Source organism: Sphaerodactylus townsendi, linkage group LG08 (assembly GCF_021028975.2).
Source record: "Sphaerodactylus townsendi isolate TG3544 linkage group LG08, MPM_Stown_v2.3, whole genome shotgun sequence".
In the NCBI taxonomy this organism is placed as follows: domain Eukaryota; kingdom Metazoa; phylum Chordata; class Lepidosauria; order Squamata; family Sphaerodactylidae; genus Sphaerodactylus; species Sphaerodactylus townsendi.
Window position 1 is genome coordinate 96,636,030 of NC_059432.1, and position 72,089 is coordinate 96,708,118.

Sequence of the window (72,089 nt, forward strand, 5' to 3'; positions counted from 1 at the left end):
ATATTTCTTCTGTCAACCAGTATGAGGTAAATTATGCAGAGAGTGTGCGAGTATTCCAAGGTCACCTAGCAAGCCTCCATTACAGCAGAGTGGGATTCAAACTTGGGTCTCCCAGGCCCTAATCGGACACTCTAAGCACAACAGCATGCTGGTTCTCGAACTGATAGGCTCTAGTCCCCTTCCAGGATTGCAGCATGAGGGCATTGCCATTCGGCCTAGCTTCTTCCTCAGCTGATCTGCCCACTGAGTCATGTGTGTGTATGCAGGAAATACGCAGTTCACCCTCTTGGTTTGTATGGAGACTTCAGTTTAAGATATGTTTTGCTGTACTTTTTCAATTTTTACTCATCAGGTTTACATTTTTGTATTTCCTGCCTTAGCTGCCTTTGAAAAGAGAGGTGGGATATAATGTTGATGAAGTAAAATGCAAACAAATGGTTCTCTGTTTTATGTAACGTTTCCCAAAGTAACTACGGTATATTTCCTGAGGTCCAGTAGTTTAGCTAGTTACCCTCTTCCTGAAAAATGTTTGCACTTGGGCTTCAGGAGTCACTGAAAGTTACATTAGCTCTACATGGGAATCAGAGGAGAATCGATCATCACTAGAGAAATCCCATTTTACTGGCTTGAAGTTTATATGAATGAAAATTAGATTAATAAAGAATATCCGTTTAAGCCCGAAAACAACAAACCAGCAGATGGCAGCTTAAACCAGACAAAAACAACACATTCTTTTTAAAAATTCAAATGTACCGCTTGGGCAGTTATTGCTCTTATCTGGCAATTATGTTGTTTCTAACCAAAAAAAAGGAGCATAACATTTCATGAGACTGCCACTGTTTGCTCGACAATAACTACAGAGATCCAACAAGGCCAGTATGTTGTGCAGAGACAGCCTTTTGCCTACAAACCATTTTTACAGATACAGGCTAACAAGAGGGAATACCCTCCTTTTACGCAGTGAACACATAGATTTCATACATGCATTGCCCTTCTTAAAAGAGTTAGGTGATCATTGGTTCCTGGATTCAGATAAAGAGACTACAGTTCCCATCATCCCCTGCAAGCATCATGCTGGCATGGGATGATGGGAACTGTAGTCCATAACATCTGGAGGGCCGCGAGTTTGACACCTGTGCCCTAAAGCCTCAAATCAAATTGGTTCGAAAACCACCTCCCCCTTCTCCATAAAAAGCAATTAGATCTTTCAGGTTTTTTTTCAACTACCTGTCAGGGATATGGAATTCTCAGCTCATCGATGATTCCTCAAAATATTTAAAAGGTCACAATTCTGTCTCTGAAGGAGAACAACTAAAGTTTGGCCACAAATTTATTCAGAGGACTGACTCCGATACTAGATGCTCTTACTCCTCTTCTCCACAGAAACTTGTCTCTGCAGTCTGGAGATCAGTTGTAATTCTGGGAGATCTTCAGGCCCCATCTGGAGGTTATCAATTTAACCACTCTGCATTGAATATATTAACTCTGAATTATGATAAGATACAACCTTATAGGGTTTAGGAATAGTGTACTTATAGCCAGTGGTGCAGAGTGATGATATTGGTATCTTCTGGTGCATCTTCTCCCTAATTTTTTGACAGTGGCAGAGGCATACCATGGGGAAAATGGCACCCGGGGCAACACTTGCTCAGGGTGCCCCATCCCCCACCCCTGCACCCCCCCATGCGGCCTCCCCCATGCTCCACTTACCTTATCCGGAGGAGGAGGGCAGTGGCAGTCCCCACCAGGCTGCCTGGGACCATTGCCACCCTCCTCCAGCCAAAGGAGCAGCTGGGCGGGAGCCTGCAATGGGTGGCACCCGGGGTCAATTGATCCCCCTCGTCCCTCTGGCAGAAACACCACTACTCTGGTGTCTCTACTACTGTGTCTATGTATCTGCATGAAAACAAGGAAAACTGAGTGTATACCCCTGAAGTCATGAGAATAGGAAGGGACACATTGTACTGTTCTGCACAGACCTAAATATTATCCAGTTTAATTCAGTGCTGATTCTACCTTTCACACAAGATTTAGTGAACTCTCCAATCCACAGGAGCAGATAATCGGTTGCCAAGATGAAATCAAAGTCACCCACATATTCCCAGCCTGCCCACCTTTGATATGACTAACACTTTCATTATCTTGGTGAGTGAAAAAAACAAACCCTGCTACTTTCTCCACTTATAAGGAATTCATAAAGACAAACAACCGTATTATCTCTGACTTTTTAATATTTAACTAATCTAAACACTTGGAGAAAATCTTATCTGAATAGCTCCTTCTCTAAACACATTAACTTTGTCTTCCTTTGACTTTTAAGATATCTCTCTTGACTAATACACCTGAAAAGACTGTTTGGAAACTCTTCGTAAAGTGGCAGTGCAAATAGCTGAAGGACATTCTTTAATGGTTCTGTGCTATTAGCTGTCCAATGATACTATCTTCCTGTACTTTTCTTAAAGAGAAAATAAATAGAATTTGTCTCCTACACAGCTGAACCATTCTTCCACTTAGGTATTCACATTTTTTTTAAAAAAAATGTATATTATCAGGTAACAAGTCGGTTTCAGGTAAATAGATCTCATCTACAAAGTTTGCTTCTAGAAGATTAAAGCTCGGAGCTAGAGTTAGCCTAACTCAACAGATTTATGAATAATCAAAGGCACTCAACGAACAAAGGCCGGAGCCATTTTAGAACATTACCTACGAAGCAAACGTCGATAGTAGACATACATCGTCTCTGGTTACTAAGCAGCTATGTTTCCTATCACATTATTCAGTGTAGTTTACTGATTAATTGGCATTTTAAAAACATTTATTAGAATTCTTAATCGATCCAGGTTAATTCTTTTAAAACAAGCCAACCGGCTGTCTGGGTTTTTAGTTTAAACAAAATCTGAAGACCATACTTATTATAATCACTGAAAGGATCGAGTTTTATAAATCATTAAGCACCTGGTTGTACCTGCAGGCAAATTGCTACACAAACTTTATTTTAAAAAATGAAAGTAGCCCGCAAGTGACACAACAGCACATTTCTGCATTCAAAGGAAGGTACTTCAAATGAAGCATGTGAAAATTTATACGGAAAAGGTGGGCCCTTTGCTATTTTTAATTCAAAATCTTCCCCAGCTCCAGGCAACTTCCAAGGAAAACAGCCTCTTTGTCAAGGTTTATTTTCTCGTTTGTGGTGGCTGTGGGTATACTGCATATGTGGCCCACAGCTAATTGTTAGCACTACGCCATTTTTAAAGCCCACGCCAAAAGAACCTTACTGCAAAAGGGGTAAACTTCAAAGGCCTTATGATGTACTTTCCACCATGTTGTGTACACTTGTAAATCTTAAACTTATTTTCCACACTTCAGTAGCAAATCTGTTGCTGATATAGACATGGAACAACGTTTCCGAGCGAGTGCTGAGCTTGGACCTGGGTTCAGGTTGTCTTTCCCAGATTACCCAAGGCACAAAAACAGGGTCATGAGAAATTTACTACCTACCACTTAGCCATGATTCATGTGGCAATGGGCAATGGGCATATATATATATATCAATATATAGCTTCCTATGCTGGCTTGACCCTTCCAGAAATGTCTATTTGACAAAGAGGCCAATAACCAAAAAGAGGAGGCAACTCAGTCTTCTTTTTACCTTGTGGCATTGGCATTGCCTTCGGTGTACTCCTCAGTGGTTGGCTGGGGCACTTCACAGCAGACTTCATTGATAGCCAACTCCTTACTCACAAAACCTCTGAGTAACCTGTGCTGAGGTTGTTTATTCATGCAGATGCACCCAGTGGGAAAATTCAAAGAGGGCTCCAAAGCTTTTAAGAACATAAGAAAGAGCCTGCTGGATCAGACCAGAGTCCATCTAGTCCAGCATTCTGCTACTCGCAGTGGCCCACCAGGATCCATTGGGAGATCACATGCAGGGTGTGAAAGCAATGGCCTTCTGCGGCTGTTGCTCCTGAGCACCTGGACTGTTAAGGCATTTGCAGTCTCAGATCAAAGAGGATCAAGATTGGTAGCCATAGATCGACTTATCCTCCATAAATCTGTACAAGTCCTTTTTAAAGCTATCCAGGTTAGTGGCCATCACCACCTCCTGTGGCAGCATATTCCAAACACCAATCACATGTTGCGTGAAGAAGTGTTTCCTTTTATTAGTCTTTATTCTCCCCCATCCAGCATTTTCAATGTATGCCCCCTGATTCTAGTATATTGTGGGAGAAAAGAGAAAAATTTCTCTCTGTCAACATTTTCTACCCCATGAATATCACTTTTATAGACTTCCAATCATATCCCCCCTCTGTGTACATCTCCTCTCCAAACTAAAGAGTCCCAAACGCTGCAGCCTCTCCTCATAAGGAAGGTGCTCCAATCCTTCAATCATCCTCGTTGCCCTTCTCTGCACTTTTTCTATCTCTTCGATATCCTTTTTGAGATGTGGCAACCAGAACTGAACACAGTTTTCTCTTCAAGTAACTGGCTCTGAATGAACACAAAACCTGGTCCCTTTTCTGGGATCTTTTTACAGAGGACAAGTACCCATCACCATACCACATATTTTGAGATTATCTGGAGTTGAGAGGAGCAGTGAGTAGATGCTTGCTTTCTAAAGCTTACCCTTGCTTTCTAAGTTTTAAAAATAGAACCCTGAGGAGCATTTATCTTTAGAATGTGAATTGTTTTTGTTCTGGTTGCAAAAGGGTGGGAGCATCTAGTATTGAGTAATAGTGGGAGTGGGGGACTAGGAAGACCATGTTTTAATATCTGGTGATGTACTAGTATGCATCTAGTAACCAGCATCTGGTTACTAGATGCATACTAGCCAGCATAGCGTAGTGGCAAAGAACAGGTGGACCCTAATCCGGAGAACCAGGTTTGATTCCCATTCGTCAACATGAGTGGTGGACTGTTATCTGGTGAACTGGATTTGTTTCCCCACTTCTACATTTGTGCTGGGCGACCATGCGCTAGTCAAAGTTCATTCAGAATTCTCTCAGCCCCACCTACCTCACAAAGTGTCTGTTATGGGGAGAGGAAGAGAAAGGAGTTTGTAAGCCGCTTTGAGTCTCCTTACAAAAGAGAAAGGTGGGGTATAAATCTAAACTCTTCTTCATCATTATCATCTAGTACACAGGCAGGGACATGTGGGGAAAGGGACCAGGTAGACATAGTACTAAGGATTCTGGTCACCCTGGGAGGGCATGCAGCTGAAGAAGTCATGTGATTTACTTTCACATGATGTCTGGGTTAGATTTGGCAGGACTGCAAGAGGCCCGAAAGGGTCACAGAGTTCTCAGACAGATGCCCCATTTAGCAGTCCTAGCTCAACCGAAAGAAAATCTGTTCTTCATCAATTTGTCATTTCCATTTTTATGAAGCATCTAGGGCCACAACCATCACTACATCTTGTGGCAAGGAATTCTATGGCTTGCTTTTGTTTTTCCCACAGTGGTGAGCATACCTTAAGTTTAATTACGTTTAATAAAAAAAGGAGTAACTTGTGATGTGCACATGCAATTGAAACACTAATATTAAATATGATTTTTAAATTACTTTCTCATTTCCTCTTGTTTGCTGGCAGAAGCATCCTAATAGGATTCAGGAGACAAACAGTCCAACATGTACCAAATATTACTTTTAGCAAGATATTTCCTATGTGACTTAATGTATTCTACTGTATGTTCTGCCAACAGGCACAGCTCATATTTTCCATAGAAAGGCCATGCTCAGAGATGAAATCCATGTTTTGGCATTACAATTTAACAGAAGGGGATTTGCAAGACTGAACAATCTCTGGATGGCAAATTGTGACCAATGATCTTTTATTTCCTTCAATATGCACTCAAATACCATTATCTTAAATGGTTTCGTTCTACTATGTCTTGCCGCTTGAGAACAGAGAAGAAGCATGAACTATTATTGCAGCGCAAAACATCTGGAAACCCATGTGCATTAGAGTTAATTCAATCAGGTTATGCAAATTCCAGTATAGTACATCAGTTCTTAATTGCAGCGTACAATTACTCATTGAGGTAGGCCTCCCAGTTTCTCAAACAAGCACCTTATGAGTTCATTACAAACTTTTTTGATCTACCATATCGTTCTGTGAAAGGCAGCTCTTCTTACACTTGCAAAAAATGTTTTAAACAAATGGGCTTCCAATTCTAAAGCTGAAAAAAGAGATAAGCTTCCTTCAGATATCTTTTAAGAACCAACTTAGACAGCCATCATATGATGTCCTACATTTGAATCCAACGTTTTTGTCATCAAGCCACAGCTGATTGCGATGACCCTATAGGGTTTTCAAAGCAAGAGATCTCAGGTGGTTTGCCATTGCCTGCCTCCATGTCACAACCCTGGTATTCCTTGGAGGTCACCCATCCAATTATTGGCCAGGGGCAGGGCTGAGAGCGTGTGACAGGCCCAAGGTCATCCTTTTATTAGCATCAACTGGTTAGCCAGCAGCAGTTTTTCCTGAACAGAAAATATCTGGCCACTGTGGTACATAATCTGGTTACATCTAGATTAGATATAACTCTACAATGTGCTCTACATGTGATTGTAAGCCACTTTGAGACTCCTTAAGGTAGAAAAAAAGAGAGGTATAAAAGCCTACTCCCTTCTTCTTCAAGTCAAGAACTACATCAATTGACTATGTGATTGTAAGGAAAAAGGTAAATTCAGTTGGTACAGAACAGCCAGGGTTTTGACTGGAGTGGTTCATAAGGAATCACGTCATTGCAGTCTTGGACACCTATACTGGCTTCCAATTTGTTTCCAGGCACAACTTTAGTACAGAACAGTACAGTACACTACAGTACAGTAAGCCTTTATTGGCATAACAATAACAGAAAAAGGAAAAATAGGAATATAATAATAGGTATAATAATTGTATAAAATGCATAGAATAATAAACAACATAAAATATATGGCCCTTTCTGCATGGCCAGCTTGCGGGGGTGCAGTGGCATAGTTTATGCCGCTGCACCCCCAGGGGACCGTTCACATGGACGCACCGCTTGCAGCACAGCCTTCGCACAGGTTGTGCCGCTCCCAAACGCTGCTTACCTCCCATCTCCTTCTGTCGCGTTGTGGAGGCCAGAGGACCCGCCCCCCCCCCCCCCCGGCCAGAGCGACAACCCTGAAGTTGGAGGCCAGGAGGCATGTCTCCTGGCCTCCACAATGTGACGGAAGGAGACCGGAGGTAAGCAGCGTTTGGGAGGGCCAGGGGAGAAACACCGGCTTCCACCCGGTTCAGTTCGCATGGCACCGAATGGAAGCTGACATTTGGCGTAGTAAAAACTTACTCCTCTATGTGAGGTTTGAAAAAATACAATCCGCTTAAGGGAAACTAAGTCGCCGCTGCATGGATTTGGGAGGGGCGCTTCAGGCGTATGTGGGTCCCCGCCAAAACAGTGTTTTACCGGCCCGACAGCGTTGATTTTGGCCCATGAGGAAAGGGCCTATATTAAAAAATTACTAATTATTCTGTATTATTTCCAAAAGAAAATCTGCAACCGTCACACAGAAAGGGGGCCTGGTTATCTAACAAATAGAGTAGTCTGAATAAATCAGGGAGGTCAGTTTGGAATAAGGGAATCATTTCCTTAAATCTAGAACAATGCAATAATTGATGGGTCAAGGATTCGACTTGTACCAGGCACAATTCAAGTTGCTGGTGTTGATCTTTAAAGTCCTATATGGTTTCAGACCAATATACATGAAGGACTGTAAGCTTGTTTTCTGCTGCTCCAGAGATTAGAACAAAGAGCAATTTGTTCAAGGTACAGGAACAGAGATTTCACCTAGACATTAGGAAGAACTTCCTGACAATAAGGGTTGTTCGACAGTGATTACACCCAAAATGCTAACTCAGAAGATGGTGGAATTTCCTTCTTTGGAGGTTTTTCAGCTGAGGCTGGATGGCCATCTGTCAGGAGTGTTTTGATTGTGTATTCCTGCATGGCAGGGCCTCGATGGCCCTTGTGGTCTCTTCCAACTCTATGATTCTATGATTGTGATCCCTTATGAACCTGGCCAACAGATATGGTGCCCCACTTTCTGAGATTAGTTTTATACTCTCTCTTTCTTGCTGAGTCCAAAAGCAGAAAACGTTGAAAGTTTAAGAGGCTACACAGGCTGGGGAAAACATTTAATCAATTTTCTTCCTTCATTTTTCTTCCCTCTCCCTCACTGCCCCAGAGAAATGGAAATTTGTAGGCAGTGAAAGAAGTGGCCAGTCCTGGCCTACACAGTTGAGATTATAGTTATATTTTGAACGCGCACCCACAATATTTTCTCTCCTAGATTACACCCAAAACAATATGACACACGTTAGGCTACCAGCTTAACTAGACATCGCAATCTGAGATCTTTGAATGGATACTCTTTTTTTAAAACCTGCAAATGGCAGCTGTCAGGACACCACTACCCCAAGGGTAGCCATTTGCCCAATGTGGAAAATATGCAGATGCCACACCATGAGGAAGAATGTGGAGCAAAGCTGGGGTCCTGACCTTAACTGGGCCCCCTGAGGCTGCAGTGCTAACTGCAAGACAACTGCTCACAGATCTGCCACCCAGAAATCTCCAAGAATCACAACTGACCTCTGGATGACAGAGATCATTCTTCTGGATAAAATGGCTGCTTTGGAGGGTGGGCTCTATGGTATTATACCTCACTCATGTTCCTCTGGCCCCCTCCCTAGGCTCCGCCTCCAAAACTTTCCCAACTCAGAAATTATTTATTTATTTATTTATTTATTTATTTATTTATTTATTTATTTATTTATTTATTGTTTTGTCATTTATTTATTTCATTGTTTTATTTATTTACTATTTATTAGTTTTAGCATGCAAATACTCCTCTTATTCCCAGAGGACCTCAGGATGTGTGTACAACATAAAACCTTACTACAAATCCAAAACAGGGGATCAAGGATTAACTGGTCAATTACAAACATACAGGCTCCATCCATTTAAAAAATATTAAGCTAAATCCCTTTAAAAACAGCAGATTAATACAAAGAACAACAATTTACGATAAAAAGACATCCAGCGAAATCCAGATTTAAAACCTTCTCCGAGAGGGGAGAACGGCAGTCCCCTTAACATAAGGGACCTTGGTGGAATAGGAGCGAGGGGCACCTCATTCAGCGGCTGGTCCCTCTAAAGGCCCAGTGGAACAACTCGGGGTTCTAGTTACAGGCTCCCCCAAGTAAGTGAATTCACCCAAATCTTGCAGGGCCCCGACAGCTGGTAGAAGAGTGTTCCACCAGGCTGGGGCCAGAGCTGTAAAGGCCCTGACCCGTGTGGAGGCCAGCTGCATCATTGCGGGGCCGGGAACCACCAGCAAATTGGCCTCTATTGAGCGCAGAGGCCGAGCAGGGACTTATGGGGTAATGCAGTCCCGAAGGTATGAGGGTCCCAGGCCACGTAAGGCCTTAAAGGTCAGCACCCATACCTTGAAGATGATTCTGAACTTAACTGGGAGCCAATTAGCTACCCTCCCAAGAGATAGTGGTTGTCCAGAGCTGAGAAGAAATTTTATAAGTCAGAAATCCCAAGCTCTTGTCTGCTGCAGGACATTTGTGAGTGTTCAGCAGACTTGTGGGACCAGATCGCAATTATTGGTCAAGGGCTGGATCTCACATGCTATTGCCCATGCACCACTGCACCAACATAAGGACAAGCTATTTCTGAAATCCCAGACACTTTGTAACAGCAAAAAGTTTCTAGATGCCGTATTCTTTTCTCTCTAAACACTTTAGTATTGCCTCTGCCAAAGAAAGCAATGCGAAAGTTAAAAAAAGGTACATTGTGTTATTTTCAGATATACCGGACTTATCTGAAAAGATTATATTTGTCCTTAGCCTGGGAACATTCATCGTAATGTATAGAAAATCAACATACTTGCAAGACTGACAGAAAAACAATCCCTAACATGGTACACATATTTCACTGATTTGTTCTGTGGTAGATTATTGTTCCATGCCAAACCCATCGATATCCACTCTGTGGATATCTGGGAAAACGCTAGGTGTACAACAAGATGGAGGAACGTTTCTGTCCCTTCCTTCTTTCAAAGAGTTCTCCCTTTCCCATTTTATCCTCTGTGAGCAAGCTTATGACCTGGAATAGGTTAAGGAAGTGATATCAGGTCACCCTGTGAGTTCATGGCTGAGTATGGATTCAAACTTGTGTCTTCTCAGTGCTGGTTCAACATTCTAGCCATTTCCCTCACATTGACTCACTATTTGTGACACATGATAACGCTGGCATGGGTAACTTTTTTTGCTTCCTCAACAAGACCGCTCGCTTCCTGGCTACTCACTACATAGTTAATTGCACAACCTTTTGTGGGAATGAGTTCTTATTTGGAACTGGAAAAAGGTTTAATCACAGAATCCCTTCTGGGCACATTTAGCCAGCTTCTGAAAATTCGGCCCCAAATGCATTCCCAAACATTTCTGAAAAACCCAATATTATTACAAGGAGGTCATTTGTAACAAAAAAAAAAAAAACCAAACCCACATGCCAAAATAAGAGATAAACTCATCTTGTCATCCTTTCCACTCCACAAAATTAAATTCATTCAACATGTGGAAAAATAAAGCAACCTGCCCTTATAAATTTTATCTGGCTATTGACAATCTGTTTGTAGAACTACAGATGAGCAGGGTAGGGGTGGTTGTTGTTTTTTATCTGCAATCATATATATCACCCACATCAGTGACATCATCCAATAAACTTAATTGGATTCCATTTGCCTTAACTATCAGATGTTTTGGAGCAGTCACACAGCAAGAAAAGTGTGTGCCTTTAAAATTTGCACTGTTGTGGGTCAGCTGACAATTTGGTTCTCCACAACAAAGCAAGCCAATAAACTGCGCCTCTTTCACTGTCTGAAGCTTCCAGTGCGATTTCAGTTCAAACCACGAGATTTCTTGTCATCTTACCTTCCTGCTGCCAAAACTGGTATATATATATAACTTCTTCAACTATCCTAGGTGATGGCTGATGTGTTCCTTCTTATTCTGCCACTTAATTCACAAAGAAACAAGTGACTCATTTATAATCTGTAAATGTACCGAACAAGCCAACAGGCTGGGCTTTTCAAGAGGCCCCATGGCTACAATATAACTTTACCTCAGCAATTCCGCCCCCCCCCCCCTCCCGCCCCGCACTCTTAACCAGTGAACTCGAATTTCCATGGGACTGCGTTTTCGGAGAACTAATGAAGAAATTGCACATATCCCACAGACAGCAACACATCACTCCAAACCTCATACCGACAATAGAGACTCACATAGTGACTCAAACGGACAAGAGACGGATGTGCCTTTCCCAGAAAAGTCTTGGAAGAAGCATCGCCCCCTTTGGATGCACTTAAGTTGCTCATGGAAAATACTGGCATGCTGTAGCACACTTTTTAAACACGGTCGTCAATTGCTTTTTAAATAGCTGCTACATCAGTTATGCTTTTTTGACATGGAAAGCATACCGTAAGAAAAAGCAGGAACTTGCATTTAGTTCGTTGTATATAAGAATTCTACATGAGGGTGTTTGTGTCATGTACACACTGTGGCTTGTGTCCTGAGAGCAAAGCAGTGCTCAGGGAAAGGATTTTCCAGCCTGCCATTCTCTTCAGGAATTCTGCCCTAAGCCGTCAACCTCTGGGAACAGAATGAGAGTACAATGGGAGATCTAATAGAACTATGCATTTCTCCCCAAATATGTTTTAAGATACACTGTGGGATAGGATATGTGTACTGGTCACTGCAAATCCAGGTACTTTGGGTCAGCTAAATGGGCAACACAGGCTGGTAGCGTACATTTTAAATATTTCATTTATTCTTTTTATAGTTCTCCTTTCTCACTGAGAGCCAAGACAGATTACATAGTGTATCACCACTTGTGCCAACTAGCGTATGGAATTTGTCCTCTTAGCCACAACTGAATTTGCATTTTTGGTAACCATTAATACAGTGATGGTGAACCTACGGCACAGGTGCCAACGGTGGCACTTGGAGCCCTCTCTGTGGGCACATGCACACAGAGTTCGTCATGTGGGGGCAGAAAATCGACCCCCCCACACACACACACACATCTAGGCTGGCCTCTGAGCATGGCATGCACGCACCGCGGTGAGCAGGGAGGACTTGGCTGGCGGGCCTGGTGCCTATGCTCCAGGTGGCTGCTGCCCAAGGGGGGAGGGGCGCAGAAGAGACAGAGATGTTAAAGAGGCACAGAGCGGTGCGCGTGGAACTTTCTGGATCCTACAGCAGGCTGGCCCCTGCTCAAGAGGGTGGGGCGGAGGAAGAGGGAGCCAACCATTTTTTTCTAAACTAAAACCTCAGCATTCGGGTTAAATTGCCGAGTTGGCACTTTGCCATAGATAAGTGGGGTTTGAGTTGCAATTTGGGCACTCGATCTCAAAAAGGTTTGCCATCACTGCATTAATATTACTTGCAAGGCCCAGGAAGGGGGTGGGGAACTGCACCATACACCATCACAGATAGCATCAGAGTGTCAGGATATCTATCTCGAAGGAAACTAATATGGAGTTAGGATGGGGGGGAGGACTCTTGCGGTTGGGACCATGGGAGGGGTATGATGAGCGCAATGATGTTACATCACTTCGGGGAAAGCCCAGGAGTAAAATCATGCTTCTTTAGGAATTGTCAGAAACTATATGGCAAACGCGTAGTATTTCTGGTAATTCCTATAGGCATGACATCACTTCCAAGTTTCCCCCAGATGCGATGTATTACCATTGCATTGATTTTTTCAAAAATTATTTTTCTCTTGCCAGCTGACAGAATGACAGTGGCGGTGCCAGAGGGAAATCTTCCTCAACAGTGGGAGTCTTGGTAACCCCATGTTCTGTCAGATAGGTACAAGATCCCCAGGAAATGGTTAAATCCACTAATTAACAGTATGTTTTGTCTTCTGTGTTTGCAGAATTTAAAAACACATAAACGGTGGGGCATCCTGGGAGAAAGAAGCATTCAATATGCTCTTTTTAAAAAAACAAGGTGTAATCAGGAACACATTTTCTTCAAACCTATTAGTGAAGTTCTTTGTTGCACTAATATATTTTTAAAGGAGTTTTACTGAATTTAAGCAACAACTTGATTCCTTTCTGCACCATTCATTTGGCACTCATTTTGATAGAAATCCAAGCAAAATGTTACAAGAGAGGCTATGTTTGCCTCTGCTCTCGGCTCTGCCAGGAAATACGGGATATGACCAATTCCCACACACTTTTTAAAACATCATCAGTACAGAATATTTGGACAGAAGAAATTTTGTCTGGTACCAAATCAGAATATAAACAAGGCATGCCTCAGAGTTTGGATTAGATTATGAAAATGTGCAAGCAGGAACAAAAAATTGTCTTATTTGCTGCACTGTTTTATGGTTCAGATGAAATGCATATATTAATCTTAATACATTGTTTTGAAAGGACCGTGATTTTTTAAATGATACCCAGGTGTACAAGTGACCCACTGAAATATTTTCATATTGCCTCTGCCAGTGGATCCAGTTGCATAGAAAAACTGAAAAATTTGCGTGACTGCAACTCTGTAAATACCGCTCCAGAGAAATCTCACAGTAATGTAGTACAAATTAGTTGCAAATAACCAAGTCCCATTAGCTTTAACAGGGTGGATCCTACATCTCTCCTCTGCTTAGCAAGGAGGTTTGTTCTGCTGGAAGGAAGTTTGCAGCAATGGAGAAAGCTCCTTACTTAGCAGAGGGGAGCTATAGTATACAGCCTATTCAAATTTAAAATCCACAGGATAGCTATTGCAGCCTCTCCTAGCAAAGGCAGAAAGTCAACAAAAATTAAACTTGTGGCATCTGATGAAGTGCCTTCTAATTCACAAGAACTGTAAATCTGCACTATAATTCTGTCAGCCTCTAAGTGCAACGAAGGGCTGACCCATGCATGTCCCCCATAAAGTTGGTACATGAAACACATTACATGACATCATTGTGTTCAGAGGTTCCCTGCCCACCTGCAAATGGCAGCCAACGAACTAAAGTTGGAACAAGGAAACATTGAACATGATATTACCTCACTTGTTTCTTCAACCAAATGTTACTGGAGAGATGTGTTGAGGGGAACCTAGGTCAGTGTGAGAGAAACAGTCAACGTAATGTGCAGTTTGGTCTTGCTATGGATTAGAACTGACTTGCTGTGAACTCCTAAAAATCATATTTAAAAGCCAATTGTATGTATCAGCTGGACTTATCACTCCCACTTGTGTATGTGAAAATTGCAAGTACAATGAACAGAAAGTTTTATTTCTCCATTTCCCACAAAATATGTGTTAAGCTTTTTGCTGAAATGAATGGGCTTAAACTGGAGTAACTCTCCTTTGTATTACGCTGTAAACGTACACGCACACATGCACACACAACAGACTCAAGGGAAGGCATGTCTAATTGTATTCTCTGATGTTCTTAGCCAAATACAAAAGTGTACCTGATTCGACCCTGACATAAGTTGGTTTCAGGTAGCCGGCTCAAGGTTGATTCAAGTCAAGGTTGACCTTCCAAGGTCAGAAAAATGAGTACCCATCTGGAGGTAAAGTATAGATGACTGGGGAAGGCAATGGCAAACCAACCCATAAACATAGTCTAAATAGTAAACATCAGGTTGTGATGTCACAAATAGTCCCTCTAACCATGATAGGGTACTGTGCTGAAGTTCCCTACCATTGAGTGGCACAGAATCACCTGAAAGAGCTCTGCGAGAATTCCCTGGCAGGCGGCTACCCAATCTGTGCAGCACCAATATGATGTTTACGTGGCCACACTGCTTACAGGGAATGTTGGATGTCACCCCATAGGTCAGTAATGACACAGTGCTTGCACAGGGGACTACCTTTACCTTTGAAGAAGAAAGAAGAAGCATTGAAGGTGGAGTATGCTGCACCCTATTTCAGGGCTCATAACCCCAAACTCAATGCAGTCATTTTACAAGCTCTCAAGCATGGCTTGAAAACTAAAAATGTGCTGAGGCTTCCTCGTTCCCTTCCATGTTCTCAGTTTTTGGGTTGTCTACATCCACAGTTGCCTGCTACATCTGAATCAATACTTATTGATAAGATTAACCAGGGTTGCCAGCAAAGCATGATCTGAAATCATGATTGTTTGAAAAGATCTACAGACGACGGGACAAGGTTATCTGGTTAACGTCAACACCGGTGGCTGCTATAACAGTAGCTCTACCAAAGCAGGGAAGGAAAAAGGTGAGGTTGAACAGGAATTTTATTGGCCGATGATGATTATCTGTACAAATTAGTAAAACCGAATCCATGTATAAGATTTGCCTTGTTTCAAGGGAGCCTTGCATGTATTATATATAAAGCTCTGTTTTTTTAAAAAAGCAAATCTTTGGCTCTTTGCCCTTTTCGGCTACCACCCTGGTTATAATCCTCTGGTTTCCTCAATGCTTCACCTTCCGTCATTGGGAAACCAGATGGTGAGACAATCAGATAAACTTCCCTGCACTGATTACTTTGTCTCGTCCATAAGCACTGAACAATACAGCTCACAACTTTTGTTTGGTGAGGGAATGCGATGGCAATTTCCCAAGCTCAACTCAACAGCAGGAGTCCGATTTCCTGGGTCCACAGAAGATAGAAAATATCACATTTCTACTTCATTCGGCCCTTTCAATATCCTCGTCATGCTTCATTACGTTTACAAGTCACCATTTCAGCCTTGCGACAAAGATTAGAGGGAATCTAACAGGTAAAGGCCCCAAGCGAGCATAAAAATGGAGTAGACCCCGACAGAAGGCACAAGGACTACATGTCTTATCTGCTTCATATCTTGGCATTTTTAACCACAAGGCCGACCCTACTGACAGCCCTGGCCGTCCTGAGGCAATGAATCTGTAATAAGATACACAACAAATAATAGGCTTCCCCCTCCTTTCCTGAAAAAAATATACTAAGGTAATTAAATTGTTAACATGATGGATGGTCTCATTTCATATTTGAATTCAAAGTGACTTTCTAGATCATAACAACAACAACGCTGGAGTGACTTCATGTTAAAAATGCAATGTCATACCTCATAGTGAAACCGATAAAGGAGCCTTTGGACAGTTCGTCAAGCAATGCTTTGCAGAGTGTACTCTCTCTCTCAGAGCAGACACTTATTTTACCCATAAAAGGAGTAGATAGGATAAGCATTAGTCTTAGTGATTGTTACAGATGGGAACCGGGTAGCAGCATTTAGCCAGTGTCGTTAGAAGTCTACTTAGGAGGCCATGTTTTAAAATGATGGGCACATTAAGAAGAAATCCATCCATCCAATTCTTGCATTATACAGGGGAGAAATTTTTGTCGGTGGAATTTGTATTTTCCTAAGCTCCTATTGATAGGAAACCCCAGATCATTTTTTTTAATCTGCAAAAAGCTGGAGGTCAGACTAATTCACGTCCAGAAGAGGGGACCTACTCTCAAGCAAGAGATAGTTGCTAAGTTTATTGGTTTATACTGATCCAAATGCAACCCTCAACATGGCAACATTTTTATCTATGGCTTTAAATGATACTTTTTTCCTCACTGTACATTTAAGATTTCGTATTTCTGTATTGTTCTGGAATTCTACCATCAGGACACTTTTGAGCATGCAGAATAATGCACTTTCAATCCACTTTCAATGCACTTTGCAGCTGGATTTCATTGTGCGGAACATCCTATGAATATACATGCAGCATAAATGTAGGAACAGTATTGAAATGAAAGAAAACATTTTAAAAAACCTATGCCTCACTGACTTTCTTTTCTGATTAACTCACTTAAGGAGATAACAGGTGACCCGAGGGCTGGCATTCTTAATTATTAGGGCAAACTAGGAAGTGAGATGGCAAGCAAGTCAGTTGACAATTGGCAATTGTCTGTGTGCGGTTTTAAAGAGAGGATGGGCCCACAGGAAGGAGTAGGGACAGGTATTTGCATATGAGGAACAGGATGTAGGAGAAATAAGTCCTAGATGAATTTCAGGAAAGCATTTCCAAGTTAAAAAGTTGTTAAAAGGAGATACAATTAGTCTGTCTACTTTTTTCTTCTTCCTAGACGAAATAAAATTGACAAGATCCTTGTGGTGGCATAGCATCTGGAGCTACCAAGGAAAGGTCTGGATCCAGGGGAGCATTTCCATGGGTGGAGGGATTTCCATCCTTGGACAGCAACTTTTTCACCACCTCCGCTTCGCGCAGCTCAAATTGGGCCTTGAAAAGCTGCTCCTGAGGTACAGAGAACCCCTGGAAACAGCATTTAGGGGGCATTTCAGACTGCAGTGAGAAGAGGAAAGGAAGAAAATCGTGCTTCACTGGAGGAAATCCTTTTTAATCCACAGAAACACTCTGCTAGATCCAAGCCAAAGTTGTACATGGTCAGCACATTTATAATACTTACACTATGCTTCAGTTCTTTTGATGGTTTCAGATTTTCTAAAATCCTAATACATGACTTATGACATGTCCCGTTTTATTGATTGTACTGACACACTACATGTAATACGTCTTCAGTTCTCGTGAGAAAGGTGGATAAGTAAAGGAAATAAAATAAATATCACAATATATAGAAGAGACAATTAGACTGTTAACCTCTCAACTTAAGAACATAAGAACATAAGAACATAAGAACTAGCCTGCTGGGTCAGACCAGAGTCCATCTAGTCCAGCACTCTGCTACTCGCAGTGGCCCACCAGGTGCCTTTGGGAACTCACTTATAATCTTATAAACTTATAATCGGAAAGAGTTTATGCATAAACTCTTCTAAACATTATATGGGTCAGCCTCACATCCCCTCTGTATAAACAGTGACCATTCACTTCGATAACATGAGTATAGTCCTCAGAATACAGTGTGCAGAATTGCTAGCGACGGATTATTTACATCAACGGGCAATTTGACCTGGTCCCAGAAATCTTCTATTATGCTGATTATAAAGTTTCTGTTGTAACGTGATTCTAAGTTAAAAAAAAAACAACCCTAAATTTTGCATTCTTCTCATTTTCGCTGCTGAAACCGGCAAGCTGTCTAGCTAATTTAAGACGCGCGTTGTTTACTAGTGTAGTTCTACTTTATTAAATGTTATTTGGAATGTCTCCCGAGGCCTGGCCTAGATACAGTTGGGTGTACAGTGCTCGGAGAGTTAATAAATAAAGCGTCCATACATTTTGAACATATATTCCCCGACCAACCCGCCCCCCCCCCCCAATCCAACCAAAGAGCTGTGGCCATTAAAAATTATTGTTAACATCTGTTCGTTATTTCCCTGTGTGGCCGTGCATTAGATAAATGTGCTTATTCATAACTGCGCAGTGGTGGACCATTACATCAACAGTGACATCAAACCAGGGGCCCCTGGAATTAGTCAGTGTGTTTGCCAACACTGTGGCGGGACTCCTGCAGCTGAGGAGTTTACATCCAATGGCAAATGATAGGAAGCAGCCGCAAACATCTTTCTCGAAGCTACACTGCAGATATCATTGAGTAAACAAGTAAGGCGGCCTGCCTACTAACAAGCCCCTGGAATTAACAAAATATCATAATAGACCCAGTTAACAAACCCGTAATTACACTGTTGGCAGTATTAACTTCATTTCCCACTAATAGGGTACCTTCCACTGGAAGCCACCAGTGCCGTTAAGCAGGTTATTTATTTTATGTTCTAATTAATCAGTACTGACACTGAGCCACATCCTTCCTCATTATTTAAATGAGCCATTTATATGGATGAATCTCTTTGCCTTGCGCATTTCATTACCGCCTTAACAGGCTCTCCAAACAAGAATCACTGTTGGAGCTTCAACATGTGCTCCCGGCAAACAATGCGCTCGTGATTTTTCAACCCGTTGGCTCTGAAATGCAAAGGAGTAGCCCAATGACACCAAATTCCACAAGTCTCCATAACAAAGCCAACTGATGCTAGGCTGAGGCACATGGGAAAGACATGGATCCAATGGCACGGGGCAAACATAAGTGCCACAGGAGGCAAAATCTGAGGAAATTTAGAAAACAGCTGTAAATATCTCCAAAAAGTCAGCAAAACCAGCAGGACGACTGAATAGTTGGAACATACTGTATTAATATGCATTGCTGAAATGAAGGATTGTTTAATCAGTGCTGGAAAGGGAGACCACAATATGCCACTTGTAAGACAAAACAAGCTTTTTAAAAACCGGGAGTAGAAATATATAAAATAATGCCCCCCCCCCCCCCAAAAAAAAAGCTTTTGTGTTGTAAACAAGCATGTAATTCACAGATCAAAGCTACGTGCTCATGAGTTTTCACCAAAACCATGTTGATTTGAAATGTGCATGAATGAATTTAAGAGGTTCATAACTCTTATTATAGCTGATTGATCTTCCCTGTCCTTTCAGATTTTCAAACATATAAGTCCCCAAGACAAAGCGAGCAAACAAATCAGCTCAAAAAGGATAATGTGTTGAACAAGTCCTGAAGTGCTATTTCACAGCAAAAAGAAGAGCATTTAACAACAGCAAAATTTTAAGGATGCAACAACTCTGAATTGGTTCAGAGGTAACATCTATTCTCAATATGTATATTGTGTTGACAATTACAAAGGAAATGGGAAGATGTATAGCCTTTTGTAAGTGAGCAAAAGTTAGTCTTCAGCAAGCCTTTATTGGCATAGACAACAGTATAACAATAATAAAAAACGGATTAAAAAGCATATGCAATACAGGAAATAAATGTTAGGTCAAAGGAAATCTACTGGCGTTTAGTAATTTCCAGGAGAAAGTCTGTCACTATCATAACAGAGAGAAGGATCAGGATTGTCCAACAAGTAGTGTAATCTAATTAAATCGGGGAGATGGGGTAAATGTAAAGGAGTAAGATTCACATACTTGGATCTGATTTCCTTGAATCTGAGACAGTGTAGTAATTGGTGGGCCAGAGATTCAACTGAGCCAAAAAGTTAGTCAGTACCTCATGATTTGTACAATCCAGACTCATGTGAACACTTCCCAGATCCTTTTCCGCAATACCTAAATATTTATCTCCAATTTATGTGGCTATGTGTTTGTACTTGGTTATGTTGCTTTTATTATTTTACATGTGTGTGTTTTAAAATTTGTTTTAATGTTCTGACAGCACACCACCCCAGGGATCCTGAACTGTATGGACACAAACTGTGTTAAATGAATAGATATCTGTCATGTTATATTATAATCATTCCTACAGAATAATTTTAGACAGATCTTACTTACATAGATGGAATCTCATATGGTAAAAGTGAATGAAACAATGGTCACAATGTCTGACACAAGGAACATAGCTCAGAACTTAACTCAATCGGTGTTTGCAAATCTTTAACTATTATTATTATCATCATGCTCATCCTCATCCTCATCCTCATCAACAACAACAACAACAACAACATCAACATCAACATCAACATCAACATCAACAACAACAACAACAACAACAACAACAACAACAACAATAATAATAATAATAATAATAATAATAATAATAATAATAATTTAATAGACCGCCCTACCCCCGAAGAGCTCGGGGCGGTTCACAAACCAATCAACATTTGAATACAACAAATAGTTTCAGTTAAAACAATAAATAAATTAAACATTAAAACACTGGCAGCAGTGGTCTTCCACAATTAAAATAAGTAGATGATGTCTGGCATTAACCCCCCGGGAGGGGACTGGCCGATATTCAGTCAGCAGATGACAAAGCTGTAAGGAGCAACGAAGAAGGGCGGACTCAGCGGCCAGCCTCACCAAAGGCCCGGTGGAACAACTCAATTTTGCAGGCCCTGCGGAAATCCCCGAGGTCCCGCAGGGCCCTGACAGATGGAGGAAGAGCATTCCACCAGGCAGGGGCCAGGGCCGTAAAAGCCCTGGCCCGGGTAGAGGCCAGCCGCATCATGGAGGGACAAGGGACCACCAGTAAATTCGCCTCTGCCAAACGGAGAGGTCGATTCGGGACATATGGGGTAAGGTGGTCCCGCAGGTATGAGGCCATCTCTAGGCCATCTCTTCTCTCTGATCAAAATCCTCTATAGACTTTCAGCCAACAAAATCTGTATTTTTAAAAGGCTATTGCTGTTGCAATGGAAGAGACAACTGAAAATATTAATGTGCCGTCTGCTCAGGGAACAGAGTTACATAGCCCTGCATGGAAAACAACTCTTCCCTTACAGTTCCCATTAATTATATTTATTTATTTTTATTTGGAACATTTATATGCTGCCTGTATAGAAACACAACCCCAGTACTTATTTTCCTATTATAATGTTACATCTGAAAGTAATAATAACAAAATCTGAAAATTCTGTGCATATGCTCAGAACCACACATGAAAATTGAGCATTTTGTAAACCAAATTAACAATTTTATACCATTTTTGTTTTGTTTGTTTTTCCCAAAAAAATGCATTTAGTTATGCCACAGCCTCTGATTGTTTTGATGCACAACCTATACTCTGGACAAGAAGCTACTGTTAGGACAGAATATACAGAAACAGAATGGTTTCCATTTGGCAAAGGTGTCAGACAAGGATGCATTTTATCTCCCAACCTGTTCCGTCTGTAAGCAGAACATATAATTAAGAAAATTAGATTAAATGTAGATGAAGATGGAGTGAAAATTGGTGGAAGTAACATAAAGAAGAAGAAGAAGAAGAAGAAGAAGAAGAAGAAGAAGAAGAAGAAGAAGAAGAAGAAGAAGAAGAAGAAGAAGAAGAAGAAGAAGAAGAAGAAGAAGAAGAAGAAGAAGAAGAAGCAGCAGCAGCAGCAGCAGCAGCAGCAGCAGCAGCAGCAGAGCGGGGAATCAAACCCGGTTCCTCCAGATTAGATACACAAGCTCTTAACCTCCTACGCCACTGCTGCACCTGTTACAGTTTGAGATAGGCAGATAACATCACATTACTGGCAGATGACATCACATTACTGGCAGAAAATACCATGGACTTGAAGTGACTACTGAGGAAGGTTAAAACTGAAAGTGCCAAAGCAGGTTACAGCTGAACATGTAGAAGATGAAAGTAATGACCTCAGGGGAATCACACAGCTCTAAGATTGATGATGAACACATTGAAACCATTCAAGGTTTTCTTTTCCTTGGCTCCACCATCAAGAAGGGAGACTGCAACCAAAAAAATCAGAAGGAGATTGAGATTGGGCAGGGCAGCCATGAAGGACATTGAAAAGATTCTTAAGTGTAAGGATGTGTTGCTAGTGATCAAGATCAGGTTAACGCATACAATAGTATTTTTCATTGTTATGGATAGATGTGAAAGCTAGACAATGAAGAAAGCTGACAGGAAGAAAGTTGATTCTTCCGAAATGTGGTACTGGAAGAGACTTCTACGGGTACTGTGGACTGCCAGAAAGGCAAATCAGCGGGTTCTAGATCATATCAAGCCTGACTTCTCCGTAGAAGGTAACATGACTAAACTGAGACTATTGTTCTTTGGTCACATTATAAGACTAGAGTCACCAGAAAAGAAAACAATGCTAGGAAAAGGTGTAGATACGAGGAGAACAGAAAGACCAAACATGAGATGGATTGACTCTACAAAGTCTGGGCCTTCAGTTTGCAAGTCGAAGTGACTTAACTGCACTTAACAAACATAAACATAAACCTATATTAATAATAGAGTTAACAGTACTGATTGCACACAAAATCTATATTGCTTGCCGTTGTGAAATCATTTTGAGGTTTTATCAAGGAATATTTGTCAACATTACTTATGCAGCATATTTGTCTCCTTCCTTTCAAAGACTCCAGGGAGCCATACATTGATCTCCCTTCCACCCTTTTATTTTCACAAGAACCCTGTGAGGTAGATTAGTTTGAAATGGAGTCAGTGGCTCAAGGTCACACAGCCAAATATCGTGGCAGACAGGGAATTTTTGAACCAAGTTCTCACAGATTCTCATCTGACTATCACATCATGTTGGCTCTCGAGCCCATAATGTACCATATTTTCTTGGAAGGAAGATGACCCTGAAGGTAAGACTACCCCTTAGAACAAACAAAATTACACACAAACAAAATTATTACTGGAAATAACTTTAATTTGTATGCCAATGTAAGACAACCCCTTTCTTTTTTTTTTTTTTGGATGGCAAACCTATGAAAAACCCTAGTCTTGCATTTGAAAATATTGCAATGAAAGCTACAATAATGATAAAGCAATACATTTCACCTGTTTCATCTGCCTGTGCAAATTCTATTTAATTCAGTGGCAAATATCAACCCCCTTATTCAGTACTAAGCAATAACCAGTTAAATGCATATTAATTATTGTTACTGGCCAGTTACTGAGTAACAGGTTATGATCCTCTGATTCATCTATCCAAGCCATGATCTCTTCCCATGTGATCCACGTGTTGATACCATTAATGTATAGGAACACAGAACAGTCATCATTTATCCTGCAAAATACCTCCTGCTTTTTTCCCCCTCGTTCGGTCAATCATTAAACAAGTAATGTCTTTTCTGTTATTGCTTTGACATTCATTAACATACGTGTCACAGGAAATCTTTGCAATTAAAACCATTATTGACTATCCACCGCTGTTTCTCATTGGTGTGGAATGGCCAGAAAGAACTAAAACAGTAGCAGTGAGGTAAATGAGGCCTTCCTCTTGGCACCGGCCCCTGGGCACACATTCAGAGCAAAGCGTGTGCTGGTATTCTCAGGCAACTCTAATAGTTTCAATGGGATGTGCGCAGAAGCTTGTACCATTCGACAGTGAATGTTCTGATACTGGCTGTAAGAGAAAGCTGATAAACTGCTTGTTATCAGCCTGGAATAATTCAAGGCAAATTTGCTATTGCTTCAGTCCCATAAGAACCACTTCAGGAGAAAAGCCAAACTTTGGAAAGTGAGCTTGAAAGAGTCCTGATGAGTGGCATAACTTTTGGTATCAACTGTACTCATTCTCTGATTTGTTTGCTTGGTCTGGATGGATTATTTGACTTGGTACACAGAACTTAGTACTGCGTGGATAGGTTTGGAGGTGGAGGTGGGGGCAGGGGTGAGATTACTGTTGTAACAAAAACAGCCAGATAATATTCAAGCCCCTTCCAACTGTAGCATTCTGTCTGTTCAGTTCCATTTGCCATTGGCTGGGGATCCAATCTTACCTGTAAATTTTAATCATCTAGAGAAGCTGAACTTTATATTTCACCATGTTTTGAAGTTCTTTGAAGGTTTTCTCAAACTGAGAGCCAGCGTGGTATACTAGACTGCTCAGTCAGTCTTTGTTTGTTAGCCATAGGCCTTTCAAATTACATAATAAATCTACAGTTTAAGACACAATCCATTTTAAAACCAAATTATATACACGAATGGTAAAACGTGATCTTAAGGAATTTACAAATGTTCAGAACTTACAACTTATAATTTGTTCTTTAAACTACAACCTCTCTGCATTCTAAGTTTGGTAGAAAGAAACATAAATATAGCTTCCCTATGTGTGACTTCCTCAAAAACATCAGCCATCATGAAACACACTTTATTCTCCTCAGTACCAAATAGTTTATCGAGAATATTTTTAAGATATATATTCCTAATATGATCATACATAGGACAGTGCAAAAAGGTAGTGCTTTACATCCTCTATCTGGTTTGAGCCGCAATCACAAATACGTTGTTCCTTAGGACTTTTGTTGAATCTACCATAAAGATGGTTTGATGGAAAAGTATGAAATCTTAAGCTGGTGAATGCTCTTCTTAAATCTGAATTCATTAAATATGAGAAGTAGAGGGCCTGATTACTATTTTTCTTAATTTTGGGGAACCACGGAGCAAAATCCATATTGGCAGCACTCATAATATCCTATTGAGAATCTTTGTTAAATAGCCAGTCTCTGATTCTACCTGGTATACTAGACAATACTAAACAGGTTTTGGAAATTATCAGCCAGTTTTCAACTTGAATGACACAGCAAAAAGATCACTGGCATCCACTGTACTTTCCTTTCACATTCATGTCAACGCATATGAAAGAGAACTCAATTCTGTTTGTTTATCAAAAGAAGTTAGTCAACTGGATGAACAGTGGTAAGTCCTTTAAAACTTTTCCCAATCTGAATGCACAGCACAGACCTTGACGGATCCATGGTCTGCTTCAGTATAAAACAGTTGAATGTGTGTTCCTGTTCGGTATTAAGCAGCAACAGTTATTTTAGGAAGGGAGAAGGGGGCGCAACAGCACAAGTTAAGATTATATTCACAAAAAGCTCAATTAATCTCAGCAATCCGTTTCCCCACAACAAGGATATCTTCTCCACATGCACCAACAGTGGCTTTTGGCAAAGGGATCCTGAACTGATTGATGTTAATCACACATGGGCAAAGGCAGCATATTTTTTTTTTTTTTAAATTAAAAGTTTGCACTTATTTGTTGCTCATTTAGTGTCTTCTGTGCAGGCACATACGGGACAATGCAGACTCCAGCTGGCCACAGAGAACTGACTACATCAGTGATAGCGAACCTTTTCGAGACCAAATGCCCAAATTGCAACCCAAAACCCACTTATTTATAGCAAAGTGCCAACACGGAAATTTAACCTGAATACTGAGATTTTAGTTTAGAAAAAATGGTTGGCTCCGAGGCGTGCGTTACTCAAAAGTAAGCTTGGTGGTAGTCAGCGGCTTTGCTTTGAAGCAACCGTCCAGCTCTTCCAATGGGTGAATCATGACCCTAGGAGGGTTTACTCAGAAGCAAGCCCCGTTGCCAGCAACCAAGCTTACTCCCAGGTAAAGGATCGCACTTTAGTTCTTGGCATGAAAATCAGTGGGGTTTAACAGTGCTTAATAGGGTTACGTACACTGCTTCCCCAAAACTAATAATTGAGCCCAGCCTAGATGTGTGGGGGTGGGGGCACACTGTTTGCACATGCCCACAGAGAGGGCTCTGAGTGCCACCTCTGGCACCCGTGCCATAGGTTCGCCACCACTGGACTACATGCCTTCCAGAAGCTTCAGAGCACAGACTGGGTGACAGGAGATGACAATATTCAATGTCGAGAGGAATGGGGCTTTCACGTCGAGAGGTTCCTGACTCCAATTTTAACTGTGACATGGACTTTTTCCAGGTGGGGAGATCGACAGTTATGTTGAGGTGATTGTGAACCCTAGACGGGAGAATCTTGGTGTTGAGGAGACAATGGTGAATGATGGTGAAAGGAAACATCCAATTGATGAATCAGGGAAGTAGGCTGTGGACTTGCCAAAGACAAGCCTTGGTGTCAAGGAGACAATGGCTTGGATTGAGAGATCTTCTCAACTTTCATTTTGGCCTTTTTAACAGAAGGTTCAGAAGTTGTCCTTTTGGCCATCAAGTCACGAGTCAAATCAAATGGAGCTTTGGGGACCAAGGAGACCAAAGGCGTATGGCCCTCTTTAAAGATTTCTTCATGGGTATAGCCACCAAAGTGAGTGAATTTTTCTGACAATGTAGCCTTAAACCTTGAGGTTCATTCATATCTGGAGTCAAGAGGAGGCCATGTGGAAACGCCTCATAGACATAAGTCTTGCTGAGGCAGAAAAGACATTCATTATGCTCATCATTTTGAGCCATTTTCACCCCTCACTTAGAACATCTCTTGAATAACTCCATCTCGATGAAGAAGACAAAATGGAGGCAAACTCTGAGGTACATGGAGCACCGAGGCCCCTTCTGCACATGCAGAATAGTGCACTTTCAATCCACTTTCACAATTGTTTGCAAGTGGATTTTGCTAGTCCGCACACAGCTGCAAAGTGCACTGAAAGTGGATTGAAAGTGCATTATTCTGCATGCGCAGAAGGGGGCTCAGTTGAAGCTAGTCTTCTCTCCAGGCCGGCAAAGAGATAACTGAGGGAGGAGTGCTGCTCTCCTCCCTCCATCATGTGATTGTCTGGGCGTGAAGCTCTTGACTCCAGAAGGAAAGGAGGAGCAGTGCTCCAAGCACTCTGAAGCTTCTGTAAGCCTTCTGGTCAGTTTTTTACAGCCAGCCTATGCCTGCGACATCCCATGCAGGACTGCACCAAAGACACAACAGGGTAATAAGATCAGGCCCAAGGATTCTGAGATACACACATATATTTGTAAATACCATGAGTATTCTGAGCCAAGGATTTTTCTCTCAAACTTCATAGCTTCACTATTGGTGACAAAGAAGGAAAGCTATAACCGCCCTGAGCCTTTGGGGAGGGCGGTATATAAATATAATAAATGAAATAAAGGCACAATCATTTAGTACATCATCACTTCACTGCCAATATACACTGACTACATTGTCTGTGCTTTCCTGTGCTTCTCTTGCTTTGCTCATGGACCTTCTTTTTGATTCAACTTCCCCTGTTCCATGCCGCACACCTCCTTTGCTGCCTCTGTGTCCTGTCTGTGCTTCTATGTTTCAGCCACTCACTTTGGCACACTGTTATGTAACAGAAAGAGGCAGTGGAAGAGAGATTCCTACCCTCCGTGCCTATAGCTGAAGTGAGGAGATGAGTATTGTTCTGTTTGCAATGAATGTGGATATACAGGAGGAAAAACAACCGGTGGCAATTGTGTGATTAGGGAAGACCACTAATTTGTGGTAACATTCCTTTGCTTCCTCTCGCTAAAATTATTGTGTTCTTGAATTGAGCTGAAACCAGAACATTTAATATGGGGCAAAACCTGAGATGCTGCTTGACAGTGCTGTAGTTACAGTCTGTGGAGACACAAAAGAAATTTACCAGAACATTCTGGTATCTAAAGTTCAGAATTATATTTCTATTGGATTGGATGACGCTGACACATATTAATGGCTCCTTTTATTCAGAGATAACACAATGGCACTTAAGTGTTCCATTGAAATCCCCAATTAGTTGTGTGTATTTAAAAAAAAATAAGGAAGTAGTGACTCATGGTAACATAAGCTATCACAGGAAATAGCATGCAAATAATATAAGTCATTGATGCTGAAACATAACCCTACCTTCTTGTTCGCCACACACCTTTCCTATCATGTGTAGAATGGATGAATAGGTACCAGGTTGTATGAATCACCAGCCAGGGCCTCCTGATTTCTAAAGATTCCTTTGTCATTGCCAGTAAAGCTTAGTGTCATTTAAGAAACTGTCTTCCCTTGGAGCAACTGTTATCCTCCATTAAGATAATGAGGACGGCTATGTTCAATCTACATTAAGATATCATGGAAACTGGCTTCGTCAAATCTTGTGGAGGGCAATTCTCAGCACATCATCAGAAACCAACGTTTAGATCAGGGGTCCCCAAACTACGGCCCGGGGGCCAAATGTGGCCCCCTGAAGGCATTTATCCGGCCCGCCAGGCATGACGGTGATGGCTCCATTCATGTGCAGTGGGGGCTCGAGGGAGAGGAGGAACCGGCCCCAACGGCTGTTGATTGCAGTTACATGATGGCACCCCCAAATCTCCATGAATTTTCTGACCCAGAGTTGGAAACCTTACACGTGGCAACTCCTGCTCCGCCTTTCCCTCTCTGCTACTCCATGTGTTGCTCTCAGGCTTTCTGTTCCGCCTCACTCCCATTGGCATCAGCCAGGCTGGCGAATCGCTCGCTGGCTGCTAGGGAGGAAAGAACCCAGGAAGATACCTGATCCTCGGTTAGATGGAATGCTTCATTGGGAAAGTTCTGCTTTTTTTTACAGGGGAAGGTATTCCACAGCCTCCCCAACAATATTTGGAGCCCAACCTGTACTTGACATACTTTGGTCACTGTTCTAAAAATAGACCATGACAGAAAGGCTGAAAGGTGAAATCAAACATTTTACAATCATTTGTGCATAGGAATTCATAGTTTTTTTCAGTCCGGCCCTCCAACAGTCTGAGGGACAGTGAACTGGCCCCCTGTTTAAAAAGTTTGGGGACCCCTGGTTTAGATCATTTACATTGCTGAGCTCAGGCCCAACCTTAGAACTAACCAACATCACTGGGCACCTGCAGCAAGCCCATTCGCTAACAGCAATAACACCAAGATCAGCTGCACCTTATATTGAGCGTATGTAGTTGGCCCTGAGGCTTATGAACCCCATTTTCTTGTTATAAGGATACATTTATCAAGACAGGAGCCAACCTGAGGAGCAAGAACAAGACGAGTTGGTTTTTATATCCTACTTTCCTCTATTTTAATAGTCTCAAAGTGGCTTATCGTCTCAAAGTGGCCTTTTATTTGCATTCTTTTCACTGGCAATTTTTTTGTGGAAATATTTTCACAGTATTTTCATTTGCTGTCCGTATCTCTTTAAAACATTTCCCACAGCTCTCCACAGTCTCCTGACTTCTGAGCTCACAACCAGCTGTCTCACCTGTTTACTTCCTCAGTTTTGTTTTGTTTTAATTTTGAAAGGTTATTTCTTTAATGCTTGGATTGTACAATCTGTGGTGAATTGCAGCACGAAGCACTGAAGCATCAAATCCTCTACCCAAACCGCCCCCATAGGACTGCGATGAGAAACTAAAATATCCCATCCCTTCCCGGAGGGTGGGTGAGTCAGTTTGCCTCAAGGCGTCGAAAGAGGCCGAGGTCTCCGTGTGCTGCCTTATAAAACAAAAACAGAAACAGAAACGAACAAAAATGGCGGCTAAGAACCGTTTTGAGGATGTGAGTGCAGACAAATGGGGGTGGGGATTGAAAACATTTTCAATGACTCATGTGGAAACGGTCTCTCTCGCTTTCTCTCCCCTTTTTGTTTTTTACAGTGCCACTTGGGAAGCAAATATGAAAACTTTATCAAGTCCCTGGGGTCTTCTATACATGACTGTTGGGGTGCATTCAAAATTGGCAGGGTGCAAGTTATTTAATTTGTTTTAGGCGGAAGGGTGAATCTTTCACCTATTGTTTAACGGTTATGACAGTGCTGGTTTTTGCCCCCCAAATGAACCGTATTTCAAAAAGTACGTGTAATGCTGGCACCGATATATGAAGCAATAAAGGAAGGATGCACCCCGTTCTCAAGAAACTGTTGGCAATGTAACATGAGATAAGATTTCTGCTTCATACTTCCTTGACACACCTTGTTGGAAGAGGTCATCCCTACAATTATCAGATAACCGTATAGCAGTGAGTACACACAGAAGGATTCATGCCTTATCTTTTCATGGTTCCATCTGATCATTTTTTATGGAGCCTTTGTTCTTGTTTCAACCCAACTGTCACAAGGGTTCTTTTTCTTCCTTCTGAAAATAATGATGCAATGCGTTTAACATTGAAATCTTGAAAGACGCTATAAAAAAAATTACAGGTGGAATTGCAAAGAGACACAGCACGAATTTTCCTGTGTACTCACTGCTATGAAATTGCGTGATGACTGAAGATATGATCTTTTCTAGCAAGGTGTGCCAAGGAAGTGTGAAGCCAAAGACAGACAATGATTTCTAAGCAGAGGAATGAATTCTTTTCCTGCTGCTTTGGGGGTTTACTTATTTACTTATTTCATTTATATCCCACTTTTCTCCCCAATGGGGACCCAACGTGGCTTAAAAAAATTATCCCTGCCTCTCTTTTCTCTTCACAACAACTCTGTAAGATAGGTTTGGCTGAGAGGGAAAAAAGATTAGGAAGCTATAGTGGTCTCCTTCTGAAATTCTAGGCTTAACAGCTGTACTGTATACATGAAGAACATGTCCAGAGAAAGTTCCATGTGACTGCTGGGTTTTGTCTGGCTATCTCAATGTTGCCAGTTCCCCGGGACACCACCAAAATGGGAAAGTCACTGCAATCCGTAAATGTGTATTGGTGGTAGCTGCCTATTATCACTGAAAGCCAGTGTGATTCAGAAAATGGAGTTTTCCTATCTTTAAAGCTAAAGGTCTATGTTACATATTATTACAAAGGTAAATCAGATAATTATAAGTTCTGCAAATACTATCCAGAAGGTTAACAGCCACTAATGACTACAGCCTTATCATTTGAGAACTGCACCACCAAGTGTGGATTTTCATATTTTATTTTTCCAAATAAGCTCAAAATAGCAGTCATTGAAGTCACCAGGCAGATTCTCATCCAAGCATTTGTCAGGCCCAGAAACTCTTAACTTTGGTGGCTGAAACATATAATTTGTTTCCAGCCCTTTCTCTAGAATTGCAGCCATCAGTGGTCAAACACCACAGGTAGCATTTTCCCTTAACCTCAACCACAATATTTTCAATGGGTACAATTTGTATGCTCAGCTGTGAGTCATCAAATAGATAGTGCATATGCGTGTGTGAATTAGTCCTTAATCCTGCCAACAGGAGGAGGAGGAGGAGGAGGAGGAGGAGTTTGAATTTATACCTCGCTTTTGTCAATTGTAAGGAGTCTCATGCTGAGAGCCAGTGAGGTGTAGTGATTAAGAGCACTGAACTCTAATCTGGAGAACCAGGTTTGATTTCCCATGCCTCCCCATGAGCAGCAGACTTTAGCTGGTGAATTCAATTTGTTTCCCCACTCTTACACATGAAGCCTTCTGAGTTACCTTGGGCTAGCCAGAGTTCTATCTGTTATGGGGAGAGGAAGGGAAAAGTTTTAAAGCCATTTTGAGACCCCTTACAGGAAAGAAAAGTGGGGTACAAATCCAAACTCTTCTTTTTACCTTCAAAGTGGCTTATTAACTCCTTCCCTTCCTCTCCTCACAACAGGCACCTTGTGAGGTAGATGAGGTTGAGAGAATTCTAAAATAACTGACTAGCAGGCTTCATGTGTAGGAGTGGGGAAAAACCTGGTTCGCCAGATTAGAGTCCGCTGCTCATGTGGAGGAATGATGAATCAAACCCAGTTCATCAAATTAGAGTCCACCACTTTTAACCACTATACCACACTGCTTCTCTGTTATACTGTTACAAACATTCTAGCTGTCTATTATCTTACCAGATATAATTGGCCAAGGGTTCAAACATCTGACGACAAACCCTTAGCCAATCACCGTGCAGGACACATACCCGCCCAAGCCCTGTATGTCCTGCACGCGCATTGGCCTGTGCCCTGCCTGACTCCTCTCAAACTTACCTGCCCCACCACCACCCTCAAAGTTCCCCCACCTCCACCCTCCCACTACCCCTGGAAACCACTCACCTCCAGCCTCACCCTTGCACCCTTCCCACCCCAAGCCTTCCCTCTCCACCCTCCCACTCCCCAAGCCTCCCTATTCCACTATTCCCTACCCCAAGCCTCCCCACTCAACCCTCCCCACCATAACTCTCACCTTTCCCCCTCCCCACAAACAGCCCTTTTTACGTACATGAAAAACCAAAGAGAAATATCGTTGTGGTATTCGATAAGTATGGCCTTGTTCTAGCAGCATTCTGCTTGGGTTTGTGGTTGGTATTAGATCTGATGTTGGGAAAGCAAGTGGAGTATATATATCTTTGCTTTCCCAACATCAGATCCTCTGAAGATGCCAGCCACAGATGCAGGCGAAACGTCAGGAGAGAATGCTGCTAGAACACGGCCATACAGCCCAGAAACCACACACCACCCAAGTGATTCCGGCCGTGAAAGCCTTCGACAATACAAATATCAAATTGTTTTCAACAAATTCATTTTAACAGCACTTTCTTTCCAAGTCAAAAACCTACTACCATGTACACACTATAGCTTCCCTCCCACACACACACACACACAAAATGCACCATCCTATTTAAAAAGAGGGGGTATGACAAACAGATCTTCCTCTCTTAATCCTGAAGTGGTTGCTGTGTGGAGAAAGAAACCTCCAGACATTTCCCCTTCAGATCACAAAAGGAAACATTAATCAAGTCAAAGATGGGAAATTATGACACGGAACTACTAACACTCAATCCAAATGGCCAAGTTTCAGTGGATCACAGGGTGCAGGTGACTATTCATCAAGTGACCTATCATGATGCACATTAAAATGTCTGATTTAATCAGGACAGTAGCCAAGAACAATATTTTTCTGCTGACTTTCAGAATACATGGCACAGAAAGCAATTCCCTTGAAACATTACACCATAAGCATCCTAGATTAAGTGGAATATGTAAAACATAGATTTGAAAAAAACACTATACCACCTTCTCATCATGAAATACTTTCAAGAAAACAAACAGGTTCCTTTGTAAGGTCTGAGTGGCTGCAGATCTGCAGTGCTTCAAGCATATTTTGTTAAAGGCACTAAAAACCACTGACTGTCCTCATGTGGTCACAATTATAAGCTCGAACAAAAACAGTAAGCGGAAATGGAGATAATGCGTAGATGATCTCAACCCTTGATTGCAAAATTGGCCCCTGTTCCTGGTAGTAACTGTGAAAATGGTCCTTTTTTCTAATCTGTCATTACTTGTTTGGAAAAAAAGCATTTCCCTTAACACTATGATGGTACCTGTCAGGAGTGCTGCCAAAATTTAAGATAATAGAATTGTCAGACTGAAATGCTGAGAGCTCAGGGATGCTGAAAAGAATCCAACATTTCTTCCCAGCATTAATAAACTCCTAATCCTTCAGTGACAAGTTGGTTCATTGTGACATACTGTAGGATGGCCTGCCCTTAAAGATGGTGCAATTGCAACTGGTTCAAAATGATGCCACTTTTCCACAAACAGAAGATATCAGTGTTCCAAATGCACTGGCTGCCCAAATGTTTCGATATGTTTCAGGCTGCTTGTTTTGATCTATAAAGCTGTAAATGGGGCTTTCCCCACTGACAGTTGAACTGGTTTCTACCTAGGTTCGCCTCAGTGAATCCCCACTGCCACCGAGCTCAACATTGTTTTGTCTCAGTTCCCTCCCCCTCAGATCTGCGACATCCTTGTCGCAGTTATGAACTACACTTTTCTGCCGGAACAAGGTCAATACTGCTTCGAAGTGGGGAAGCATCGAAATGACACCTCATCCGTTCAACCAATCACAAGCTGCTTTTGTGGCATGCGCAGGACGGGAGAGTCGTGGCGGGCAGAAAGTGCATGTAACTGTAAACTGTAAACTGTAAAAACTGTAAAAAAAAAAGAACCCTCCCGTTTCCCGCCGTAACACAAGTGCCAATCACGATTGGGGAGCGAAACAGGCACCAAGATGATCCCGCCCACTTAGCTCGGTTCCAGGGGGCCAACTCAGTTGCTGTGGGGACAGCCTGGAATAGCCCTCCACTGAAGGGAACCAAGTCGACCTTAGCTCCCTTCTGTAGTGGGGAAAGCCCCAGTGATCTGCGCTTGGAGTACCAGTGAAGTATACAGTCTCTCAGGGGGACCTTCCTATAATATGTTGAGATGCGTTCAGAATTCTATCACAGGTGGGTAAACAGGTGGGATAAGGGCCCTTCCAGTAAACTCTACGACACTAGGGAAAGGATTCTCCTTCTCTTGCTTCCTCTGAGAGGCAGATCCAGGTGCTTTTATTCCATTGCATCTTTCGAACTAGAACATAATTTTAATCTGATCTTCACTGAATAGTAACAGCCTATCTTAGCCTGAGCTTGTCAGGGCTTGGGAGCTAAGCAGGGCTAGCCATGGTCAGCACTTGGATGGAAGACCATCCGGAATGACCAGGTATGAAGAGGAAGGCAGAGGCAAATTAGCTCTGCTTGTCTCTTGTTTGGAACGCCCTGTTGATGAGGTCACCATGAGTCAGTTGCGATTTGGTGACATGTTCCTCTTCTTTGTGCTGTCTCAAATCTGTTTAAGTTGGTACATTTAAATATGCTATTGCTTTGAATGTTTTAAATTGTAAGTTGCTGTGAATGTCTTTTTGACTCAAAGCCAGCCTGGTGGCTGCAGGTCTCTAATCAGGAGAACCAGGTTCAATTCCTCACTTCTCCAAATGAAGCCCGCTGGGTGACCTTGGGTCAGTCATATTTCTCTTCAAATTCTATCAGATTCAGCCCACACAGAGGCAGGCAATGGCAAACTACCTCTGAATGTCTCTTGCCTTGAAAACCCACGCCATAAGTCAGCTGTGACTTAACAGTTCACACACGGACACACAAACACAGAGAGAAATACCAGGCTGGACTGAAAATTTTCAGCCAATGACAGAACCCTCCTCTGATACAAACAGCCTCCCATTAGTGGAACATGCAGTGGGAAATGTCTTGCTTCAGATGAAGTTTCAACATGAGTGGAACAGAACTTGTGTCTACAATACATTACAAAGAAACATTTTCAAAATTACTGCAAATTGTTAGAATTTGTATTTTATCAAAAGCTGGCAATAAAGATTACTTCTACCCCAGATAAAAATTCACACAACAGTTACAATCCACATTAAATGTGATAGATGTAAAACACTCAGCAACTAACGCTCAACACAAATGGCCAAGTTTCAATGGATCACAGGGTATAGGCAACCTGTAAAAATAACTAAAGCAGAGTTACATGTGCACAAAATTACAACAGCAGGTGCACTGGTTGGTGGTTTCTTGTTTTAATCCATGCTGAAAGCCCCCTTGAGCTTTGGAAAGGCACAAGCCTTTATAAACGAATGGACAAGAAAATAAAATGTTTCACCTTGAGGTGTGAAGGTATGATGCTTGAACAAGCATAAGGGGAAAAGCCCCTCAAACTAAAACAAAATTATCTAATGAGTCCCAGGATGGTCCAAATTTCAATAGCAAATTATAACTTTGCAAAGATACTCTGGCTAGTCTGCTCTTCAGCATTGGCTGATTCTGCATGGGCCAAAAACAGCGATGTGAAAATGGTGTGAAAACAGAATAAACCCTATTACACCATTTTAAACCCTTTTACACCATTTTCACACCATTTTCACACTGCTGTTTTTGGCCCATGCGGAATCAGCCTTTATGTGCAAACAGCAATCAGACAGGACTTTTATACATCACTTCAGACACCATGCATGTCAGTTCTGTTCACATGTGCTAATGCAGCATCCAACGACATGCGTGTCCAAATGAGCCATTCCCCAATAAAAAAATCACTTGTATATCATAGCACACTATGTTACTCAGAGAAGGCAGTTCACACATTCAGCAACAGGTTAACAAGGATAATTGATCTTGTTGGGAGTTAAGACAACCTCATGGAAGAAATGCATCGACTGCCCCTCTTTCTTCCCCAAACATCGACCCTCATGAAAATAACAATGAGAATCGAAGCCTTGCTTCCACTATCATAACTGCTGAGCTAAATAAAATCATTGCTTTGCTTTTTGTTGATCTTTGGAGACAGCGTGGATATTAAGCCTGTGATATATGAGGTTATCTTTCAGTTACTCATTCATATTGCATTCTTCCCACGTTGATAAAATCAGCATAAAAACACAATGGATCTCCTAAGATACTTGGTACTTTCCAGTTGGGTTCTTCTCACCCTAGCATTTGGGTAGAACACAACACCAGAGGCATAGTTAGGAAAAATGGAGCCTGGTGCAAAAATCTGAGTTCGTTTGTGTTTTTTGCATTTTTTGGTGTTTTTTTCAGTTTTTGGCCTGCAGAGGGTGCAGTTTTTAGACTAGCAGCATCAAGATTTCAGGATATCTTTAGGAGACTCTCCTGATAATATTAGCCAAGTTTGGTGAAGTTTGGTTCAGGGGGTCCAAAGTTATGGACTCTCAAAAGTGTAGCCCCCATCTCCTATTAGCTCCCATTGGAAACAATGGGGGATGGGGTACCCCCTTTGGGAGTTCATAACTTTGGACCCCCTGAACCAAACCTCACCTAACTTGGGTGGTATCATCAGGAGAGGCTCACAAAAAATCTCTGAAACTTTGGTGCTGCTAGCCTAAAACTGTGCCCCTTGCTGGCCAAAAACTGAAAAACACTACAAAATACAAAAAACAAACTTGAATTTTTTTTGCTGCCCCCCAGGCTGCCCAGTGCAACACACACCTCTCGGCCCCCTTGTGGATCTGCCTCTGCACATCACTGTAAAATCCACATCAAAAACTAAAAAATAAGTATGGGCAGCCTTTAAAGAGTATTGGCCAAAGTTGTTCTACAAATGGCATTAAACCCTTTCACTAGCTAAACTGCCCCCCCCCCATGTCAGTTCGAAAAACTGTGGTTCTTGTCATTCTTGCCTACAAACCTCACCTGCCAACCCAGAAGGAAAAGCAAGAAATCACCATGGAATGCCACAAGCCACACTACACACAGGTAAGAGCCTTGTGTCAAATGTGTGTAAAAACAGTGGTGGTGGGCAAGTCACTGGGTCACAGAGAGGACAATAAGAGAGGAAGCGATACTTGCACGAAGAGAGTTCCTCTGGTCTATCAAGATCTGGCAAAGGGGCATTTCATTAGGCTATGCCATTTAATGCAAGTAAATATCCCAGCTTTGCCTCAGGAAAGCAAGAATATTTGTCAGGCAAATGATTTATGGATGTAGCACTGTGGAACAATGCAGGGAAGGTTTGGCAAACACATACAAGGGCTACAGCCTTTCAAAAGACTACAGCAAAGCTCATTATGAAACTTCTGAAGTTAGAAACATGATACAGACCGAGAAGTTCTTAACTGGAAACAGCAAAGGCTATTTCTTATAGATTACTCTTTTCTACTCTTTTCAGCCTGTTAATGCTGGCAACGGAAGGGATGCAATGTCAAATTTGAACCAGTGGAAAATTATCCTGTGGAAAAACTCACCCAACAGTATCACATTGGTAGGGGTTATGATAAGTAGTCAGTCCCTTCATGCCTGGTGCAGAGATGATCGCCTGCTAAACATGGTGCTTCATTTCATGTATTTGTGCCCTCTCCTGTGCTTCATGCATTCTGGAATTGCCAAATGCTTTGCTGTGTGTGAATATTTTAATTCCCTGTAAGATGGAGGTGTTTTCTCCTATCTGCTAAAATTTTGCAGAAAGCGTTCATTGAGAGAGTAGTACAATCCTGCAGAATTTCATCCTAATTTTATGGGTATGTGCGTGCACACCTTTCTGTGTGACTAATCTATTTCCCTTTGACACCAAAGAAGAACAACACACGTAAAATAAACATCATTTAATCAATCAATTTAACCAAAATGGGGGTAAATGTGCCCAACCCTTGGCGACAACAGGACTGAGAAACAGACCATGAGACAACTTTTTAACTCCCTGTCTCTCACTCTCAAAAACACAATAATTTGATACTAGTTCTCTGTTTAAAGAAAGACTACTTGTAATAGAATAGAATACAGCATACACTTAACAGAAACAACAACCAAAAATGTTTTAATACAGAAATGTTAGCACTTCTGTAATCCGTAATAATTGTCAAGAACCAGTCAGGAAGAGGGGAAAACACATTTGACATTGTCTGGGCTTGATGCCATAGACTGGGTCCACTGTTTAGGATTGTATAATTTACAAACTTCTGTTCTTTCAGCAAGTATTCAGAAAATAGAATTGATAAGTAAATATATTGGGGAGGGAAAATTAACAAAGAAATATAACAACTCCTTTGCATCACCCTCAACAGTGATGGCTTTCAAAACGGGCAAAAATAATGTTCTAAGACTTGCCGAAGGTATGAGAACATTAAACAAATCACATAATGTGAAAAGTATGAAAAAAATGTTCCGATATCTTTCAGTATAAGGGAGGAAAGTTTCTTATGAGATGCTACACTAGATAGGAGACAAGCTTTTACAGGGCTATTATACCATCTGAGTAAATAGATTTGAAATCCCTAGACTAGATTTGAAATCCCTTTCGGGACAGCATAAATATAATGTCATGAGGATGTTTTACAAGTGTTTTGGGGAGGAACTCTGCACAGCTGTCTTCCCCAAGATGTCTTCAGGTTGGGTTTTTTCTCCCAAAGCTAGGTTGAATATGCTTTCCCCACTGCTGTGTGGAGAACAGCCCGGTTTACTTTTCCCACCCAGCTTAAATCTTTATACTTTCATTTTTCCCAACCTTCAATTTACTCCTTGCCTGCTCTGTTGTGTCCGCCATTTTGTAAAGATCTCCCGGGACATTTGCTCTGCGGGCAACACATCCACCCGTCTTTTTTACTGAATAAAGTGCATGATTGAACTCAGCTGTTCTTGCCAATTTCAGCAGTATTTAGGGGTGGTTTGTTTTTTTTTTACTTTAGAGGATGTGTCTTCAAAGCTTCACAGACTCGATATGAGAATCGGCTTCGATTCTCCTATCGAGCCTGTGAAGTTTCGAAGACATGTCCTGTAAAAATTTTAAAATGGCAAAACTGGGGCAAAACTGAAATCGACAAGAAGAGCTGAGTTCAATCATGTACTTTATTCAGTAAAAAGGCAGGAAGCCACAATGAAAATGAAAGTAAAAACATTTAAGTTGGGCAGGAAAAATGACATACAATGGCAGGGGCTGTCCCCTCAAACACTTTATTTTTGTCCATGCTATGTGGAGAAAAAATGAGAAGACAGGAGGTTTGTCAGGAGGCCTTTCTTTTGACTGTGCAGAAAGCACGGGGGTTTTCCCTTAAAAATAACACTTTAGTTTTAAAAATACTACATATCTTTGTGTATGAAATGCGTTAGCTTAAAGAAAAGAAATGGTATTTTCTGAGAATCAACTAACAGAGAACTCTGCCAGATTCAGACCATAGGAATTTGTAGCCCTGAGACATCACATTATAAGACTGAGACAGACCCTACATACTCTTCTGAGAGTGGTGAGTTAGGCCCTTGGTGTGACTCAGCAAAGTCTGGTCCAGACACGTAGCAAAATAAGATGTCAAAACATTGAGATGGTAAAAAAAGATGCCATCAGTTCAGACTGCTGGTGTAGGATCCCGGAGAATCACGTTTTGGAATGCTCTACAAAAGCTCTGCAAATAGCATACAGCATAGCCAGGAGACACACACACACACACACACACACACACACACACACACACACACACACACACACACACACACACACACAGAGAGAGAGAGAGAGAGAGAGAGAGAGAGAGAGAGAGAGAGAGAGAGAGCACAGAAGTTATTTCACTCTAAATCTAGTATTCTATCTGCAGGAATTTTTTAATGCATACGAATATTCAAAATTGGAATACTCATGCATTCTGAAGAGGGGCAGTCCGTTCTATCACCTTGGCATTCTCCCACCTAATTCTGCTTCATGAGTGAACCAGACCTTACGGCGGTTTCATTCAAAACCTATCACTTATTTATATTTTAAAATCACCTTTCTGGTTATGAACACAAGGTAGCATTTGGTATAATCATCGCAAGATAATGAATTAAAAGACATTGGCCATAAATTGTTGCAAGGTGTCAACCCTACCTGGATAAACATATAAAACAAGTGGGAGCCTGGAAGGAACTCACAGGGAAGAAAATTCCATCCAGTGGTCCCTACTTCCTGCTACTGCTTCTCCCTCTCCTCTGCCTTTCTCCCTTCACCCTCCCCAATGCTACCTTGTCCTTCCTTCTTTTCCTGCTGTCAGAATCACCCACTACTTGCCATTTGCATTATTTTTTCCTTCCTTCCACCTGCTGACTTCTCCAACACTCTTTTCCTTGCTTCTTCCACCACTGCCGGATTAAAGTATTGCTAAGCAACCCTCAAAATGGTGGCCAAAAGTGTCAAAAGATCTAATTTTTTTTTTACTTGTTGGTTGGGTTTTAGGGGTTTTTTTAAAACTCTCTCACCTTTTTTCAATTTTTGGGTGTTTGAAAAAAAATCTATTTGTACATGGCCCCACTGTATGCTTTGTTTTGATCCACACTCTGGGGCCATTGTTCAGAATTCAATATATGACGAAAAGCTTGGGGAACTAGAAAGGGTTTAATCTGTTATCTCAAGAGGAATTCTGGTGGGAGATAGGTTCTCAATTATTTTTGGAGGCAAGTTCTCAATTGCATTGCTGTGTGCTGTCTGAGGGTGGACCCATTTTTGTGCAAAACCGCTTACCAATAATACACACCACTCCATTGCTGGGGTAATAAATTGGCCATAGCCATTTTATTGAGCAGAAGCATGAGGCTAAGCATGGATCTGGATCTGGTCATGCGTGTAACTTGCTGAAGCTTCCGCAGGGCGGTGCCCCGTCCCAAGCTTCGTTCTACTGCGGGGCTCTGCTGGACGGACGCTCCTGGCAAGAGATGTTCCCCCTTGGCCCTGTTTGGCAGGGGCTGTCACCTCTTGCCGCTGTTGCCGTTCCCAAGGGGAAGGCCTAGCTCCCTAGCTCCCTTCTCCTTGCCCTTCCAGATCAATACCCATGTGCCAAACCGCCAACGTATCAAAGCTATGACAAATAAGCATGCATTAACATAGAAAGAAAATTAGGGAGAGGTGGGCGGGCAAATCATCAGCCGACGAGCACATGGCCGGCACAAAGGAGGGCGACCCCCCTTTAAAGTCTCAGTTCGCCCCTCCTTTTGTTAGCCCTTTCCAGGCATGGTTCCCCTTCCCCTTCCGCCCTTCCCTGGCAGCACCTGCTGGTTTCACCTTCCCCCACCCCGAGCAGCAACCGCGATTCGTGGTGATTCACAGATGTCTTTGTCAATGCCGCAAGATCTCTCCTCAGAAATGGACAGTGCTGAGAGAAGGGACTCATAGCGGATTTTAACACATACAGAGGTAACCCAAAAAGAGCTAAATGTGGGCAAGGATTAGCTACACTTCACTGAGGCCAGCTATGCAGGGGTCCTAGTCTGGGCTGAAGGCCATAACTGTGATATAGTTTATTTATATAATATCGGAAATTAAAATATAAGTATTACTTCATAACTTAAAATACTGTATTATGGAATGGGATTATGTGGAGTAAAGGAATATTCCCAGTTTGTAGGCCCAGAAAAATGATCCTTGGGATCCCAAAAGACAGGTTGCATTCAGATGGTCAAATAAAAAATGTACAGAAACCCGGCTTGTGTTGCGCTCATGCCCATGCCTGACTCTTCACTTGTTTCTCTCCCTTCCCACCTGGAGTGCAATGAAGGCATGGTAGTTTAAGACTGTCTCTGGTTACCCCTGGCACGCAGGTTAACTAAAATCTCTTTTTCTTCCACTAACCAGGGCCCTAAGCCAAGATTTATGATCTTGATTAGTAGTGGGGGGTTACTAAGTCCCAGGATACATTTGTTAATCTTGAGTAGCTGGTGTTAGTTTAAAACTACCGCTCTTTCACTGCTTTCTGCGCTAGAAGGAAGGGGGAACGAGAAACGAATCAGGCACATGTGGAAACCTAGCGCAATCTGGTTTTGTGCGTATTTATTTCTATCCAGAAAAATTGGACATATGAAATGTAACCAAACCCTTTCCAAATGAGCAGTTGTTATCTATCACCTTCTTTTCCACTACTCCTCTTGCTCCCCTGTCATATTACCTTTGGCGAGAGATCGCACATCTCTAGGGATTTCTCTCCATGCAGTCAGAAGCACACTATTCCAAAGTGCTGTTCTCGGTCTGCACACCTTCGCATTGCAACATACTAATGCTGGATACACTGACATAAACTCTTCTGATCTGATATAAATCATGGCTGGTTGCCTTATGCACCACTCTCTGTGGCAAATAGTAATGGACACAACCTACCCATGCTGTTGGGGTGCTCCCAGCCGCTTCAAGGGGGCTTCCGCAAAATAAATTTTCCGACAGATTGGATGCAAAATAAGAAGGCAGGAGGCAGTCCATATGGACCCACAACATTCTTTCAGAGGAGGGGGAACACCTCTGCTGTGTCTGAAGGAGACCTTCAAAATGTAAAAGGCTGCAAATTAGATGACGCTTTCGGTGTTATAATGGCACAGCAAAAACAAGTGGAAGCCTTAGGCCGGAGGGGCATCTAGGTGACTATATTACACTGATTGGGAGGGAAAGCTGGCGCTGTGATTCCTGACCCATCAAGACCCGTGCTAGGTGTGGTCAGGAAAGAGCGTGTTACTTCTCGAGCAGCTCCCTGCATTTCCCTCAACCAACTCTCCTCTCAAAGGGCACGATCCACCAGGATGTTTTTGTGCACAAGCTGCCCTTGAAATGAATGGAAGCCAGAAGTACTCTGGCGAAGCTCCCATTCATTTTGACATTGTGAGAAGGAGAACCTCTTGGCACATAGTGCCTTTGAGAGCAACCGCTGTGGCAAGATTTAGTTTTAAAACGTTACTGTACACTTCCTTCTTTAAGGGGCCTGCCTCTGGATATTTGAAAGAAGTAGAGCAATTAAAGATCTTTTGGTAAGGATGTCCTAATACTGGATTTTTCAGAACGCTCCCAATTCATCGAGTACCCTAGCAATTCGGGAGTACCACTGAAAAACACCTGTGCAAAAAAATAAGAAGAACGCATTACCTTTCCCACAGTTCCAATGCGGGGCCCGAGAAATTGTTTCTTTATTAAACATATTAGCGTCTCAGCACTGTTTACTTACTGATATCCTTGAAGGAACGGAATACAAAGATGAGGGTGTGAATGCTATCTGCCGTAACACCCCTTCCAGGCAGCTGGGACATCGTTTTATTTGCTTTATAGTAACTCATTGCCAAGTGCATACATAAAAGTTAAACAAGCTTTTTAAAAAATAACGCTGAAAAGACAGTTTTGAAAAAAAGATATCTCAACACAAAAACAGCTTCAAACTCACAGCTTAAAAGGGGTGAGGCAGAGGTTACTGAAGACGGTTCCTGCCGTTTGTCCTCCATGCTACTCCAGTAAAACTTACGAGGGTGGGCTGTGTACAGAATATCGTGGCCCAAACTGGAGGTGGAGCTCTACAGAAATAAGGGGAGGAGCTTGTTCTTGGAGAAGAACAGCTTTCCCAGGGCAATGCCAGTGATTTCTGAAGGAATGCACGTCACCCACTGGCAGGCGCCTTTTATGCAGGTGTATCACTGATTGATTTTCACAGTGTTCCTTTGTCAATCCATATCTCTTGGGCCAGATAAGGAAGGACCCCTGTTTAACAGCACATGTGCTTTACACAAACATGATCCTGGATTCAAACGCCATGGATTTCAAGTAGAAAGGCTGGAAATAATCCTTTTCTGAGGCTGTGGAGAGTCACTAATATGATGGACACTATTGATACAGTTGTCAGTTCTGGGATGGGAAATTCATAAAGATTTGGGGCAGAGACTGAGAACAGTAGGGTTTAGGAAAGGGAAGGGCCTCAGCAGGCTAAATCCTGCAGAGACACCCTTCAAAGTAGCCATGGCCTTCAGGGAAACTGATCACTGTAGTTTGGAGACCGGTTATAATTCCTGAAGGCTGGCAACCCTTTGGAAATAGACTCTGTTCAGCAGCCTAGTTTAGATGATGAGAAAATCTGTTTTGGGATCCTATAGTTCTCAACCTGTGGGTCGGGACCCCTTTAGGTGTCGAACGACCCTTTCATAGGGGTCGCCTAAGACTCTCTGCATCAGTGTTCTCCATCTGTAAAATGGATAAATGTTAGGGTTGGGGGTCACCACAACATGAGGAACTGTATTAAAGGGTCGCGGCGTTAGGAAGGTTGAGAACCACTGCTATAATTCAATAAAAAGAGCAGACAAGGCCTAATCTTGAAACAGTCTTCGTGCTCAAATATTTCTGTTCAGTGCTACAGTGTGCAAAGGAGACAGTGAATTTGACTATGTGTACATCAGGAAAAGTTTGCCACGATTACTACAAGATTACTAAGAAAGACCATTTCAATCTACCTGAATAAACCAATTACATACCTGGCCCTGCAACAGTCTCCGATCTATTCCAAACTATTTATCCCTCTAATTCAGGTAACTTTCTATTGATGCGACACTATTGAGTGTATCCTATCATTCCCTTGTGGCAACTGTGGCAATTATTTTGTGACTGATGGACGTTCCCCACGTCACCAGCGCCCACTGCGCAGCTGCCCTTAATTTGCCGCTCTCCCACCTCCTTGTCGCGCAGCAAATTAGGTCCTCTGAAAAGAGCAACATTTTCAAAAACGCGAGGTGCCGTGAGGGGGGGTGGGGAACCTCGGCTGTTTACGCGCGGCTGATTCGCTCTGACGCGCAGCTTCTGGCCAATCAGGAAACAGGAACCGCCATGTTGTTTAGGGAGGGTATCCCCGTCAGAAAGTGCTTGGAAATTGAGACGTGTGCACAACAAGACGTGCCAACACTGCTCTTTTTTTGCTCTTTTTTGCTCGAGCTCCACTGTTTTGCAGCTTGGCAAAGTGCCGCTGAGCACAGGGTTGTCGGCGGTGTAAACCGAAACCGATATTTACTTTCATTTTTCTGCCCAAGCAATTTGCAACAGGTAGTGACGTCAGCATGTGCAGACGTCTTAAAACAATGCGTTCAGCTTATCCAAACGAACTTTTCGGGTCAGCCAATCAAAATGGAGCCCCGCCTTCGGCTGGCTGCAACTCCCACGTGTAAATGATGCACACGCGTGCCAGCCAATCAGAACGCTCGATTGCCTCTTTGACTCTTGATGTGGAACCCCACACTATTTCCTGAATGGAAAATTAGTGGGGAACAAATGTCTCCGTTGTCAAAAGCCACGGAGGCTTTTCTACGAGGGGTCGCTGCGGGGTTGCACTCAGACGAGGTAAGTGGGGAGTGGCCCTGACTCTGCATTCTGTGGCAGCCATTTTTGGGCGGACATTTTGTTGCTGTGCTCACCATGATGTGTCAGAATTCCAAATGAGCCCATAGGCTCAAAAAGTGTGAGGACCCCCTGGTTTAGGCTAATGCCTCTAAAACCATTAGGGGAAGTGTTCACAAAAGTGAACAGTCCACTTTATAACATAATTGACTATGCAAAGTGAAATTTGGTTTTCCTGAAAAGTTTCTAAGGATTGAATGCAATTTCTCATGTCTTTCAAAGAGACATGTGGGGTTGGAATAACAACTGGCACGGCTGCCATCCGCTAGTCAGGGTTAAAATATTTTTTAAAGTAGCATTTAAAATGGAGCTGGGACCCTTATCAAGCTCTGATTCAGAACTTCTCAATGGCTATAGGAGTCAAGGTCATTAATAATTGCCTCCATCTTCCACATTCCCACCCCAGAGGATAATTACCTTGATAAACAAAGTCCTGGTTTATTTTAGTTCAGATCCAGAAACGTGCTGCTTTTATAAAGATGTTTGACTTTCTTCCTAAATTACATGGTAAAGAAGAATATTAACCAGTGTTCTTTTCATTGTGAAGTTGCTATTAACAGTCAATATCCTCAACAGTTTCCACAATGCTATGAAAATATTTAGAGTCTGGAAGAGTCTAATATCCACAGAAATGAACATGAAATGGCTGGACTAAATAGTTATCCATACAGAGGACTTTTTAAAAAATAAAAGCCAAGTGGCAGTGGTAAGATATTTTAAGAAGATTTTTTAAAATTAATTTACTGATCACATTTCTGTCTTTTCTTACAATCAGGCCAGCTTTCAAAACAGCTAGCCCCATCATCAGTTCACTTGTTTTTAGTCTGTTAACTGAGAAATTTATTTATTTTTTATTTTAAAATTAAATTAAATTAATTTTTAATTTATTTTCACATTGGGAAAGGTTTGTGTAATTATACCACATTAAAACCAGCCAGTCAAAAAAGTTCTTTTCTGACCTCTCATTACAGACTTGCCCACTTGGATGACCACATGCCACAAAAACATACATTAATCCAATTATGCTGAAAATGAACAGATATATTCCAAAATGCAGTGTGTTTTCATGCTAAGATGTTAAGCCATTAATGAAGTTGTAGTCAGTGAGTACACCATGCAACCTTGAACAATGTTTTGCCTCATCAAAGGATTTTAAAAAACAGCCTTTTCATATATGTCATCTTTGTTAATTGATGTGGTCAAATAAAATATCTTATCAAAAGCTTAAACTATCAGATTGGTCTGTGCATGAAAAACTTAAAATACTGTCTTCTGTATCTCACACATCTTCATTGTCATTTTCTGGTTTGTTCATAATCTTGTTTTCATCACAAAGTTATCTATGGATGGCCTGATTTTCTCTTTTTCTCTTTAAGGTTATATACCAGTGGTGGCGAACCTTTGGCACTCCAGATGTTATGGACTACAATTCCCATCAACCCCTGCCAGCATGGCCAATTGGCCATGCTGGCAGGGGTTGATGGGAATTGTAGTCCATAACATCTGGAGTGCCAAAGGTTCGCCACCACGGTTATATACTGTAGATATGTGATGCACTTGATGTGACTGAACTCTCCTGAACAGATAACTCTGAAACTGTAGAACAGTAGGATGGTGATCTTGAAGGTGGATAGTTTCCAAAATCCTTCAGGTTGATGATGGATTCCCCTGCGTACCAGAATCAGGACACATTCCTCGTACATGCACAAAGATGCAAAGTAGTGGGCTTTTTTAATCTTTGCTGAACCCCTCTCATATATGTCATGATAGCATCTATAAAGAAGAGGAGTTTATTTTCAGACATACTGATTTTTTAAAATCCTCCTTTACATACTGGGACTGTGAGTACAGCAAGATGCATGCACAGAGAAACTACAGATAGAAGGAGAGATTGCCAACTTCATTAGCCTTCCTAAGGGATCAAAATCCACTGCTTTCTACTCCATTCCCACAAATTAGCAATGTGGAAATGCTGTAGACCCACTTAATGAGGAAAGGTCAATGACAAATTCCACACAGCATAAATAAAACATCTTTAGGACATTATCAAAAGACCTGTTTTGGTATTTGGTATCCCACAGCACAGGAGAACACAAGTGTTGTCAGTCAAAATAGATCTTTTTTTCCCACCTGCTGCACACTCCACACCACCCCGCCCCAGAATGCCCCCATCCCGCCCTGGAATGCCCTTGTCCTGCCCCTGTCCCACCCCTGTCCTGCCCTCGCCACACCCCCACAGGGGCGCATGCCTGATGCGTCGCGCACGCCCCGCTCCCTTGGAGCTACGTCTCTGGCTCTGGTCAGTTTCACAATGGCATCAGCCATTGTGTGTGTTGCAGGATATTCTCCGTGGAGAATCCCCATAGAGGTTTCCTCTGCTTGCTGCTCTTCTGTTTGCTATTTCACTGTCAGAAGTAGATAACTACAGTTTGTTTAGCCAAGCGATCCCATGTATGTGTCATTGTTCCTATTTTTTTGTTTCAAGGGGGTCATCTGTGAAGCTACAGGAGCACAAAAATGCTCACATTGCAGCTTTTCTAGTCACGTTGCTGTAGCTTTGCAGACAGCCCCTCGAAACAAGAAAAGAAAAGAAAAATGACATATGCACAGGATTGCTAGGCTAAACAAACTGTAGCCATCAACTTTTGACAGTAAAATAGCAAACATATGAGCTGCAAGCAACGGAAACCTCTGTGGGGATTCTCCACAGAGAATCTCCTGCAGCACACAGAATGGCAGGCATGAGCGGCAGAAACAAAAGTGAGAGATTTGGGTGTGGGAAATAAAATGTTTCCTATCTGCAGGCATTCACTCTGCAGGCAGGAATAGTCCTCAACCTGCACTGGTATGGCAATTTTTGAAAAAACCCGGGATGAGAGGACTACAACAGGCTGAACTCATTTTGGGGAATAGAGCTGTGAGAAGTTCTTTCCCAAAGCAGTTTTTATAACGTCCTGAATATGTTATAATTGTGCTGTGTGGAATCCACTGTTGTGTCCCTGATTCTTGAAGAAACTGTAGAAGTCAGTGTGCTGGGTTGGGAGATGCAAGACCAGACTGGATGTGCATCTAAGTGGGAATGCAAATGTGACTGTACTCAGTGGGGAAGAAGAAGAAGAAGAAGAAGAAGAAGAAGAAGAAGAAGAAGAAGAAGAAGAAGAAGAAGAAGAAGAAGAAGAAGAAGAAGAAGAAGAAGAAGAAGAAGAAGAAGAAGAAGAAGAAGAAGAAGAAGAAGAAGAAGAAGAAGAAGAGTTTGGATTAATATATCCCCCCTTTCTCTCCTGTAGGAGACTCAAAGGGGTTTACAATCTCCTTGCCCTTCCCCCCTCACAACAAACACCTTGTGAGGTGGGTGAGGCTGAGAGAGCTTCGAAAAGCTGTGACTAGCCCAAGGTCACCCAGTTGGCGTGTGTGGGAGTGCACAGGCTAATCTGAATTCCCCAGATAAGCCTCCACAACTCAAGCGGCAGAGCTGGGAATCAAACCCGGTTCCTCCAGATCAGAGTGCACCTGCTCTTAGCCACTACGCCACTGCTGCTGGGAAGATGAAGGATGTTCCAGAACCATGGGAGGAGAAGGCACAGAAGTCCCTGAGCATATCTGACCAAACTTGGGAAACTTCTCAACACAATACCCAAAGGTTTGAAATACAGATTTTACTCTGAGGCTTTTTGTGATTGTCGTTCTTTGCTTACCTTAGCTAAATGAAGCACCAAAAAAAAATCTGGGTTAGGGAAGATAACCCTCAGAGTGAAAGGCGGAGATACTTCTTCTAACATTCGCTCTGAAGATAGAGGATTGAAAGCTCTCATTTTGCAAATGAGCAGCTAAGATGCATAAGGAGAATATTCTGGATTGTTGTTCATACCAAAGGGAGGGAGCACTTATTTATTTTATGATATTTATACCCTGACTCATACTATCATATCTAGGTGCTTGCAAAGGTTAAAAAAAGAAAAGAACCACAATAAAAGCATCATGAAATGAAATATAACTATTAAAAAAGCAATAAAAATAACATTAAAGTAACCCCAATCCCCACTTGAACCCCCAAACCAGCAGCCGTAGAGGGGGTTGTCTCTGATGAAGGACAGAAAGCAGCTTTAAGCTAGGACACTTGAGATGCTTCAAAAGCAATCTTGATTTTAAAAAATTCAGGTGAGATGCTGTTCCAGTAGTTAGAATCTATTTTGCAGTGATTCGCACCTTCTATCGCTGAGGGCATGGGATTCTTTGAAAAATAAAACAGGAGTGTCCCGAATATTGACAGCTTAAATACCAGAAGAATGTGTCTTCTGTGATGTTAAAACTGTGTCCAAATAATACAGATCTGAAAAGCAATGTCCTAGGGTAGCCCTCGTAAATTCCCTTGTACCCAATAAAAACTCAAAAAAGCTTTTCCAGTTTCATCTTTGGGGTTTTAATCTTTTAAAAGCATGTCCCGATACTATTCATTTGATTTGGGTGAGACTGTTCCTTAGAAAGGTATGCCCTATGTGAGCGCAGACACACTCACACATGTGGAATTCCTTTTCAGTAATCCTCAAACAGCCTTTTGATTTCTACTTCTGATTCACCAAAAAAAAAAGTGTGAGTGAGCAACTGAGATGTGTCCTGGGATCTGGATGGCACCAAGGTCGCCACATACATTTACACAGAAAACATATGGTTATGAGAAAGCTTTCTACCGTGCTGTAAAGTGGGTTTGGGAGGTGTTTTTCCATGGGCTCAGGCCCCCAAATGGGTAAAACCGTTATGAATCTGAGGCGAACTGTGACAGGCAGGAGAGAGAACATACTATATAAATTGCCTAACCAAATTTTGATTCCGATATCATAAGGTGCTTCATTGTTATTACTAGTTTGTTTTCCCCCTGACTTTCAGAATGCTGGTTTTTTTTAAAAAAAAAATAATCATCATCATTTCTCATTGTTGCATTAAAGGACTTGAGATTCCCATATCAAATGAAACTGGGTTACTACCTGGCTAGCTCTCGAACATGCTAAGGCCCTTTCCCCACTTACTGTTCGCTGCATGCTACTCTCCCCAAATAGCGTGGGGTCCAGCGGCGCTCCCCACGAGTCCAGGCGGCAACAACACAGCCGCCCCGACTCTGCCGCTCTCAAGTCCCCTCAGCGCACGTCATTTCTGGCACTGAAAAAACGGCACCTTTTGATGACCCCACGCAGAGCGCGGGTCAGTGGGGAACACGACCCCGCGCCAGAAATGACTCATGCTGAGAGTAGCGCGCCGCAAACGGTAAGTGGGGAAAGGGCCTAAGATTCTCTCCCCTGCAATCTCACACCTTATTTACTTTTGATAGGGCATTAAATAGGGATATTTCAAAACAATATTGCCATTTCTACACATATTTAATTTCATCAGTTTGTTAACTTATCTGTTCAAAGTTGGAAAGAGCTTACAACATATACCATATAATTAAACAAATAGTAAAAAAATTAAAAAGAAAAAAATGATTGTAATAAAACTTTTAAACAAGACTATGTGACCACTCTCTTCCTGTTTGCAAACAAACATGGCTCGTGCAAAACACTATTTGTTCCTTTCTTTCCATAAGTATACTTTGCTGCCACCCAGAATTTAACTCCAAATCACTTTGTAATTTTGCCTAAAGTAGCGTGTCTGAGCTTAAAAGCAGTTTCGAAGGGCTACATGCAGTGGTGGGATCCAAAAATTTTAATAACAAGTTCCAATGGTGGTGGGATTTAAACAGTGGCGCCGCCGCACACACACACCTCCAGTCCCTATTGGGTAGGGAAGTTGCTTTAGTAACCCCTTCTCGGCACTCAGAAAAAATTAGTAACCACTTCTAGAGAAGTGGTGAGAACTGGTTGAATCCCACCTCTGGCTACATGGTCCTGAGGAGGTTGCTATACCTTATTCAGGATACAGATGACAGGAGATTTATGAAACTATCCACCATTTTCTTGACCTTTTTTGTTTTAGAGTGTTCCGTTGAGTCCTAATGCCTTGGGCACAGAACAAAGTAGGCACTAGGAGCCAAGGGGAGCATTCTAGAACAACGTCGGTTTAGGAAACGGTGGATGAATTCACAAATGTCCTGTCATCTTTATCTTGAACAGGGTTTAGTCTAGGTTAAACTGAACAAATTAAAAAATATTTATATAAATTCTTTAGCTGAAAGGTTACAAGAAATAATTTACAAAGGATAAAACCATCCGAGACTGTAACTTCTGCTGAGGTGACTTTCATTTCACATCAATCCACACTCTCACTCCTATACATCTCTGAGATCATATGAGGACTGGATTCCTTTTCTAATCTCCCAATGTTTTCTACCTATTTCTTTGGACAGTTCTGCACTTCATATAACACTAGGAAGGACTCCAGTCAGCAACCTGCTCTCTAGGCTGTAAACAACATACTGTTCAGTTTACTTCCCAGGGCTGTCTTAACACATAGGCACGCTGGGCCCGGGGCCCCACGAGCATAGGGGCCCCACACTAATCGTTGTACGTTTTGACTTGCTGTCAAATAAATAAATATTATACCAAACGATAAACATCACAAAAACAACATCAAAAGCTGCTATCAAGTCTACAAGAGTCAATGGAGAATTTCCCCTCCCAAGGAACAGATTGAGCTAATTAAGCGGTGGCAATAACGTTGTCTCTTGTCAAAAACTTTTAAAGCCCTACAGCGCTTGGGACAGGGGTATCTGATGGACCATCTTCTTTGATATGTTCCTGCCTGGGGGAACAGGAAGATGCCCTTCAAAGAAGCTTGTTTGGTGGGTATATGAGGATAGATGAGTCATTCAGATATTTCTAGAGATGGTCTGCTGCCACTAACTCCCTAGCCTACAGGCCTTGAGCAGTGTCACGCTACATACATTAGAAAATAAGTAATGTAAATAACCAATTAGTTAGTGTGCTTGAAGTCCTTTAAATTTATTTAAATTTAAGCAGCAGTGGCATAGGAGGTTAAGAGCTCATGTATCTAATCTGGAGGAACCGGGTTTGATTCCCAGCTCTGCCGCCTGAGCTGTGGAGGCTTATCTGGGGAATTCAGATTAGCCTGTACACTCCCACACACGCCAGCTGGGGGACCTTGGGCTAGTCACAGCTTCTCGGAGCTCTCTCAGCCCCACCTACCTCACAGGGTGTTTGTTGTGAGGGGGGAAGGGCAAGGAGATTGTAAGCCCCTTTGAGTCTCCTGCAGGAGAGAAAGGTGGGATATAAATCCAAACTCTTCTTCTTCTTCTTAAATTTAATTATGTGAGCAAAATCATTGGCTACAGCCAATGTAACTCCTAAATCCACACCTACCAAGTTTCTTAACCTCATTTCATATTAACAAGCCTAATTATCAGAAAAAAGAGGAGTGACCCACGAATCCTTTATACTGCAAATGTACCCAATTCTAGTCAGCAAATCTGCAAAGTTTCTATCGATCCAGAAACACAGTCACAAAGTCTATCAGAGTATGGGCTCTTCCTTAAAAAAGTTTCTTCAATACAGAATTCTGTCAGTCCATTCATGACACACTGAAATGGACTGATTTTTTTTTACTCCGTTCATTTTGTGGCCTTCAAAATGGGTATTAAATATACTCATTTTATTTAATTTGTAGTTAATTACATATTTAATTGTATGCATTTAACTTATTTAATTATACATTTAATTATATGTTTAATTGTATTTGCATTTAATAACATATTTAATTATATTATTAATGTAATAGACTTTGGCTGTCTGGATGCAATGCCAATATACACAGACTGTATCTTATCTTGCATTGGGGGGGAGGGGTGCCTCTCATCTCCTTCACTCGAAACAGTCACCAACAATCACAGACACACACAGCCTTGAGGAATAGTGTATGATGCCAAATGCTGAATCATGGAAGAAAATTCATATTCAAACATTTTCATGTGAAACACCGGAGAGAAAAAGAAGTTTTGAAGAGTAGAATGGAAAGGAAGTCTAAGGACGAGAATGCCAGTGTGCTGCTAAACAGAGAAATTATGATGAAATGTGTTGATCCCTAAATTGTGAGCGAAATAAATTATAAAAATAAAAGAAACTATTTAGATATTTGTCAAATATTTAATCCAAAACAGCACGGCTAAACTTACACATGAAAGTTCTAACTGCTAAGAGTTTGCTAGCTGCTTATGGGGGGTGGGGGGGAACCCTTTATAGGATAGCTCCCACCATCATATTCTGTTACAAAACAAGTTTGACTCAAATGGACATCACCATGATTCATGTTAATCATATGGGGAAAGTGGTGAGAGAATCGACGAGAAAGCTGTGTGATGCATTTCTACTCACTCCATATTTCAAAGGACCAACAGAAGAAGGAAATCTTCAGTCATATCTATGTTTTGTTCAGTATTCCAGGATTTACAGATTTGTGAACCCATTTCCAACTGGAACCCCCCGCCCCGCCCCACCTTACCCCTGTTGCCATGGCTACCTCAGCTATTTTCTGAATCCACTCTATTAAACACAAATATGATCCAATAAACAACTGTGGTTTAATGATTAGCATGTTAGGTTAGAACCCAGAAAACCAGAGCTGAAATCCCCGCTCAGTTACGAAGCTTAGGAGTAACTTTTGACCAGTTATACAGTCTCGGCCTAACCTATCTCATGGAGTTATAATGTTCTGAACACCTTGGAAACAGGATGCAATTAAAATATGTTAGATCTATGGTGACTTGGATGAAATCACAACACTTGTTCTAAAAAGATAATAAGATTTGTGGCAAGAATAATGTGGATTCTAACTTTAGAGTAATGCCTACATATTATCTATGGACAGTTTTGTTATGCTGAAACACAACCTCAGCCGAGGTAATCTTCTCACCTACTATAATCACTTGTGGATGAGGCAAAAAGACCCATTGTATTTAAACAGGCATTTGTGCTAACAATGAGCTTTATTGATTCCTATTTCTGATTTTCTGAAGTCCTTGAAAAGGAAAACTGCTTTGATGAACACCAAAAGATAAAGTCAGCAACTATCTCTCCGACTCAAAGGCCCCTTCCGCCCACACAAAATAATGCATTTTCAAAACACTTTCACAACTGTTTGCTAGTGGATTTTGCCATTCCGCACAGCTTCAAAGAGCACTGAAAGCAGTTTGAAAGTGCATTATTCTGCATGTGCGGAATGAGCCTAAGAGAAGCGTTCTTCATCTGACCACGGATGGTTCCTACTTCGTCTCCTTTTTTTAAAAAAAAATCATTTAAACTGTTCCAGTTCAGACAAGTTCCATCTACATATTTTTCTTATCCTGATCATTGGTTTGGATAAGCAGTCACATCAAGAAGCATTCCTGGCAAGTTCCATGCTAAAATGAAGCAACGCTTTGTTTACCCTCCTTTTTTTATTCTCGATTCAGATGACTGAATCTCTAAAGGATGAGTCTGCAGGTCTCTGTGGAGCACCTATTCAACAAGCAATTGCAATTATATAACCATGCTGCTTTGGGCCTGGTTTCAAGTTTTCTTTGTCAAGAAGATGCTGCCCAACCTGTTTCAACAGGGAAGAGAATTTTGGGCACAGGGAGATTAGGATCTGCACAAGCACCTCGCTAACAGAATAAAATGGCGTATTTCAATAGCATGGGCAACATTCCCAGCCACTTTAAATCTGTTTGCTTCACTGGAGATGGAACTTGACCTTATCTGCCTATTGAGAATATTTTTAAAGGAGATATAATAAAATTGTACCTCTTAACTTGATACTCATCAGATTCTTGATGTCACTCCAAAGCATGAATACACCCCATACTAATAAACGGTGGTTTAACGACATTTTATTTTACATTTTTTATTTTTAGGGCTGAAAACTAAATCTCCCAAGATGAATTTTAATACCTTAACATAACCTTTTGTTATTTTTGTATTGGTGTCTTTTGTCATTTGTATAACTACGTGGTTTTCAGTTCCTATTTTCTCTTATTTTCAGACTCAATAACCCAATTTAAGCCTTAGTTCATTTTTTTTCTGCTTATGTTCTGTTTTAATTTCAGTCTTGATAACCCAATTAAGCCTCAGTTTACTTCTTTTTCAGCTTTTTGCAATTTCATCACCATGTGGATTTTTTTACCAGCCTCTTTGTGTCCTACTTCTCAGCTATCCTCAGTGTTCATATCTGATCATCATCCCTCATCATCTATTATGTGTCTCCTCAGCACAGCTTCCAAAATAACATTTTTCTTCCTCCTTTGACTGACCTTTTCTCACCTTCCCAACTCTGCCAGCTTCATTACATCACATCTGCCAATTATTATCTGTCATCCTACATTACCATCACACTGAACTCTCAGTGAGGTCACTGGGGCTATTCCAGATAATTTCTGGAATGAGTGATCTCAAGATTGCAGCCTTTGAGCACAATCCAGAGAAAGTTAGACATGGGATGTCAGTGTAAATGCATAATCCCATTTCTATTTACTCGGAAGAAAAACCCACTAATTTCAGCTGAATTTTATTTTCAAGCTTCATTCAATACTGTGGGACTTACTTCTGAGTAGATGCTCAGAGAATTGCAATGTTACTTCCACTGAGTTCATAGGCACTGAAGTTTGCCTAGTTTAGAAGCGGGCCTGTCATCTGTACTTATAAGCACAAATTATTTTGGTTGATAGAAGAAGAGTTTGGATTTATATTCCACTTGTCTCAACCATCAAGAATCTTAAATCGGCTTACAAACTCCTTCCCTTCCTCTCCTCACAATAGACATCTTGTGAGGGAGATGGGGATAAGAGAGTTCTAAGACAACTGTGACTAGCCCAAGGTCACCCAGCAGGTTCCATGTGTAGAAGCTGGGAAACAAATCCAGTTTGTTAGATAACCATCTGCTGCTCATGAGGAGGAGTGGGAAATCAAACCCGGTTCTCCAGATTAGAGTCCACCACTCTTAACCACTACGCTAGGTTTTGGCAGCTGCATTAACTTACTTCTTTGTCAACAATTGTGGATTTAGTATTAGCCCAAGGCTCTTAATCAAGTCAGAAGAGATCAGCTGAACCACACTGAAAGTGAGAAGTACAGTGTCCTCCAAGATCCCTGCCATCCCAACCAGTACCGCTTCCATTTTGAACCGGTTCAGTTTCAATTTGCTTACTTTCAACCAGTTGCTCAAGACCTCTACCGCCTAAGCAGGTGATCCAGATAGGCAGATCTAGAGCTGAGTGTCATCCACACATTGATGACATCCAGTTCCAAACGTATGGATGATTCCTCCTCAAGGTTTTTCAAAGAAGTTGAATGACATGAAGGATAGGATTGTGCCATGTGGAACCACACAAGACAGCTCCCACACTAAAGGCAGTTGGTCTCCAGTGGCAGCCCTCTGAGTCCAATCCATAAGAAACTATTTAAAACCAGACCAAGACATGTCCCCTGAAACCTAGTTCTATTTCCAAATGCATTAACAGGGTAGCGTGATCTGCTCTTATCAAAGGCTGCAGCTAGATCCGGTAGGAGTAACAAAGAAACACGGCCCTTGTCTGCATTGTTATTTATAATACTCCTAAATTTTGTGGCCTTTGACATTCCGTAGTCTTCCTCACAAACTCCATTCAGTTTACAAACTCTAGTGAAGACAGGCTCTTATCCCATAGTAATTCATACCACGTATAGGGTCACATTGTTTTAACTTCTGGTTCAGCAGTGCATAGAATTTCCATTCCACCCAGAACATCAAACAAAACACTAGAATAATCCATTCTTTTAATGCCCCCTAGTCACATGTGAATTTTAGCTCAGTTTGCTGATAAACAGAAGTGAAATGAATGGTGAAGTGCAATTGACTTGTGCTTTGCCTCTCCAGCTCCTTGAAATTAATCTTGCACATCTCCTTCCAGATGAACCTACTATTCCTTCAGTGGGATGATAAATAATCCTTATGAATGATGATTACCCCCAGACTTCTTTCACTTTTTGAAAATGTTCCAATAGGATTGGCAAGACAAATACTAAATTCACAGTAAAAAGAATTCACAAAATTTATATGGACTAACAAAAAAACCTAGGGCAGTCCTATAAATTTTACAAAGGACAATTAAAGAGTAGGTTTATAAGTCAAAATATAGCAAATTATTAGAAAGCAGCAATATAAAAGAAGAGGAGGAGTTTGGATTTATACCCTGTTTTTCTCAACTATAAGGAGTCGCAAAGTGGCTTATAATCACAATGCCTTTCTCTCCACACAACAGGTACCTTGTGAGGCAGGTAGGGCTGAGAGAGTACTCAGAGAATTATGACTAGCCCAAGGTCATCAAGCAGGGTTTCAAGTGGAGGAGCAGGAAATCAGACCCAGTTCTCCAGATTAGAGTCTACCACTTTTAACCACTACAACATGCTGGTTGTAATGTAATCCAAATGGATATCAGTTTGGTTTGGGGGGAAAGGACTTTTGCTTTCCTTCCCTGTGTAGATTTCCCCGTATTTTTCCCTTTGAAAACTAACAAGGGAATAGTGGGATGGTTTCAACAGACAAATCTGTGCTTTCTTAGGTTACCCTAATCCATGCTTTAAATGTATCTTCAAAATATGCTGGAAGATCCATAAGTACCTACCTTGATTCTTAGTGTCCAAATTCAGAAGCAGTAAGTTGGCCAGAGAAATAAGCTCCCAATGGCACCTGGTGGGCCACTGCGAGTAGCAGAGAGCTGGACTAGATGGACTCTGGTCTGATCCAGTTGGCTTGTTCTTATGTTCTTATGTTCTTAAGCGTTCCTGACAAAATATGTGGCCTGAAATACCAGAGAGGTCTCTGGCTTCCTTCAGTGGCATTCCTGGTACCAGAATATTGGAGTGGCCAACCCTCATTAATAGAGTGTTTTCTTGCAGCATGTCTTATGAATCAGTCAGAAAATGTCCTGAATTTCAGGGAGTCACTTGCCTGAAAAAGAAATAGCCTTCAAGGAGAGGGTGCTAGCCTTTGTAATACCTGCTCATTCTCTTCTGCAAAATTCAAACTTATATGTTTGAAATTAACATCCATGTAATACTCAGCTACCATATGAACCTTTCCCTCAGTTTGACGCCTTTCTTTTCAACAACTCGTTTATACGGCAAAGTAGCTGCGACCCTTTGGCCTTTTCCATGGAGAAGTTAGAATTCCAGTGAAACAGTCCACTGTTCCATACCATTTGGAGGAAACCATCTTTTCAAAAAATATGACAGAAAGTCTTGTAATAACATTTCCTGAGTACAATCCAGAGACCATTTGGGAGAAATTAGTATGAAGTCATAGAAAAAGCATTATTACCTATGAAATGTGTGAAATATTAATAAGGCAATATTTTTTATCACCAAAGAAAAGAGTAAATCCACAAAGGACCCCATTATATTATACACCAGATTAAAGTTAATTAACACACTGAAAATATAGAACCTTCCCCCATTCTGAATTCCATATTAAACATATTTAATATGCTTATTGGATATTAAGCACTAAAACTGTGGGTGGGATAGATGGTTGAATTCCACTTTCTCTATAATATCCTCTCAGACTCTATAATTTCTCTTTTTTAGCTGATACTTTAAAACTGGACCCAGAACTTTTACAAACTCACTCCATTCTTTTGACTTCAGTTTCTTTCTTTACATTTTTCTTCAGGAAATGCTGAGAATAACCATTTCTATTTTGTCAAATCCCAGAAGTTCAGGGATTTGTTCTGAAGTCAGACTGGACACCTGCTTAGTTTTGAGTCCACAATTTCTTTAAAATGTATTTTTATTTTACACAGAGAAACGATGTCCAACAGGAAATTCAGTGTGATAAACATGCTTTAAGTACAGTATTTTACCTCACAACACAAGATAAGCAGAATATAAATAACTGGCATAATCACTGTCTTCCAATATATGATGTAAATAGAAATTTGTCCCTCTGATATACCAGTTGTCTTCAAACAGTAATATATTTTAGAGGCTTTCTTTTTTAAATAAGCTGTCAGGTTGTTTTTTTCATGAGCACCACTTAATCTATGGCTGAAAAGTTGCTATGACAGGTGAGATGTTTCCTTTTTTGCCGTTATGAAGTGGAGGGAGACTGGACACAGTGTGTAACAGACTTCCCTCTGTGATACACCTCTGAAGATGCCAGGCACAGATGCAGGCGAAACGTTAGGAACAAGATCTACCAGACCACGGCCACACAGCCCAGAAAACCCACCAGAACCAGTGAATGGATACTGTTTTTTAATCTCACATGGAGATTTCCTTCTTTCCATCTTAGTCCAGCAGACAAGCTCTTACTTTCTGTCTGTGGTTTCCAATGTGGGCATATGAAAAAGGAGTTCTCTTCCTGCTTGAACAATTGAGCTTTCCCTTACTTGCCAATCAAGGTGATCATAGGTTAGCCTCTATGACCTTTTCTAGGACTTCAATAAGAAAAACTGAGGATTAAATTTCATGCAATAGAAGCCAGTTATTCTGTTTGCAAAAACACCCCTGCATTGAGCAAACCTGAAGTAGCTACTGAGTAACAAAGATTGTATCCATAATCCCTTCTTTTTCTAATATCTTTCTGTCACACCAACAACCCAGTAGATAAAGAAGTAAACTGTCTTGTGATCTCTTGTGCGATATAAAGGTGAAAATAAATAAAATAGAATAGAACTAAATAAAGCCTTTCTGAAGACAGAATGTTATGAAATGTTCCTTTATTACTTGTTCCTATAGGATCCTGTCATTTTGTTTAAAAAGCACCCCTCCAACACACACAAATGAACCACTTACACTAGTAGTTGAAAAGCGCCAACAAAGGCCCTTTCTGTACAGGGCCAAAAACAGTGGCCCAGGGATGGAGAAAAACAGGTCCCTGGGGAGTTGTTCCTGTGTGGCCCCGAGTGGCGTGAAGGTGCCGCTTTCCACCTCCCTTCTTGAGGGAGTTTTTGGAAAGCGCCGCCTTTCCATTGGCATGGTGTGAACCGCGCCGCGCCGAAGGCACCGCTTTCCCGTCCCACTCACCTCATTCTCCAGCGTTGATCTGGAGGGCTGCTGAGACCCGCCCATGCTGCCCTCTGACCCCTGGAGGTCGGAGGGCAGCATGGGCGGGTCCCTGCAGCCCTCCAGACCAATGCTGGAGGACAAGGTGAGTGGGGGGGGACGCAGAAGAAGCGGCTCCATGCGGAGCCACCTCTTCTATGCTGGTCTCTGTGGGGGCCGCTCACACGCTCCCGTGCGAATGGCCCCCTCCCCTTCACTGGCATAATTTCTGCTGGCGGAAAGGGCCAAAGACAGCAAGACTTCCAGTAATCCCAGCACTAAGCTGTGTATGATGTTACTCCCTGGTGGTACCATGTGCAATACTAGGCCATGTGCATTACTAGCCCATCTGCTCCATTTTAAGGGCTACCAAAGCCATCAGAAAAATATTGCAGTGTATATATTATAAATAGGGTTGCCTGCTCTAGTTTGGGGAAACATCTGGAGATATGGGGGTGGAGCCTAAGGAGGGTGGGGTTTGGCGAGGGGAGAGACTTAAACAGGGTATAATTTAATAATGTCCACCTTCCAAAGAAACCATTTTCTCCAGGTGAACAGATCTCTACTGTAATGCCAGGAGATCTCCAACCAGTACCTGGAGGTTGGCAACTCTAATTATAGATTACAATACCATAGCACAATTGAAAAGAGGCTCTATTAAAATAGTGCAGTTCTCTCCTGAAAGGTTGACTTATTACAGCCATGTCCTACTTAAAGTGATCAATTGTACTGAAAGACGGAGCAGGTTATCTTGTTCTATACATGGTCAGTGTACGATAATGAACTCTGACCTGTTCAAATGAGTTTTAATACTGATTGGCCAGGACCCGGTTGCAGGCTTCAGAGTGACCTGCTGAGCAAACGCAATCACGTAAGTTAAGTAACTACTTAAAATGAGCCTGTGATGTATAACTGGCTGCTTTATTCATAGTACGTACTGAAAGATGCATAGGAAAGAATTGGAGTTCCAATCAACTATGGGTGTATATGAGCCGTACAACCCGGAAACGCCCTATCCTTTGTGTTCAAAAGAGTTAGAATGAAATTAGAAAAAAAAGAGTAGATTTATAATGCATTTTTATTTTTTCTAGTCAAGTTTATGTAACCTCTATCTGTGGGTTCTGTGGGGCAGAACTTGGAATGAGTTTGCAACAACAAATTTTAAAAACAAAATGGTTTACTTTCTTAACATATAACATCAAACATCAACATTTAACATCACACTTCAAGGTCCTGTTCAGGTTGCATTTTCGAGTCCTTATATTTACAGTCTACTGATACTGCCAAGTCCAGTTCTTCTTTGCAAATGGGTTGGCTCCTGAAGACTCCAAGGGCTTGATGAACAGGATTCAACATAATGAAGGTTTCCAGGAGAACTCTCACCCATTAAAAACATAAAAAACCCTGAAACAATAAACTCCAACATTTACAACATAGCAAAAATAAACAACTATCTTCCCAGTAGTTCCCAACAACATTGCAGTTACCTTAAGGTGTTAAGGGCTTATACAAATCCAGGTCCGAGTCTGGTAGCCTTGTCTCCTGCAAACTACATGAGCTCTGCAGCCCCTTGCTGCTTTGAGTCTCCACCCCTTATTGGGTCAACCCATTCTGAGCATGGGGGTTACATTTACATCATGCTTTTTTGCCATAGTTTCAGGGAAGACAGAGAGATTTCCTTGTCTAACTAATCTTCGCAATGCTCCTGAAAGGGAGGGTACTCCTATTCACTGTGCCATGTTATGGTCTGAACTCTGAAGGAACATGACAGAAGAATGTGCCAAAGCTACATGGCGTCTGGTCTGTACCTGGATTTAAGAACTTCTCGGGAACCTCATTAATAGTGCCAATTCCATGAAGACAAAAAGGTGTGATAACAATCTAACAATTATTATTCCTAAACTGATGAAGAACCATACCTGAAACCAACCTACCCAAAAGGCTGTACTCCTAAGCACCCTCACCAGGAAACAAGTCCCATGGAACTCAATGAGATTTACTTAGTGGTGTAGTGGTTAAGGTGTTGGTCTAGGAACTGGGAAACCCAGGTTCAAATCCCAATTGGCCAAGCTGGCAGGGGCTGATGGGAATTGTAGTCCATGAACATCTGGAGTGTCATAGGTTTGCCACCACGGCCCTACAGGGTCTCCATAAGTCAGTTGTGATTTGACAGCAAAAGACAAAAGAAAAATGGCTAGAATTGTACTGAAAGCATCTAATGAATCCACAGCTAAATAGAAGTGTTAACCACTGTCCCTCAGGCATGCAATCCCACAAGAACGCAAACGGCAAATTATGCTAAAAATGATCAAAAATGCTTTTTCGATATGTGAAATTCAGCCTTGTTCCCCTTTAAACTTTGCACACATACAAGAGCAGGTACAATTTTTCACATATTTAACCGGTAATAACTTTTATCACCACGAATTTGCTATTGATTGCTTCTTTAACAACAAAATGCATCACAAACAGAAATGAATGAAGCTGTCGAGGAGAAAGTTCTATAGTGGTTTTACTGTCAATGCCCGCTATAAATAACCATGACATCATATGAGTCTTATCTACGGGTTGCTGTTACTGATCGATGGGATCACTCCAGTAGTGTAAATAGCTTCTAATGTCCCATCTTCCACCTTCAAATAGGTTCTGATTATTTATGATAGCTGTTAGGTTACAAGTCTGAGCTGTGGCCTGGATTTATTTTCTACTTATGGCTGCTGTGGATTTCAAGTTAGATAGGATTATTTTTTAGTTAAGATGATGAACTGGGATAAAACTGTCATGAAGCCTGGAAAACCTGTGTCTCATATACCTCTCTGTAACAATTTGACTATGAAATCCAAAAAACCTGGAAGGCTTTCTTTTTTCATTAAATCACAGGGCACATTATTATTTAAAAAAGAAAAAGAAGACATCTAGCCGAGGACTGTAACCAGTTGTTATCAATCAGCCACGATAGGCTAGGCACAATGTACTTGCAAAGCACATTGCTATATTGAATCCTTCCACTTTGCTATTAAAGTCTGAGCTACAGTACACACACACACACACACACACACACACACACACACACACACCCCGGTTCCTTGCTCAAATTGTCAAAAGCATTTAAAAGCCCTCCAACCAAATGTCGTCATTTTTCCCATGATGATCATGAAAAAGCGCTTCTTAAAACATATTCAGTCGAACCAAAAAAAAATTGCACACTCCGGAGCAGTACGCATTTATACAGATGATAGATATCTGTTTCTTTCTTTAAGGTAGGTCAAATGGCTCACTGCAGGGACCCAGGGCATGTACAAAAGTTAACTGTAGTCTCAGACTGGCATGCGTACGAGTGGTAATTCAGAAAAAGAATATTAGCAATTACTTTTAAATAATAAAAACCGGATCTGGAAACAGCTGTTGCCACTGATTTTCACCTATTCCTAGCTTCAAAAACAGAATAATGAAGCCAGGGCTGTTTTAACAAATTCATTATTCATATTTCCATAGTTTCTCTCAGATCTTCCCTTATCTTCTACTTAGGAAGTGTACTCATGCAAGGGATATTCTAAAGGGAACAGGCCATCCTGCCAGCATCAACAATAATTAATATATGGTTAGCATTCTAAGGCTAATTTGTCTAAAAGAAACATCCTTAATGGGTACAGAAGAGGGAAAAATCAATGGAAATGAAATGACAAAGTGATGAACACATTGATATTCTCATTTTTCACTGACCTTCTGAGGCCATTCAATTTTACAGACGGATCCTGTCATAATCCTTTTTTTTACCAGTCTCCTATGAATCACGTCGTGTTGATTATAAGCAATCTATAAATGGCTATCTTTCATGGGACAACCTCACCACCTTTAAAAAAATCCTACTTGAAGAACTCTTGACATGTTATTTATTTTGCTTGTCTTCACTGCAATTTTATGCCCATTGGATTGTATAAATGTCATGCAGCTATTTGGTGGCATTCCAACACATACCAAAGATGTTTGACCTTCATCTCAAAGGGTCCAATGAGATACACAGCAGGAGAGGACGATGATGATTAACTGCCCCTCCTGCCAAACTTGCTTGCTGTACAGAGGCCTGAGGTATACCTTCAGTACACAATCCAGGTCAAGAGCACACAGGTTTAAAAAAATGAGATGAAGAACTCACAACAAAAGAGAAGCTCTGAGGTGAGTCATCATGAATAGAATGAACACACCAAGGCGCACTTGAGCACATTCACATTACTGTTGCTTCTGTAATAAAATTCAGTATGGCCAGTCAATGAACTTGTGTACACATCAAGCCCATATGACTTAGCAACGCAACAAGACTTAGCTTCGCACTACACAGGACATCTGCTGCACAATGATTGAAAAGTTTTGCAAAAGTTAATGAATAAGAAATATAGCAATCGGGAAGGTGATCCTTAAAATTGTGAACTAAGAACTCAATATTGTTCTAAATAAGAACTCATATTGAAGAACTGGACAAGAAATAATTCCACAAAAACAACCAGGGGGCTGCTTCTGGACCATTTGTAGATCCAAGAATGGTGTTCATAGACTACATGTATTGTTTATGCCTCATAAAGGTTTTTGGATTGGATTGGAGACTACATGTATTGTCAACTCGCATGTTAGGAGTTTTTGTGCTCTCATCTTTGTATTAAATATCTCTTTACTGCACTGTGATTGGTTGTCTCAGTTTCTGTAGTCTAGATGCAGTCTTCCGGTATTTTTGGATGCTAAGGCTTTTCTATACCTGCTATATGTGTGTGTGTGTGCCCCTACTTAGAAATGTTTCAGTCATTGTCATCTTCACAGTTTAGAGTTCTTCTTCACCTTGTCTTTACACCAATACTATTCCAATGGTCTTGGGAAGACATTTTCACAAGACAATCTGTTTTTTAAGCTTCTGCAGACAAATCACATCAACACACATCATTGATGATGATGATGATGATGATGATGATGATGATGATTATAAACATTTTATGCCACCTTTCCATCCAACTTAGAGTCTCCAAGATGACAAAAAATGAAAACAATAAACTAATTTTGAAATATACACACACACTTTATAGAACGTTTTATGCCACATTTCTACCCAACTTAGGATCCCTCAGGCAATTTAAAAAGCAACAACTTTGAAACAGATATAAAACAATCAAAAACAATTAGACAAAAAACCCGGTTTTTAAAACGTTGATGTGCTTTGGTCTTTACAAATATCATGCCTACCTGGTTTACTTTTGTGCTGGGGGTCTTTGAACATAATGAATAATTCATTAATTCAAACATACCTGGAGACCACATCACAACAGAGAGCATGGATTCTACCCTTTTTTGTAGCAAAGAAGGCAATCAGCAAAGGACAGCATGCATTTTTAAGGGAAGCAGTGAGAAAGTTTGGACTTCTTCCTATGCTTCCAAGTCCAGGCAATGTCAGAGATGTCCATGTACCCTGTGGAGAGATGCATATGCATTCTAACCTTCAGTTGTCTGAGGGCGAGGACATGCAATTTTTTCCTTTTTGGATAAGACCTATATAAGTGTCAGAGAAAGAAATGAAATACTTCCTCTTTCCTGCTTTCCTGGAATGTCCCAAATGGGCCAAATTTGTTCACAGAAAGAGAAAATGTATACATTTATCATGCTTCTAGGAACTGTGATTAAAATCAAATATGGTTGCTTCACATATTACATACAATGTTGATCACAATCTCAGTCTTTCAAAACAGCTGCATCAGGGTACAGGAGAATCTTGGGAATACAGAATGGGTGTCATCATTTGGCATGGATTTTAGCCCATATCCAACTCTACATGCTTATATCCCACTCACTGTTACAAGCACTCATTATCTTTTAATATATGCTCTACGTTGGATATCACTCAGTTTGGTCTAACACTCATAATTCACTGAACAGCCTACATTCCTTTATTACTTATCTTCAATGATGATAATGACAATTCAGGTAAATGGGAATTTAAGGCGGCGAAAAACAAATTAGCAACTTTCTCTCTGGAATGACCCGTAATACATAAATTAGTATAAAATCCAGAAGCATTTAGCCAGCAGTGCTTGTGCCAGTTCGGTACATGAATCAGTCTGGTCTACAATACCTTAGATTTATTTCCCCTTTGCTCATATTCTCCTGACTTTATTCAGTACCTCTTAATTTAACTTTCAACCATGGCGCTGAGAATTCAGAGATCGCAACTTAGTGAGACAATGTTGGTTTTGTCACATCTAGGCACTGGTAGCCACACAGGAGTGGGGACAAGTCCAGCTCACTGATGCCAGGGGTGGATGATTTATTGCTCAATGTCCGCAGTGGAAATTGGCCCCCTTCCCACTGTCACTCAGGCCTTGCAAAGATTCTCTCCTAAAGAAGAGGTCCCCCTTGCCTAAAGAGATTACAATGCTTGTCATAAAGTGTCTTTTAGTAGAGGGGAACGGGTATGAAAATGGCCAAAGAAAGGAAACAATCAGAAGAGACGAGAAGATGGATGTTCTGTAACCTTTTCTCAGAGACCCATTTCTTCTACTTTTTCTCCTGTCTTTAGAGGGCTTTTGTTTTGGCTGATGACAATGCGTAATAGCTTGATAAATTGATTTTGTGAGTCTCCTTTCTCATCTCTTGAGAAGACACTAACTCTTTGGGACTTCAGAGGCTCTTAGAGGCAGAAGACAACAATTAGTTTGTTGGGGATGTCAGAAAGGAGCTTCAAAGTTTTTGGGCCAGGGTGGGAGGGGGTAGAATCCTTTCTGACAGATCAGGGTTGACAATGTTGGCAGCTGCTGGAAACTGTGGAGTCGGAAACTTCCTCCAAATCCCTCCGGAGCAAGTAAAGATTGCAGTGTGTTAACTTGTTCTGTGTTTTGGATTTCCGTGTTTTAAGCAGAGAACTTTATTTGGCTATTTCCAAGGGGGAAGAGCGTATTAAATCATTGTGTTTAAAGCTAGAATTCCACAGCTATTGCCATAGCTGTGCAGGCAGAGTAGATATTACCTCTAAACACAACTTCCCTAAGTTTCTCAGTGCTATGTGGAGTTCTGACAACAGCAGTACCCAGTGCTCATTGGTGCCTTTACAAAAACTGTAACAGAAGTTGTACCATCCACTGGACGCATAATAGTAATGCATATGGAAGAACATGATAGGATTTCCCCTTCATGATCCTACACCAAGGGAGTGGTTCCATACATGGCGTACAATCAGCGTCAGCTTATTTTGCAGCTAACATTTTACTAATTTGGTACTCTAAATATCAGCAATTTTAAGATTACTAGAAGCTAAACATGTTTCTTTTACTAGAACCAACTATAAATGTTTACTCCATAATGCCATGTCTTAAGTCACTTTTGTTGCTGAGGAGTTTTCCACTTACGAATGTGTAACATTTGACTCTTAAATTGATCTACTTGCAGCAAATACAACTGCACGTGAACACCCAACATTTATGAGAAAGCTGGCAGTTTAATGTTTTTAAAAGAGAATTTTTACTACATTTGAAGCTTCTCTAGCTTTCAAAGGAAAGAGAGCAGGGCCAAGCATACAGAATTTATTTGAACTATAAAACGTTGTAATGCCTCATGGCAAAAATTTATAAAAGAAGATAATTTGTTATGAAATCCCATACATTATTAGAATTTTGGAGTATCCTCAGACACCTTCAGAGATCAATTAATTTCTTTACTTCTAATTACACTCTGGATTTCTCAAGAATGAAGGCAGGCACACTCAGCATGTGTATTGTTCTGTGCTCACAAAGTGGGTTATGTGAACGATAATGTGAAAACACTGAAAACTCTATTGATCGTGCTTTATAAACAGTTTATCTGGGCACAATCTATTAGTCCATCCATATGTCTATCTTACAGCGAATACTACATGCAATCAATATTGCCTAATATGTCTGTTTCCATGATTAATTGCCATTTTCTAATTAGCTTTAGACAATGACTGACATGTAGCTAATGGGTTTTAAAAAATGTTTTATTTGAAGGGTGGTCAGTGTAAAAAAGATATGGAAGCTGTATGTATCGATACGAACATGAAACAGCTCTTTTTAGACTTACACAGAACAGATATTGAAGATTCTTTACTCTTGGAAGAATATACATCTCTTGGCTAAAAAGGCCATTGAACAAAGGAATGAGAAGTGCTTTGCGATGCTATTTACCCAGCCGTGCTCCAACTTAAAAAAAAAATCAGTCCAAACTGTAGTTCATTTAACTTCTACCCACCTGAAAGCAACATTAATATTATACCATTAAGGACTTTAATATTATAAAATATACACAACAGCATAACTAAGTCTCATTCAAAGAATATACTAGCAAATATGTATATTTCTTCCTATTCATCATCCAAAAGGGCTTTTCCCCAAATGTTGATTTTTGTGTGGGTGTATATGCATATGTTTTTCATTTCGTTTTTCATTTCCACTGGATGAGACAAAAGTTATCATTTTTTAGGCACGGAAAATTTGGGTTGTTGTTTTTTTTAATGACACACCGCAGCTTGATTGTGCTATTAATCAAACAGATACAACTAGTCCTTCCCTTCAGTTGCTAGAGTGGACTGAGTTCCATTGAACTCCAAAAACTCTTCAGCACAACGGGAGGCTTTTAAAATGCAAGCCCTCTAAAATTTAGCAGCACCCCTGAGAGCCACAAATTGAGAGAGATTAATTCTGTGCCCCTGCACCCCTCATTACCAGGAGAGCTGAAATAGGTCAAATGCAAGTTAATCTGTTAAATTCCACTTTTGTGCATGGATGTTAAAGCAGCCTGCATACTGGCAAATGTCTTTAGGCTAAAGTACAGAACTTAATAAATGCGTTCCAGGTTGGCTGGAAGTACCACTCCAGTTAACTAACACACATAACAAACTTTAAAAACATTCCTCCCCCAGCTACTCAGAAAAATGTCCAGAAATGTTACACGGACAAATAAGCACAATAACTGTGCTGTCGGAAGCATGATATAACCAAATAATGCACGTTTAGGAAATGATTAAAAGGCAGGATGATGCTAACATGACTCCCGCTTTCAACTAAACTTTTTCTAGTGATAATGACCAAAGCAGAAAACTGTAAAATCCGAATGGCAACATCACAAAGTTTTCAGGGAGAAAAAGTTACCAGATACTGTTGGGTACGGGATAAAAATGTGCTACACACATACCTGTGCATGTGTGTGTACACAGAGAACATGGAATTCTTCACAGTTCTTCCATTTTGTCCTAAGGAGGGTAGGGGAAAAAAAGAAAAGGAGAAAATACTCCACTTCTGACCATGTTCTCTTCCAATGATTTTAGTAACGGTCTAAATGGCAGGTGCAAGTTTTATTAGGGAGTTAGGACGTTCACAGATTTCTTTGCAGGAGATCAACGTCTGGCTCTCAGCAAAATGGCTTGAAAACCAGCTAGGCCTCTGTATATATTTCTAATGTTTGCTTGTGAGAAATTACCATTTATTTGTATTTTAGGAAATGAGAAATGCATGTTTAAAATGACAGACATGACTTGTCACACGGTCCACTCATAATTATTAGATTTTAGCATGAGAATTGATGGCTCAATCGTTTTCTCTGCATCTGCATGTGTCCATACTTAGGGTATATCAGAGATCTGCCTCCACCACCATCTTGGCACATGCATCAAGGGTATGTAGAAAGACCTGGTATGCTTTATAGGTATTTGCCAGCATATAGGCACTACACATACATGGAAAAGAATCAGGATGAGGATTCAGATTGTAAGCCCCTTGGGGAAATGGCTACCAATCTTGGTGAAATGGCTACCAATCTATGGCTACCAATCTTGATCCTCCTTGATGTGAGATTGCAAATGCCTTAGGAGACCAGGTGCTCGGGAGCAGCAGCAGCAGAAGGCCATTGCTTTCACATCCTGCATGTGAGCTCCCATAGGCACCTGGTGGGCTACTGCGAGTAGCAGAGTGCTGGACTAGATGGACTCTGGTCTGATCCAGCAGGGTTGTTCTTATGTTCTTATGAAAGAGGCTTTTTAATTTTTTAAAATCAAAGTATGTTAGTTCACTGATGGTACCATATATATTTTGCATATAAATTTTGCTTTTTTGTCAGCCCTAACATTCCTCCAAGTCAACCAAGCTTCAATAAATCAAAATGTCTACACAACACAATGAAGAAAAGTATGCTGCCCTTCAAAATAAAATCACAAGACAAGCATCCCCTGTCCTCAATGGAATAAGAACCCAGCACCATATATCCAAACAGCTGCCAGAGCGAGGCACCACTTTGTTGCACGGCATTCAAGAATTCCAGAGGTTATGGGGCCATCCACTATCCCTGGTCCCAATGTATAACTCGCTGAGATGTCAACAATAGTCAGTACTTTGACTGAAGCCGTTCTATTTCCTACAGTGCCTTCCCTCAGTCTTCCAATTCATCTGGGGGTGACATTTCTATGGATGGTAGTAATTTCCACACAAAAATAAAGAGGGAAATATGACAAATGCTAAAAACTAGCACAGAGCCCCATAATTGTATGTCAAGGTGATTCCCTAGCACGGGTTTGCCTTTTCATATTTCTCACTTGCTCCTCATGCATCTTCAGCGGGCTGTACCGTCTGTCAGCTACTTTAGCTAATGAGCTCCATTTTGTATGTCAAATGGAATTCAGGCCCTGCTTTCCCAGAGCTATGACATTATCACTCTCATCCTGTGGAGAGGGGGGGAAAACCCCAACCAGTGTTCCTAGAGAATAATCTTTAAACCATTTGAAGAGGAGATATTTTCATAGCTGAAGAATGAAAAGAGAATAATTCTCTCTCTTCATCTTGCAGAAAGAAGATCAGCTACTCCCAATTTCCCCCTCAATGGAAATCAATACATTGGTACGTTTCCCCCTAAATTGCTTAGTCCACGTGGTCCTTTAAATTGATTTTTTAAAAGTTATCTTCCCAATCCTCTGAGTTTTTGCAGAGTTTACTATTATTATTGTTTTTTTAATCACTCAAATAGCCTAGAGCACAATCCCACTCACTTTAAACCCTTCAGAGTCCTGTTGGGTTTAGTATGCTTAAGCTTCCCACTGAACAGAAAGTAGCTCAAAAGGGCTAAATTTTGGCTGCCTTGTGCCATTAATAATAATTATCATCATGCATGAAACATGGCTGCTGGAAAAAAAAACCAATCTGCTGAAACCCTCAATGAAATGAAAATATGAAATTTCCTCATGACAAGTCAGACACATTCTCAGTACTGTCTATCCCCGTGGTGGCGAACCTTTGGCACTCCAGATGTTATGGACTACAGTTCCCATCAGCCCCTGCCAGCATGGCCAATTCAGGGGCTGATGGGAGTTGTAGTCCATAACATCTGGAGTGCCAAAGGTTCGCCACCACTGGTCTATCCTGACTGGCAAAAGCAGTGCCAACTCCAGGATGGGAAATTTCTGGATTCATGGGTGAGGATGAGGAGGGGAGGGATCTCAGCAGAGTGTAATGCCGTAGAGTCTACGGTCCAAGGCAACCATTTTCTCCAGAGGAAATGACCTCTGTTGCCTGGAAACCAGTTGGGATTCCAGGAGAGCTCCATGCCTCACCTGGTGGCTTGCAAGCCCACCCA